Raw genomic sequence first — 72,089 nt, 5'->3', positions numbered from 1 at the left:
TACGCTGCTATAGAGTATATTAAATTTGTAATAAAAGTATATTAAATGTACAAATATAAAGGAGTAATATGAGAAAAAAAAAATATGCACAATAAATATAAATTTATTAAATTTAACTACTAGATGTTCACAATCTCCGAGTTAAGACAAGTAACTAGTCTGTGACTCTAAAATGACAAAAAAATGATACTAGTGAAAGTCAATTACAAAATTATCACACAAATGTGATCTAAGAATAATCTTAATAAGGTTAGAATATCTAAAGAAGGGTACCTCTAATACAGAAAGTACAACTTACACCTAGGTCAGTAGAACCTTCACCAAATAATAATTGTACGTTTATAATACGTACACCTTAATTAAATCCTACCTGATATCGTAAATAATATATAAATAACTCGATGTGAGTTGGACAGGCACAAGCCTTTATCGAATAAATAAACCTACGGTTGGATACAACAGATCCTTTTCTAACTCGTAGTTTATAATAATAATAGCAAGTGAAACCAGAAACAATTCTGAGGGAATAGAGTCCAGAAGTTTATAGGAATTTAATGAGTTAAAGTTAAAATAAAGTTAATAATTGAAATTTTGAATAATATTTGAAGTTAATTTTGAAAAATCTAATTCAACCTATACTAAAATAATGAAATGAGTTTAAATAATTATATAAAAATGGAAACCAGCATAAAAATAATCAAAATATGAGTACCGACTACTATTGTAGGGGAAAATATCTGAGCTCAGAGATCTTTACCTTAGATATTGCAGAGTATTGGGGAACGCTATTAATTAAATATTATGTTGTTAAGGAAAAAATACCATAAAAATATAAAACAGGAAAATGTGTGTGCAATTGATCTATAAAAATGTACTAATTATCACAAAAACAGTCTGTCTTTACTAAGAGCACAGTAAATGTTCCCAAACAAACCCCTTTTACACAATCTTCGAGTTGATGTAAGGAGCACCCAAGGGTGCTAACTCTCGCTAGCAGCTGTCCTGCTGGAGGTACAGGAGAGGAAGACTGGTAGAAAGCAGCTGAAGGTACTCAAGACTGGTGGAAAGCAGCTGGAGGTACTCAAACGAAAATGTGTGGAAATAATCCAGGCTGGTCGCCTAGTGATTGTTTCTCTCAGTGTGGTCTGGCCTTGGTGTGGTTGTTAGGTGACCTTAAGATTTCATGGTAGGTGCTAAAAAAAACACAGTGTGGTGTTACTACCAATCTACCAATGTCAAAAAAAAGAAGCAAGAGATACGAGGAAGTGTTTTTATTCCTATGGGAATAAGAAGAAATAGGTCATTAAGTCCAAAAACTTGAATGACTAGACAGCTTGACCTTTTATCAAGTTGTTATCAGATGACCTTGGTCAAATAAAACATGTAATTTCCAATTTAAATACAAAATATAATTACTGTGGAACAATATTTTATTATAATATATACACAGGTATATAGTTATATTATACAAGGATGAAATATAGTATGACTAGGCAATGGATACTTATAGGAGATCCGTAGACTTGAAAGGAATATAAAAAATTGAGTTTAAATTAGCTCTATTTTTCAACTGGAAGCACAAATTAACAACGAACATTCAATTATCTCTAGATGAGTTTGATCCATGAAAATAAACCATAAAAACCATGAAAACAGACTATGTGAAACTTAATTAGCAAATGTCAAGGACTTCCAAAATGGCTGAATAAAATAATTAATAAATGTGTATTTACCGGGGCGGAACTCATTGTATATAATATTCTCCAAAATTCTTCAACTTCACGGTTCACTGCTGGATAACTTCACTATAGTATTTATGGTAATCTTTAATACATTTGGAACTTTGAATTATAGGTGAATAATTTCGTTCAAACGCCCCGCAACGCTACCTAGACCGTACACTGGAGAACAATGGCCCGTTCACGGCCTTCAGTTACCAGCTGAAATTCTTCGTACCCCTCTCCTAATCATTAACTGTCAACGCGAGGGAACCAACGTTGCCACGTTTAAACGTGACATCAGTAAGCATTTAACAATTATGTTTTTGCTTTACGTTGTATCTTAATAAACATTGAAAGAAATTAATCCCGAAAATATTTAAATAATATTTTCAATGATTAAATATTATCTTCCCAACAATACTTGATTCTATAAGGGGCGGAACGCCACATTCCCCGTCGACTACGAAAAAAAAAATTTAATCGAATTTTTTTTTTCAAAGTATTAAACTAAAGTAGTGGTAGTGTATCATTCCCCGCTGATTCGCAAGATTACAAATAATCACAACTAATAATCAAGGGAAGGTAGGATGGTCACTGCAGCAAATAACAGAAATTGCAATATGTGACCCGAAGTCCTAGTAAAAGTGACTGGTTTTTTTTTCTTAAAAGCCAAACAACCTAAAGATGAGACATAATTTATAATGACAAATAAGTGTCGAATTGGCACTAAATCCAAAGTTGAACTATCCATGGACATCAGATTTATAATGGGTATATCCAAGGACGGACAACCAGGCAAAGGTGTGAGGCAATTCGTAGAATAACACAAGTAAATATACTAAAGTAAGACCCAATAAATCAATAACTAGAATAAGTGAAGAATCGAACACTCAATCCTAAATTGAACTAGCAATGGACACCAGATTCGTAATAGCATATCCAGAGAAGAGCAATCAGGAATATTTATGGAGCAATTCTCACCAATACCAAATAATATAAATACTAAACATACCAAAGGAATGCAAATACAGTAACCAAAATAAATGTGAAATCGGACACTCAATCCAAAGTCGGACTATCAATGGACACCAGATTCACAAAAGCATATCCAATGAAGAACGACCAGGAAGATTTATGGACCAATTCACATCAATACTAAATCATATAAATAAATAAGTGAAGAATCGGACACTTCATCCAAAATCGGACTATCAATGGACACCAGATTCACAAAAGCATATCCAAAGAAGAACGATCAGGAAGGTTTATGGACCAATTCTCACTAATACTAAGTAAATAAACTAAATTAGCTCTACATCTACCCTCATCCGGTAATGTGAGCCTATCTGAACTAAATAATAGCACTAAAGGATGAACTTATATAAGTTCTATGACTCCATGATAGAAAAAAAAGATGACGAGAACGAGCTACCAATTTTGAATAAAACTGCAGATTCATGCATTCTCGCATACATAGAATTATCCAGGAAATACTCCTGAATCTAAGCAACGACTGATGCCAAAGGTAAGAAGTGGTGATATACAAAAAAAAATCAATCATTTGTCCAAGCAGGTTAATTACTAACATTCATGACTCTAAGTATCGGGAGAGTCGAAGCATCACTATACTATTAACCAAGAGACATAAAATAAACAAACTCATGTGGTAGTATACCTGGAATATTTGGACTAATTACACAAGAGTGGTTAGGACATGCTGCAGACATTCCCTGACCAGAAATATTATGATAGATAAACATCTGTCTACTCTTCAATGAAAGACATAGATTGCGAAATCGGATAGCAATGGCGCCTTGCTGAACTTCGAACCCACGTATTCACCTACTTTGAGCATCAACAGACTAGTGTCTAAGAAGAAATATGAAAGACTCAAGAATTCATAATATATACCTCTAAATTCCAACAAATTCCAGAATTATACTGTGGAGAAAGAAAGGATTTGAATTATTGTAATATCAGTGACAAATGTCAATAGAGTAACCCAATAACAAATTCACGACCACATCTTTCCAATATGGCAAGTCCAATAACATGATATAAAAGGATATATATAAAAAATAATAATAAGTAGATAAACAAATAACCAAAATATGACAACCTAAGATATGGCAGTGTAACATAGTTCCATCTGTATTAGCAAGAGTACCTGTATGGGCCTACATATCCAAATGTCTAATAATCAACAACCCCTTTTTTTTGGTAAGAGGTTCAGTAAGCAAAACTAAAAGTACAAGTGAAGTTTATCAAACTTAGTAATACTACTGGCTGGATTAATACTTGAGAGTATTGATCCCTAATGATTAAAAATGAAATTCATAATACAAAAAAATGATAACTCATATAAGTAGTATTACGTAATAATTCGGTACCTAGTACTTAAGAAGTGAGAAGTCATTAAACCATGCTGAAGGATGAAGCTTGAACTATGGACGTGCACTATCGAGTGATTAAAAAATTAAAACTAATTCTAATCCATAATAAAAACGAGCTAAGGGCAACCACAGGAAGGGATTAGCTCAACAACCCTGTTAAGCTAATCTTCTTCCGATGAAGTTGAATCAGCATCGTCCATGGTATTGTCAGGCAATAAATCCTTTACATGAAATTGACCAATTCGCTTATTAGTCGAATTGTCCTTTAATTCATAAATCAAAGGAGATACTACCCCTAATACAGTACATGGAACATATTTCTGGCAAAACTTTGCAGAAATGGCATCACCCTTACTGGATTTGACAAAATTGCGCTTTAAGACTCGATCACCAACAAAGAATCGCAGATCTCGTTTCCTCAAATTATAGTGCTGCTGGTTCCTTAGGTAAGAAGTTTTTAACTTCTTCCTAATGTCTGAGAAAATATGAGGTAACGTCTGGAGATCATCTAAGCGATGAAGTTTCTCAGATATTTGAGGAAGGTTTTCGGAATTGTCTGAAATTAATCCAAAATAATCACCTGATAACGCAACATTCCTACCAAAATTCAGATATGCTGGGGAGCACTGGGTCACTTCATGGACAGAAGTCCTTATGGCCTGAGCTATGGAATGGATATATTGATCCCAAGCTCGGTGATCCGGGTAGGTATAGGACCTTAGAGCTGTGACAATACTGCGATTTACTCTCTCGGTATGATTTGCTTGTGGATGGTAGGCAGCATTGTAAAAGGTCTTTTGAACCTTATATTTAGCTAAAAGATCTTTAAAGGCCTTTGATACAAACTGAGGATCATTGTCACACGACACAATTTGGGGAACACCATACACCAGAAAGACTTGTTCCTCCAAATATTTTAAAATTGCTGGAGTTGTGGCCTGACGAAGAGGACAAACTAAAGGAAATTTAGTGAAATAATCCACAACTACCAGGCAATAGGTATTACCCTTGTAGCTCCGAGGATACGGTCCAATGAGATCCATTGAGATCATCTGCCAAGGAAAATTGATGTTCCTGAAGGAACCCATAAGTCCTGCTTGTGGTAGGTTACTTGGTTTACAAGTAGCACAAACCATGCATTTAGAAATGTACCTTTTAATAGACTTCCGCATGCCAGGCCAATAATATAATTCGGCAATACGGTGATAAGTCTTATAGAAACCAAAATGACCAGCCGTAACTTCATCATGAAACATATGCAGAATATTTTCCCTATTTGGCGTAGGTACAACAATTTTCCACTCCGACATATTGGATAAGGACTCTATCGGACTTAAGATGTGTTTATACAGAACATTATTCTCTACCTTAAAATCAGGATATTTTTGTGGGTCTTGAGTAACCCTATCAATCATATTCTGATACCACGCATCAGGAGTTAAAGAAGACAGATCTAGGACATTAATATCGTGGACACGTGAAAGAGCATCTGCGACCACTACCCCGTTTGCCTTTCTATGGACAATCTTATATGAATATGCAGCCAGTTTGCATATCCATCGAGAAAGCCTCTGAGAAGGGCTTTTCATACTATGAAGCCATACCAAGGAACTATGGTCAGTAATTATAGTGAAATTACGACATTCCAGATAATAACGGAATGCTTCTAACCCATGGATGATAGCTAAAAGTTCTTTCTCCGTAGTTGAATAGTTTTTCTGGGCCTTATTCAACTTCTTACTAGTATACGCTATGGGGTGTTCAGAGCCATCTTTCAACTGAAATAATACGCCACCAGAAGCGGTATTAGAGCAATCTGTCATCAGATAAAAGTGCTCATCAAAATTAGGTGACATCATGACCGGAGCGCTCGTTAAAGCATCTTTAACGCGCCTAAAAGCTTCGTCAGCCTCAGGAGTCCAAGTAATGCTCTGTCCCTTTTTCCTGTTCCTCAAAAGATCAGTAAGAGGTGACAACAAGGTAGAGTAGGACGGTACAAACCGGCGATAATAGCCACACATTCCCAATATCCTACGGACTTGGATGGTGGTCTTAGGTATAGGAAAATTTTTGATAGCAACTATTTTCTCAGGATCAGTCCTTAGCCCCTGGTTATCCACAACATAACCCAAGAACTTAAGACTAGGACGACAAAACTGACATTTATCCAGATTGATCGTTAGATTAGCTTCCTTAAGACGTAAAAATAACTTATCTAAAATTTCCATATGAAGGGAAAAATCAGGAGTGACAACCAAAATATCGTCCAAATAATAGAAAACATAGGGCTCTAACTGTGGACCAATGACTAAATCCATCAGACGGCACATTGTCTGAGGAGCAGAAACAAGACCGAAAGGCATGGTAACAAACTGGAATAATCCTTTACCACTAACAGCAAAAGCAGTATATTTCTTGCTCTCTTCACTCAGTGGGATCTGTAAAAAGGCCTTAGACAAATCAATCGAAGAGATGTATTTGGCATTCTGAAGTTTGCTCAAAATCACGTCGATTCGGGGAATTGGATAAGCATCCCTGTTAGTGGTGATACTGTTTAGTTTTCGACCATCAAAGCAGATCCTGAAGGATCCATCCTTCTTCTTTGTTAACCAGAGTGGGGAACAATAGGACGACGTTGAATGTTCTATGATATTTAAAGCAAGCATCGAATCTACTTCTTTTTCTAAATCTGCCTGCCAGGCTTGAGGTATAGGATACTGATATAATCTGAACGGAGTAGGATTTCCCACCTCAATAGTGTGAGATATTAAAGACGTACGACCTAGTTTGTCTTTTGAAGAAAGAGTAGTAAATTTAGAGATCATGCTCTCTAATTGCCTTTGTTCAGAGCTAGATAAACTAGAAAAATCATGGATAGCACTAAGGGTAGATAAATTAAATTCAGATATGGAAAAAGAAAAATCAGAACAACTTAAGGTGCTATTGAAAGCATTGAAAAAGTCCATACCTAGAATTATAGAATTCTGCACGGAAGGAATAACATAAAATGTAATTTCTCTACATAAATCTGCCACGGTGATTTCAATTTGGAGTTTGCCCGTAATGGACTGAACTGTACCATCTGCAGTAGATACTTGCAAGGATGAAATGGGCATAATGGGAATACTAGAACTTTTCAATAAATTTAATGAATGTGCCCCTATCAGTGAAATATTAGAGCCACTATCTAACAAAGCTAAACACGATTGTCCTAAAATTTGAATAGGAAGATATGGCCTATTATCATTTTGTTTCCTAACTAATAATGAATTAATATCCAGATCTAAAGTATTTGGTTGTCTAGAACCGTTATATGGACCTAACCTAGACGTATCATCATCATTAACAAAACTAGAATCTAATACAGATAATGGAACTACATCACTATCACAATTATTATTGTTACGTTGAACACTACCAATCAAAGAAGAATTTGTAAATGAACATCTGTGATCATTTGAATCAAGCGAATCTAACGTATCATCTATAGAAATTAATTTCTGGTTTAATTTTGTTTTGTGGTGTGTGCTGTTTTCTTGAACTACACCCCTTTCCCTTTTCGTGAAGATGGGTTTGGGTTGCTGGATGTGGTTGGTCCAGCAGTTTCGTTTGACGATGGGGTTGGATTCCCTGATTGGGTGTTGGACGGAGAAACGTTCAGGGGACGGACCTCCGAAGTCTCGTTTCCCGAACACTTCGAACAGTTTCTTTTAAGGGTGTTCTCTCGGCCACAACCATGGCAGAAAATACGATTTTGAGGAATCCCACAATTGTAAAACGGATGACCTGGCTGATCACAATTCCAACAGACAAGAGAACTAACAACCGAAACATTATGATCATGGCCCTTATTTGGCCAAGAACGTTGCCTAAAGGAAGTTGGCTGAGAAGAAGAGTTAGAAGAGGATCGAGATGTGGATGGAGGTTGAGAAGACCAGGATAAAGTTTCCTCCAAACGTTTGCACTTTATAGTAAGGTCATCAATGTTCTGAATGTCCATAAGAGCTAATTGTTGATGATAAAAGGGTAATAGACATTTAAGGATGATTTTAATTTTAGCTAAATCTGACAAAGGAGTGTCTAAACGACTACACATTCCTAATATAGTATTAATAAACATAGTAACAGATTCCCCAGGTTTCTGCTTATGATTCTTAATTTGATCTAGTAGGTCGTCCTGGAACGAGTACGGAAGAAAATCTGACTTCAACTTTTTAATCAGATCAGACCAACAAGAAAAATTACCCCTATTATTCCTAAACCAGGTAAAAGCTGTCCCGGTGAACAGTTCAGCAGATGCAGCAAACAAATCCTCTTCAGAAACACCTCTAGATACTTGAAGACATTCAACCCTTTCCAAAAATGACATCACATCAGTGTGCTGTTTTTCACCTGAAAAGGAAATACCCCATTTGTGTATTTGCACAGGTTTGGAGTAAGTGAAATTAGATACATTGACTGGAGCATTAGGAGTAGAGGTAGCTATGGGGTTAACTCTAGAATCAAGTTCACCCTCTAGTGTTAATATTCTAAGAGAAACAGATTTCTTGAAAGGTTCCTGTTCTTCTGTAGGACAGTGTAACAAGTGTACACGGGCAGAAATATGGCCTAGACGAGATGTTAATCGCGCATGCTCTGTATCCTTTACAGTTCCCCTAAACTTTTCAATTTTTTTAGACAAGCTGTCCAATGTTTCAGTGATTCCTTTCTGTTGTTCCTCAAAAGGAATGGATACAGCTGAAATTTGGAGAAAACTCCTATTGCCTTCTTCTTGTTTCAAAGCACCCCTCAGAAGATTGCGTTTTTTATCGACAGTTGTCGACTCCTCGGGCATTATGTCCCTAATCTTTAATTCATAATCCAATTCATCCACCAGAAGATGTTCAGCTTTAAAAGCACACATGATGAGAGCAAAATTATTGACAAATAGTCCAAAGAACAGAAGTATGAAAGATACCTAAGTTTGCACGCAAAACATATATAATATATACCGAGAAAATATTAGCAACACACCAACAAAATCAAAATGGCCAGCAAAAAAAATAATATATATATATATATATATATATATATATATATATATATATATATATATATATATATATATATATATATAATGCAGTATATAATCAAATAATAAGATCAAATAAATATATAAGATCAAATAAATGGATAAATAATCCAATAAATAATGTATACTCAAGTAAACCTACTACCTAAATACTGGAAGTAAATTTTTATTTATATGTAACTTACCACCACTCTAGAAAAAAAATATATATATATCTAATAATAATAATCAACACTTAGTTGTACCTCCAACTATACCACTATTGACTGAAGAAATAAAATTACGTTATATGAATTATATTATTAATAGCAATATTAAATATAAGTTCCCATTAAAAATTCAAATTTAACCCAGAATGTAAGTTGCACAAACCTATACTATAATGAGGTCCCAAAATATAAACAACAATCAAAACAGCGTATAAGAATACCTGATATGTATCAGAAATTAAAAATAAAATAAATAAGTAACAAGATGTGTATAGAGATACCAAACGGAAATAACAAAGAAACTTGAGATAAAAAGAGAAGAACTGACCTAAATGAATACTGTCTCAGACCAAAAATAAGGCCCCACGTTGGGCGCCAATGTAACCAGAACGAAAAAGAATTTCTGTTGGAGTGAATGCACAGAGAGTGATAAACTCCAACAGAAGTAGGAAGAAGAAGATCTACTTAATGTAGCCAAAGGAACAACAATGTGGCTTCTGCGTTGAAGAAGCTGAAGTCTCAAATACTACTTTGCAGTAGAACTTGTATGGAAAGATGCTAAGACGAAGAGTATAGAATTGATATAGGACTGAAGATGAAAATTATGAATAGATGGATGTAACTTGAATAGCTAGCTCAATATGCAAGAGAATGGCCACTTGACACTCAAGGAAGGATTCGGCCAATTTGCACGGCTATTTCTGGCTGGACAATAAATTAAAGGAAATGTCAATGATGGCTAGAAAAGAAGATATTAAGACAATGTTCACAAAGTAGATAGGGTAAATATAATAATATAATGAAAATAGAATACATTTTTGGGCGCCAGAAGAAGGATAACTGGGTTAACCCTCTTCCAGGTATTCTACGCTGCTATAGAGTATATTAAATTTGTAATAAAAGTATATTAAATGTACAAATATAAAGGAGTAATATGAGAAAAAAAATATGCCCAATAAATATAAATTTATTAAATTTAACTACTAGATGTTCACAATCTCCGAGTTAAGACAAGTAACTAGTCTGTGACTAAACTGTCTCTAAAATGACAAAAAAATGATACTAGTGAAAGTCAATTACAAAATTATCACACAAATGTGATCTAAGAATAATCTTAATAAGGTTAGAAAATCTAAAGAAGGGTACCTCTAATACAGAAAGTACAACTTACACCTAGGTCAGTAGAACCTTCACCAAATAATAATTGTACGTTTATAATACGTACACCTTAATTAAATCCTACCTGATATCGTAAATAATATATAAATAACTCGATGTGAGTTGGACAGGCACAAGCCTTTATCGAATAAATAAACCTACGGTTGGATACAACAGATCCTTTTCTAACTCGTAGTTTATAATAATAATAGCAAGTGAAACCACAAACAATTCTGAGGGAATAGAGTCCAGAAGTTTATAGGAATTTAATGAGTTAAAGTTAAAATAAAGTTAATAATTGAAATTTTGAATAATATTTGAAGTTAATTTTGAAAAATCTAATTCAACCTATACTAAAATAATGAAATGAGTTTAAATAATTATATAAAAATGGAAACCAGCATAAAAATAATCAAAATATGAGTACCGACTACTATTGTAGGGGAAAATATCTGAGCTCAGAGATCTTTACCTTAGATATTGCAGAGTATTGGGGAACGCTATTAATTAAATATTATGTTGTTAAGGAAAAAATACCATAAAAATATAAAACAGGAAAATGTGTGTGCAATTGATCTATAAAAATGTACTAAATATCACAAAAACAGTCTGTCTTTACTAAGAGCACAGTAAATGTTCCCAAACAAACCCCTTTTACACAATCTTCGAGTTGATGTAAGGAGCACCCAAGGGTGCTAACTCTCGCTAGCAGCTGTCCTGCTGGAGGTACAGGAGAGGAAGACTGGTAGAAAGCAGCTGAAGATACTCAAGACAGGTGGAAAGCAGCTGGAGGTACTCAAACGAAAATGTGTGGAAATAATCCAGGCTGGTCGCATAGTGATTGTTTCTCTCAGTGTGGTCTGGCCTTGGTGTGGTTGTTAGGTGACCTTAAGATTTCATGGTAGGTGCGGGGCGGAACTCATTGTATATAATATTCTCCAAAATTCTTCAACTTCACGGTTCACTGCTGGATAACTTCACTATAGTATTTATGGTAATCTTTCATACATTTGGAACTTTGAATTATAGGTGAATAATTTCGTTCAAACGCCCCGCAACGCTACCTAGACCGTACACTGGAGAACAATGGCCCGTTCACGGTCTTCAGTTACCAGCTGAAATTCTTCGTACCCCTCTCCTAATCATTAACTGTCAACGCGAGGGAACCAACGTTGCCACGTTTAAATGTGACATCAGTAAGCATTTAACAATTATGTTTTTGCTTTACGTTGTATCTTAATAAACATTGAAAGAAATTAATCCCGAAAATATTTAAATAATATTTTCAATGATTAAATATTATCTTCCCAACAATACTTGATTCTATAAGGGGCGGAACGCCACATCGTAGCGTTGCTACGATGTGGCGTTCCGCCCCTTATATCCTGCGTTCCGCCCCTTATATATTATTATATAATATCCTAGACAATGTAACCAGAAAGAAGAAGATTTTCTGTTGGAGTGAATGCACAGAGAGTGATAAACTCCAACAGAAGTAGGAAAAAGAGGATCTACTTAATGTAGCCAAAGGAACAACAATGTGGCTTCTGCGTTGAAGAAGCTGAAGTCTCAAATACTACTTTGCAGTAGAACTTGTATGGAAAGATGCTAAGACGAAGAGTATAGAATTGATATAGGACTGAAGATGAAAATTAGGAATAGATAGATGTAACTTGAATAGCTAGCTCAATATGCAAGAGAATGGCCACTTGACACTCAAGGAAGGATTCGGCCAATTTGCACGGCTATTTCTGGCTGGACAATAACTTAAAGGAAATGTCAATGATGGCTAGAAAAGATGATATTAAGACAATGTTCACAAATTAGATAGGGTAAATATAATAATATAATGAAAATAGAACAAATTTTTGGGCGCCAGAAGAAGGATAACTGGGTTAACCCTCTTCCAGGTATTCTACGCTGCTATAGAGTATATTAAATTTGTAATAAAAGTATATTAAATGTACAAATATAAAAGAGTAATATGAGAAAAAAAATATGCACAATAAATATAAATTTATTAAATTTAACTACTAGATGTTCACAATCTCCGAGTTAAGACAAGTAACTAGTCTGTGACTCTAAAATGACAAAAAAATGATACTAGTGAAAGTCAATTACAAAATTATCACACAAATGTGATCTAAGAATAATCTTAATAAGGTATTAATCGGTCCAAAAGGACCTGGAGACGTCGTCGAGAGATCCGGGAAGAGTTTTCTTTTCTGTATAAGCGTTCGAGTTCCATGGAATCCTCTAGCAGGGAGATATGGTTTGGAACGCGAAGAGCACCGCAGTTGCAGCGGTGTCCGGATCTTCTCCTCGAACCTTGAAAATCCAGGAGAGGGCCACGTGGAGGCTCGCACCGGTTCGTACCCATATCCGCAGCAGGTCTCCAAGGTGAAGAGCCTCTAGTCGATAGAATAATGTAGGTAAGGGAAGTCGGCAAATTGGATCCGTAACTTCGGGATAAGGATTGGCTCTGAGGATCGGGGCGTGTCGGGCTTGGCGAGGAAGTGGGTCATGGCTGACGTGCCGGGCCTGGGTGAGGTGAAGTGAGCCTAATTCTTACGAGTTGGGTTTCATGGATCCGAGTTCGGTCCCGTGCCTTGGCCTCCCGCGGAACCGTCTTGCTGCGAGGCTCTGAGTTACTTTCGGGTGCTTGGATGTCCTCTTCGGCCGCCATTCAACGGTCAGCTCAGAACTGGCACGGACTAGGGGAATCCGACTGTCTAATTAAAACAAAGCATTGCGATGGCCCCAGCTGCTCAGTGCTCTGAATGTCAAAGTGAAGAAATTCAAGCAAGCGCGGGTAAACGGCGGGAGTAACTATGACTCTCTTAGTCCGCTTAGTCTTGAAGTACTACGATGGTCGTCACGCAGAGAGGTACGTTCTATTAACGTTTTAATAGAAAACGCGGTTTTTCCTTCGGATTTCCGCGGAAAGTTTGGTGAAAGAACTTCAAAAGTGTCGTGAACTAGTGGTGTGCCCGGGGAAACGGAGTAACCTCCCTAAAACCACAGTAAGTGCATTTTTTCTATGATTTTGCTAAACTAACCTCCAAATTCTGCGTTCTAACCTATATCGATCGCGTGGATTTTGCGTTTTCAGGTTCCGAAATACCGATAATACTCCAACAGCGCTGACACCTGCCTAGAAAGGGCCCCATTCCATAAAATAACACACTCAGCGGGTTTCAGAGACACGAGACACTATCTAATAGTGTCTTCGGGTCCATTGGGCCCCCTTTCACTAGGCAAACAATAAACATCAGTTGTCTTAACAACTTTCATATTTCCAGCCCCACTACCCGCCATCCGATACCACATCAGCCCTAACTTTGGCCCCAAAGGCTCAAAAACACACTCTCCGAAAATCATCATATCAGGAAATTATAAAATCGAGAGGTATCAGAAGTATCTACCAAAAGGATAGGCCTATCCAACTGTCAGCTGTTCAGTTTTAAGCTCCCAAGAACCACACAATCAAATAAGTATCCTTCAAGAACAGCCGACAGCAGGCCCTCTTCTTCTTCTTCTGTTTATTTTGCAGAGTTAGAGTCGAATGGTGGGCAAATCGACTCTATACAATTCTTACTCTAATAAATATATATCATCCAAAAGCGCAATTTCCAGCCTAAAGGGCTCAAAATAAGCTTTATATCAATTAAGAATCCTAGGGTAGCAGGAGCTTGAAGAGGTAATTTGGGGCTGTCATCCGCCTTCAGTTTACTGTGGGCGGGTTGGAGAGTCACCACGCCTTCGTTGGTGACGGGCGTGGAATGAAGGGGTGAATTTTGCGGATCAGGAAAGGCACCCCCGGGCTTTACAAATACATCCTACACCACCAACCGACCAATTAGTCACGATGCCCAACAAAAACGACCACCGTAACCTAACACCGTCAATCGACGAGACACAAACGGGGGATGGAAATCACCCTGAGAGACGTGAGGCTGAGAAAATTTCCTGCAGCCTCCCATCCCCCACCCATTCGCAGCACACTTGCGAGAAGTGTGGACATAAGTGCAAGACCCGTAGCGGCATATTGAAACATATGAAGAACTGCATTAGACCGACATCACAACCACTTAATGCTAATATACCAGAGTCAACCGACATAAGAGAAGGGACCAGATGCCGATTCTGCGGTGCATCATTCGCAAAGCTAGCTGGTACGAGACAGCACGAAAGAAGAACGCATCCCGAGCAATACTTCAAAGTATTAGAAAATGAAGCATTACAAGTAAAACCAACTCGGGATGTACAGAATTTCCAAAGAGTAGCAGAGCTGGAGGCTAGGCTAACCAAAGGGAAACCTACAAATACACCATTTATTAAAACCATCATATTGGAGACAGGCCTATCCTCCAGCACGGTAGAAATAATTAGAAGAACAAAAGACGTGTACTTACCCTACCTGGAGCGAGAAAAACAGCTTCTTAAAAATAAGTCTACCTGCGCAGAAGAAACAATATCAACATTCAGCGCAGGTCTAACATCCGATGAATCACAGGCTAGGGAAAGTGCACCCTCGTATACGTCAACTGAAGCTGCTTCCAACATCATAGACACAGTAGTAACACTTTAAATGCCAGCTGGCGAAACGATTGATGCACCAGAAATGGTCAACGACGGAGAAAACCAAATACAGCAGAACGAGAAACCGTCTAATCCATCACCAGAGCCAAGACAGACGGTTAACATCACAAAAGGAAAGAAAATTATAAGAAAAACAACATCGAGTAAAGTGGTTCAGTGTGGTAGTGCGCGGGTGCCTGACGAGGACGTCTCGTTCTCTTCTTGCGGCCCAGGGTCACCCCCACGGGACGTGGCTCCGGTTTTACCTATATCATATTCTCCAGGAATTCACTATTCTCAAGTTCCTGCCACTTCAACGGGCAGAGGTGTAGTGCGTGAAACATCTAACTCGGTACCGGCGACGGTGGCCTCTCAGTCCAATATTTCATCGGCTACCGAGATCTTGGCCCCCATTGTGTTATGCAGCGACTCTACTTTTCCTTTGGAACCCCTCGCGGGAGATGAGTCGATGTATACTACTTTTCCCGTCTCGCAGGAGCTGAGAGACTACCTCACCTCTGTTGTAAATGACCTAGGTGTAGGCGACAGAGAGGATTCTCTCCGCTCATTATGCGAGGCGGGTGTGAGTCTCCACGATAGGATTCTCTCTTGCTTCATCCAGCGATGGATGGAGCAAGAATTCCAACCGGGCACAAGATCTCGTAAGTATCGAACAAAACGCTCCCTGGCAAAAAAGAAAACGAGTAATTATGGCGGCCAACACCACGGCAGAGGATCCAGGGCCGAGAACTATAAAAAGGTTCAGGACCTCTTCCAAAAAAATAGGCAGGGAGTCGTCAACAAGATTTTAACGGGTGCTGATATTAATAATAAGCCGATTTTCCCCGAGATCCATAAAGTCGAAAACTATTTCGCGAATACATTAGAAACGCAGTCACCCGAAGACGGAGAGGCCATAGTTGACGGTAAGGAGGCTGTTGCGTGTGTCTTTTACCCGTTCAGCAGACAGGACGTCGAGACTGCGAAGGCTGGTTGGTCAAATTCGGCCCCCGGTCTGGACGGTCTGGAGGTTGGACAGGTGAGAGCCACAAGCGATGTTACATTAGCGGCTTTGTTTTCGATAATTTTTTTACGTAATGTATATATCCCATCTTTTGCTGAGACACGCACTACACTAATATACAAAAAGGGAGATAGGTCTGAGCCATCGAGCTACCGGCCCGTGGGAGTGGGATCTGCGCTCCATAGACTCATGCATAGGGCAATTTCTTATAGACTGAGAGATGCGGTCACTCTCAATCTTAATCAACGTGGTTTCATCCAGATGGATGGAACCATAGCCAACTGTACAATTATGGACCATTACATAAGGTCAAAAAGATTGAGAGGGGCCGCATACAATGTCGTCTCCCTAGATGTGTCGAGGGCCTTCGACTCAGTATCTCATAAATCAATAATTAGGGCGCTTTACAGACAGGGACTGGAACCTCGATTCATAGAGTACATCACAAGACAGATAACGACCACCACGACTGTTGTCAGATCTGGAGATGCGTGGACGAGAAAGATTAACGTAAACAGAGGGGTAAGACAGGGCGATCCACTGAGTCCCCTGTTATTCAACTTGGTGATAGACGAGCTTCTGGACAGGCTTAATAGTCAGGGGGGCGGTGGCGCGGTAGAGGGTATAATGGTTTCGGCCATGGCTTTCGCCGACGACATCGTCCTCCTCGAGGACGATTGCAGAAGGGTGCCCACACGCCTTCTGGAAACAGAAAATTTTCTACAACGAAGAGGCATGGCCATTAATGCGAAGAAGTGTACGGCCATATCGGTACTGACTTACCAAGGTAAGTCAGTGCCCAGATCTGACGCATGTTTTTCCGTCGGCGGAGGGAAAATTCCCTCGGTCGACGGAATGGATGCTTTCAGGTACCTGGGGCAAGAAACGGGAGCGACGGGAATCCTTAAGCCGTCGCTAACCAACCTATCACTCTGGCTTAATAGGTTAGGCAAAGCACCACTTACGCCTGATCAGAAGCTCGTCTGCCTGAAAGATTACCTTATCCCAAAGGTGGTGTACGGTTTCCAGAATCCAAAGATTACAGGTGTGATGCTCAGGTCGGCGGATCGCTTGATAAAGTTTTTTGTCAAGCGGACGCTCCACCTGAATATTCACACACCCGATCCGGCATTATACGCCAGGATGAGGGACGGTGGTCTGGGTATTCTGGAGCTCAGACACTGGATTCCGTCCATTTATCTCCGACGTCTAACAAAACTAACAACAACGGGTGACACAATATGCCAAAGAGTACTAAGTTCTGATCTCTCTCAGAGTCTGCTGGCAAGACTGAGACTGCTTGCTGGAAACATGCCTGTGGAACAATTCTGGAGGGAAAAACTAATAGCAGCACCGACACTGGCTGGACTGGAGTCCTCTGCTGAGAACTCGGCCAGTCGGTGCTGGATTAATAATAAACCCAATGGATGGACCGGGAAGGATTATGTCAAAGCCATCCAATTAAGAACTAACAACCTCCCGGTAGCAGGAATAATGTCGAACCCTCCAGATCAAAGATGGTGCAGGGCATGTAGGGACAAGGTGGAAACCTTGTCTCACGTTCTCCAGTCTTGCACAGCGGTGCACTGGGAGAGAATAAGACGTCACAATGAAATCGTACATAAGATAGCTAATCACGTGAGAAGTAAGGGGTGGTCGGTCGTGGTCGAACCGGCAGTTCGTCACCGGGACGGGGAGGTTTTCAAACAGGACTTGATTGTGCGCCGTGGTGACGAGCTGACGGTTGTTGATGTGCAGGTGAGTTGGGAGCGTCCAGGCTTCAACCTGCAACAGGCATATGAGAGGAAAAAAAGGGTATATGACCATCAACGGTTCCGAGATGCAGCCGTTCGCGAATGGCCGGGCACCACTGTCCAGGTCTGGCCTTTGTTGCTAGGGGCGAGGGGTGTCTGGCCGAGGTGTAACGACTACATCTCGGACAATTTAGCAATTCCTCAGGTACTTAAAAACAGTTGCGTCCAGTCATGTCTTAAGTGGGGGGCCTCGATACACTCAGCCTTCGGGAGGAGGGTATGGAGACAAAGGAGGTAGCCAGGTGCATGAGTCGTAGAACGAGTTGTCACGGTATCGCGAAAGCAAACGGGAAACAGGCAGGAAGAGACGAAGTAGCGGTGTTGCATGACTAACGGTGCATTGTGCGGAAAAAACCTCTCAGCAATTTATTTTTTAGATCTACTTTATTTGTATTAGTCTATTTACACATTCATGTCGTTTTATTTATACTCTATATGTTTGTGAGTGTCCATTTTATATCCTTATACACATAACTTACGATTTTACATTTTTATTTATACCATCAGTTATTTTAAACTTTAAAAATATTGTGTATATTTACATCCATCGTCTTTGCTCTCGGTGAGCCACAGATCTCGTCGAGTGCACTTAAGGGTCTTGGGTGCACTTAAGAGTCTTAAGTGACTTTCTATACGCAATATAAGGTCAACCGCGGGTTGGCTCAGCCCCAAAACAACCTTTAAAACAGCATTTAGGGGTGCCGAGGTATTAGGACGACAGAAGTTGGCTCTTGCAACAAGTAACATCGATCGAAATATTTATTTTCAGATAGTCACGCCCAACATCTTCGCCATTGGTTGAAGCGGGAACACACCCAGATTAATATGATTGGCCATGACATCGGACCTATAGTAAGTGACGGTGGTTCATATTGGTCGAGTACAAGATATCCGGGGGTTTGGGGGCCGGATCATATCCCTGCCACAGGTAGCTATTAGTATTTTAATACCAACGATTTTCAACTCCACTTGCAATGCGCATTGTTACACGAATATTATTATACTCTATAATCTTCTCATTACACTATTCTTAGTATCGTATATCCCGCGGTTTTTGATTATGTAATCGGAACCTCGGGATACGGATGGGCACCATCTAGTGATACGTAAGTACAGGTTGGCCTGGATAATTAACTAGGGCCATCTTTTTCAATATCTCCTATCATGTAACAATTATTTTTTTTTCTTTTTCTTTCTTACATGGCTACAGGGGGAGGTGGACTGGTGTCCCAACAGCCGGATTCTTCTTCGTTCACAAACTACTAATTGACAGTCCCACCTTACACATTAATAACAATTTATTTTTCTATTCTAATCAGTTTGTCAGCATACAGTCACAAAAAACATTAATACAAATATTTCCAACGAACAGGGTCCAGCCTTTTCTTTTATAAAACAACATTATTGACACCAATATGAATTACCGTCCGCCAATAATTATCGACCCCTCCCACTTTTTTTTTCTTTCTTTCAATCCAAGTCTTCTTCTTCCACGGTGGTGGAAAAAGATTGACCATTTGAAATTTTTTTTTTCTCCTCTCAATCCAAGTCTTCTTCTTCCACGGTGGTGGAAAAAGATTGACCATTTGAATTTTTTTTTTTTTTTGTAAATTAATTGAAAACGCCACAAAAAAAGAGAGATAACACTAAAAATCAAAAAAAAAGAACAACGGAGGGGTTATACATCTGCATGATAGCGAACTGGGGGTTTTCGTAACTGGTGGCGAAGGAATCTTAGAGTGAGCATTGTGGGTGTGGGCCGGCTTCTCTCGCCCAGCTGGCCTCGATAGTTCTGACTCCTAAATCAATTACACATATCGCACATAAGGGGCTCAGCAATTAAATACATCTTCTGGGACGGAGATAATTTATGTCACTCAGTCACAGAACATCAAAGCGCAACGTTGCGGACCGACGGGGTTTGGCGCTCAAGGTGAGAGCAATGACGATGGTAGCTACTCGAAGGACGACACGGGGTAACGCCCTAGTATTTGTGTACTACTTGAAGACTGCGAGGGGCTGGTTGGGTAGTACGGCTGAGGATAACCATATGGTTAGTCGCTCGAGCCCGGCTTTACCCACCGGTGCTTCGTCCTCTTTCGGCTTATTTTATGTATATTAATCTTAATTTTATTGTAATGACAACTATTTGTAATATTAATAATTATGACTATGCCATGTAAATCCTGTACTTATTTTTAGTGAAAACTTTATGTAACATAAGACTGTGTAAATGTATTTATGAAATAAATATTTTCTATAGCCAAATGCCTCGTCATCTAATTAGTGACGCGCATGAATGGATTAACGAGATTCCCACTGTCCCTACCCACTATCTAGACGAATCCCCAAGCTGAGGGCTGAGTCTCAATAGATCGCAGCGTGGAAACTGCTCTACCAGGTACAACACCCTGCCAGGTACGTAAGTCGTCTACAGACAATTCCGAGTTCCAACATCGAAAAGATTATAATACCCATGTTCGTCCGTCTAAAGATCTGGTATACTGGCAAGGATCGATCCCACCGTAAACCGATAATCTCAACGGAAATAAGGGCTCGTGCGACAGTCGTAGCGAACTACGATTGCCTAGTAAAGTCACATTGTTTTGAGCCTTTCGACTCTCGGAACTCCAAGAGATATCGTTGCCACCTTTGACTAGAAAGGATACGGCCTTAGAGGCGTTCAGGCATAATCCCACGGATGGTAGCTTCGCACCATTACCCGCTCGAGTAAGTGCGTCAACCAAATGTCCGAACCTGCGGTTCCTCTCGTACTGAGCAGGATTACTATCGCAACGACGAGTCATCAGTAGAGTAAAACTAACCTGTCTCACGACGGTCTTAATTTCAGTCTTCCTCTCCTGTACCTCCAGCAGGACAGCTGCTAGCGAGAGTTAGCACCCTTGGGTGCTCATTACATCAACTCGAAGATTGTGTAAAAGGGGTTTGTTTGGGAACATTTACTGTGCTCTTAGTAAAGACAGACTGTTTTTGTGATATTTAGTACATTTTTATAGTTCAATTGCACACACATTTTTCCTGTTGTATATTTTTATGGTATTTTTTCCTTAACAACATAATATTTAATTAATAGCGTTCCCCAATACTCTGCAATATCTAAGGTAAAGATCTCTGAGCTCAGATATTTTCCCCTACAATAGTAGTCGGTACTCATATTTTGATTATTTTTATGCTGGTTTCCATTTTTATATAATTATTTAAACTCATTTCATTATTTTAGTATAGGTTGAATTAGATTTTTCAAAATTAACTTCAAATCTTATTCAAAATTTCAATTATTAACTTTATTTTAACTTTAACTTATTAAATTCCTATGAACTTCTGGACTCTATTCCCTCAGAATTGTTTCTGGTTTCACTTGCTATTATTATTATAAACTACGAGTTAGAAAATGATCTGTTGTATCCAACCGTAGGTTTATTTATTCGATAAAGGCTTGTGCCTGCCCAACTCACATCGAGTTATTTATATATTATTTACGATATCAGGTAGGATTTAATTAAGGTGTACGTATTATAAACGTACAATTATTATTTGGTGAAGGTTCTACTGACCTAGGTGTAAGTTGTACTTTCTGTATTAGAGGTACCCTTCTTTAGATTTTCTAACCTTATTAAGATTATTCTTAGATCACATTTGTGTGATAATTTTGTAATTGACTTTCACTAGTATCATTTTTTTGTCATTTTAGAGTCACAGACTAGTTACTTGTCTTAACTCGGAGATTGTGAACATCTAGTAGTTAAATTTAATAAATTTATATTTATTGTGCATATTTTTTTTTCTCATATTACTCCTTTATATTTGTACATTTAATATACTTTTATTACAAATTTAATATACTCTATAGCAGCGTAGAATACCTGGAAGAGGGTTAACCCAGTTATCCTTCTTCTGGCGCCCAAAAATTTATTCTATTTTCATTATATTATTATATTTACCCTATCTACTTTGTGAACATTGTCTTAATATCTTCTTTTCTAGCCATCATTGACATTTCCTTTAATTTATTGTCCAGCCAGAAATAGCCGTGCAAATTGGCCGAATCCTTCCTTGAGTGTCAAGTGGCCATTTTCTTGCATATTGAGCTAGCTATTCAAGTTACATCTATCTATTCATAATTTTCATCTTCAGTCCTATATCAATTCTATACTCTTCGTCTTAGCATCTTTCCATAAAAGTACTACTGCAATGTAACCAGAACGAAGAAGAATTTCTGTTGGAGTGAATGCACAGAGAGTGATAAACTCCAACAGAAGTAGGAAGAAGAAGATCTACTTAATGTAGCCAAAGGAACAACAATGTGGCTTCTGCGTTGAAGAAGCTGAAGTCTCAAATACTACTTTGCAGTAGTACTTGTATAGAAAGATGCTAAGACGAAGAGTATAGAATTGATATAGGACTGAAGATGAAAATTATGAATAGATGGATGTAACTTGAATAGCTAGCTCAATATGCAAGAGAATGGCCACTTGACACTCAAGGAAGGATTCGGCCAATTTGCACGGCTATTTCTGGCTGGACAATAAATTAAAGGAAATGTCAATGATGGCTAGAAAAGAAGATATTAAGACAATGTTCACAAAGTAGATAGGGTAAATATAATAATATAATGAAAATAGAATAAATTTTTGGGCGCCAGAAGAAGGATAACTGGGTTAACCCTCTTCCAGGTATTCTACGCTGCTATAGAGTATATTAAATTTGTAATAAAAGTATATTAAATGTACAAATATAAAGGAGTAATATGAGAAAAAAAAATATGCACAATAAATATAAATTTATTAAATTTAACTACTAGATGTTCACAATCTCCGAGTTAAGACAAGTAACTAGTCTGTGACTCTAAAATGACAAAAAAATGATACTAGTGAAAGTCAATTACAAAATTATCACACAAATGTGATCTAAGAATAATCTTAATAAGGTTAGAAAATCTAAAGAAGGGTACCTCTAATACAGAAAGTACAACTTACACCTAGGTCAGTAGAACCTTCACCAAATAATAATTGTACGTTTATAATACGTACACCTTAATTAAATCCTACCTGATATCGTAAATAATATATAAATAACTCGATGTGAGTTGGACAGGCACAAGCCTTTATCGAATAAATAAACCTACGGTTGGATACAACAGATCCTTTTCTAACTCGTAGTTTATAATAATAATAGCAAGTGAAACCAGAAACAATTCTCAGGGAATAGAGTCCAGAAGTTTATAGGAATTTAATGAGTTAAAGTTAAAATAAAGTTAATAATTGAAATTTTGAATAATATTTGAAGTTAATTTTGAAAAATCTAATTCAACCTATACTAAAATAATGAAATGAGTTTAAATAATTATATAAAAATGGAAACCAGCATAAAAATAATCAAAATATGAGTACCGACTACTATTGTAGGGGAAAATATCTGAGCTCAGAGATCTTTACCTTAGATATTGCAGAGTATTGGGGAACGCTATTAATTAAATATTATGTTGTTAAGGAAAAAATACCATAAAAATATAAAACAGGAAAATGTGTGTGCAATTGAACTATAAAAATGTACTAAATATCACAAAAACAGTCTGTCTTTACTAAGAGCACAGTAAATGTTCCCAAACAAACCCCTTTTACACAATCTTCGAGTTGATGTAAGGATAGGTAATTATTAAGTTACTTTAGTAATATAAACATAACTAGTGTGAATTCATTTTAGATGTTCCATTTGAGGATGAAAACCAGTATCTCACAAATGAAGAAGAAATCATTATAGAGATGGAGCCGCCACTAGAACCTGCACTACTGGATAATACTCAAGGTATGTCAGCTAGATAATAATAATAATAGTCTTTATTTTTTCTTTAAATTCATACAGTACACAAAATGTAGAAAATATATGGATAAAATAATCAGTTATGTACTGATTTTTCTTAAGCTAGAGAAAAAATAGTATATTCTACAAGTGAGAAAAAAGACATATTTCTCATGAGCGCAGCAGTTTGTTGGCACGAGGTGAGTGCTGCAAATAAAGCGAGGGAGAAATATGTCATTTTCTCATGTGTTATACACTGTACTTTTTCTATGGATGCGGTTTTGTCAAGAGTTTAAACTTCAAAATTAAATAATTTAGGTGTTTTTAAATAGAACATAGAAAAGATGGAAAACATATTAAATTGTGAGATAAAAAGAAATAAAACTAGTAGAGTTGTTAAATTTAGCGATAGTAACATAAAAATTGACATTATATTGATTGTTTCCCACCTTTAGATGTATCAGAGGAGTATGTCAACTAAAACTGTCACTGTGACAGTGGCATTTCTTAAATTAGTTCGATACGTCTAAAGGTGGGAAACAATCAATATAATGTCAATCTGTAAGTTACTATCGCTAAATTTAACACCTCCACTTCTTTTTATCTCACAACTAAATATGTTTTCCATCTTTTGGGATATTTAGCCGGTTATTAGTGCACTCATCACTGTATAACATATATGTGTAGGTATAGTAACAGTTATAATTTGAACAGTTTTTAAAGGTAGTTCCTGGTAAGTTTTGCTTCAACACATTTTATTTGACAAAAATAATTACTGTGTTTGTATTGTGCATGTTACCATGGAAACGGCGATGATTAGTATGGAGAACCCGTGAAAAAAAATATTTCTCACTGCAATGGCCGACTTTTCTCATTGCATGAGGAATTGTTCGTTTTGAATGTATGTAACTAGTGAGAGAAGTTGCACATTGTATAGCATCCATAGAAAAAAATAATATACAGAGTAGGCCAAACAAAAGAGTCCACCTCGATATTTGGCAGTATTTATTAGATTTTAAGGAAATAAAAAAACAGGTCAATTTTTGATCTAAGGGGGACACATTTTTGCGTTCATACATCTGTCATTTGTCAACCTCCTTCCTTTCCATTTCCTCCACCCCTTATTTTTAGATAGGGAATAGGGGTTGTGTGCTAACTCATTTGAAAGTTTATTCATTTCTCTATTCAGTAATATCAACATTAACATAATTATTTATATACGGTGTACAAGAAAAAAATATTTTAATTAAATTAATTCGACACAAAAAGAAGAATGTATGTAATTTATTTAATTCAAAATACATTCTACTGTTGTCACAAAACAGAAAAAGATGTTTTTTGATAAACAAACATTGCTTTTCGCTTAATTTCAATGTTCAAGTTGCCACCCATCTGCCTCTTGGTAGGTTGAATATTGAATTTAAGCAACAAACAATGTTTATCTATCAAATAAACATTTTTTTCTGTTTTCCGTCAGCAGTAGAATGTACTCTGAGTTAAATAAATTACATACATTCTTTTTTTTTGTCAATTAATTTAATTGAAAATGATTTTTTCTTGGACACCCTGTGTAAATGATTATGTCAATGTTAATATTACTGAATAGAGAATTGAATAACCTTTCAAATGAGCTAGCACACGACCCCTATTTCCTATTAAAAAATAAGTGGGGGGAGTGGAAGGGAGGAGGTTGACAAATGACAGATATATATGTACCATAAAAATGTGTCCCCCTTAGATTAAAAATTGACCTGTTCTTTTATTTCCTTTAATATCTGATAAATACTGCCAAATATCGAGGTGGACTCTTTCTTTGGGCCACTCTGTATATTTTTTGCATGTTCTGTAACAATAAAACTCCATAACTAATAGGAACATTTTGTAAATAAATACTATTATCCAACAACGGTCACATAGTTTATACATGCTTCATAGCAGGTCATTAACTAGTGGCACAAATGTCACACAGTTAGCAATTTAGATCTAAGAGATTTCTTAAAAGTTACAATCGATTTTAATTTTAATTCTTTAGCTACTCCATTATATACTTTTGATATGTAAATGAGTTGTTCAATTGTTTTGTATGATATTCAGGAGCTGTAATTGTATTGACAATTATTGTGTATGTCAGTTCAATTTTTTTTTGTATGTCAGTTAATTGTGGTAATTTTGTGGAATAGCATGTAAAAATCTTCTGTGTTCAATGTTCAAACATTTTACCTACATGTTTTAATTTGTGAGAAATAGGCTGGTGTCTTCTTACACCATAGAGCAAACGATGACACGAATTTTGAACCACCTTAATTCTTCTCCTGTCATCAAACTAATACAAGTCCCATATATAGTGATGAGTGTGCTAAATAACTGGCAAAATAACTCAAAAGATGGAAAACATAACATGTGACATAAAAAGAGATGAAACTAGTACCTACAGGTGTAAAATTATCTATAGGAACCTATAAATTTACATTACATTATACAGTTTTCCACCTTTATATAATATATATTATAACTGAGATGTCTGTGACAGGAAAATTTGATAAAATTCTCCTGTACAGGGATATTCACTATCTACCTATTCACGGAATAAACTGCTTTATTTACAGTATTAGAAAATAATGTAAAATACAAAAGTTACATAATTTTTATGTAGTTTCTGAAGATGATAGTAGAAAAACAAAGAAGGTGAAAACAAAATGGCCGCCCAAAAGGCTATTCTCATAACCATCATGACAGATTTATTCAAAATATCCAGTATCTCACTTATTTTTCCAGATAGGTCCATCAAATTCAATATGGAAATGTTCGTTACAGAACTTTCTATTCAAATGTGTAACCATATACAGGGTGTTCCATTTATATTAACATAGTTAGCATCTGCGGCCATTTTGTTTGCACCTTCTTTGTTTTTCTACTATCATTTTCTAAAACTAGATAAAAAGGTAACTTTTGTATTTTGAATTTTTTTTAAATTCTGTAAATAAAGCAGTTTACAGGGGTCAAAATATAGTGAATAACCCTATACTAGTGACAGTTGTGATACTCCTCAGGTGGGAACATATATAATGTAATGTAAATTTATAGGTTCCTCTCCGTTATTTTACATCTCTACTAGTTTCATCTCTTTTTAATTCACAACTTGTTATAATTTCCTTCTTTTGCTTTATTTTGCAGGTTATTAGCGTGCTCATCACTGTATAACATCACCATAGTTAAATCTTAATAAAATTTCAAACAGTATTCTTTTTACTTTTGATGACAAGATAGCAGTGACTATGGTAAATTGTTCTCAATCACTTAAGATATTATCGTTAGAAATATAATCACAAAGCCGCATTTCCATAATGCCATCTAACACTTTTGATAGAGTTTAAAGAATACTAATAGGTCTTAGATCCTTATATTCAGTTGGATTGTTACAGTTAGGTATGGGTCTAATAAATGTTTTTTTTCCATTCATCTGGAAAATGTTGCTAGAGAGTAGAGAGGCAGCAGTTCATTATCCTAAAGATATCCTTGTAATAAAGTACCTATACGTAATTAACACTTATTTAATTTGTTTACAGATTTACAACACATGGAGCAGTGGCAGGCTGTCAAAGAGACACCAACAAAACGGGAAATAAAAGGTAGTAAATATAGAATAAAAAAATGAGAAATTGGAGAAAGAAGAATGTATGTAATTTATTTAACTCAAAATGCAATCTACTGCTGACAGAAAACAGAAAAAATGTGATAAATAAACATTGTTTGTGGCTTAAATTCAATATTCAACCTACGAAGAGGCAGATGGGTGGCAGCTTGAACATTGAAATTAAGCAAAAAGCAATGTTTTTTATCAAAAAACATTTTTTTCTGTTTTGTGACAGCAGTAGAATGTATTTTGAATTAAATAAATTACATTTACATTATGTTCTTTTAATGTGTCAATTAATTTAATTAAAAAAAAATTTCCTGGACAACCTGTATAAAAAATTATGTTAATGTTTATAGTATGACTGAATAGAGAATAGAATAACCTTTAAAATGAGCTAGCACACAACCCCTATTCCCTATTTAAAAATTAGGGGTGGGGGAAGTGGAAGGGAGGGGTTGACAAATGACAGATGTATGTACCGTAAAAATGTGTCGCCCTTAGATCAAAAATCGACTGTTTCGTTATTTTCTTAAAATCTAATAAATATTGCCAAATATCGAGGTGGACTGTTTTCTATTGCCCACTCTGTATATATGTATTATACATTCCTCTTCTGGTTCTTCTTGGTTGCTGTTCACATAGTTTTGAGTGTTCAGTAGATCCTCAAAATATTGTTTTCATCTATTTATGGTCTGTTTTTAAACCAAGAGGAGTAATTCAAATTTACGGCGCCGTAATGCTTGTTTGTAGTTGGTCCAACCTCAGGCAAGTTATGAAATTTTTACAGTAATGACATTTATGAAATTTTGACACTACTGGCATTTCATAGGTTAATGAAGTTATATCGGCCATTTTTTGAGTTTTCTGCATTATTTCATTACTTTTTACATTTTTTTTATTTAAAATCACTTTTTAGCGACGTATTAGTATAATATAATAAGCATGGATTACTGTCGAAAGCTGATATGATCAACAAAAAATGAAGATGTATTTGGTGATTTTTTAGTGACTTGCTTGCGTGTGAACCTGTTTTTTTTTTTAGTTTACTCCTCCTGGTTTAAAAACAAACCATATTAGTATGTAATCATTGTCATGCAGTAGGTGTTCTATAGAATTTATATAGCTGTAGAAGAATAATCTTCTTTAGGTAGTTGTCTGTGGTTTCGTTTCTTATATGATTATTCCAAGCTATCTTTTTGGGCTTGACTTCTGCTTTTATTTCATTGTTACACCAGTGTGTACCCTTCTTACTTCTGTTATTTCTTGTTATTCCGCATACTTGTTTACCACCGCTTAGAAGCACTGTCTTTCAGTGTTTTGTTATATTATAATAATAAATAAAATAATAACTTAGATTGTACATGTAATATGTTTTCAGGTCATTTGGTAAACACTGGCACTGGAGGCAGGAAGACCACCTCAATATTACAGGCAGCCTGTTCAACATTTGCAGACTCTCAACAAGCTGTGTTAGAGGCTGAAAAAGTAAAGGCTGATGCGCTGAACCTATTATCATTAGGCTTTACTAGAGCGTACAGGAAAGTAGAGCAACAAAAAGCAAATACTGAACGGGCAAAAGTAAGATTAGCATACTTTAATTCAACAGGATCGTTTGCTGGCTTTGATGACTACATAAAAGAATTAGAAACAAAATAAATTTATTTGGATTTATGAGTGCACTCAACCAAACTTATACGGAATCATTTGATATTTTTTATTATTTTAAGCAAATTAAAGTTACATTTAATTGCACCTCTCCAGAGACTAACTACAGGTTATAGTACCAATCATAATTCCTCCCCGGAACATGACCCTTGCTCTTTTATATTTGTGAACAAATCTGGTAGTGGAACATATTGATTCCATATAAGTTTAGTTGAGTGTATTTACATAGTTTAAGTAATCTGTATATTTAGTAATATTAGTAAGTATGTAGTATGTAAGTAATGAAATAAAACATATATAAGTAACTACTTTTTATTTATGATATATTCAGTAAACAAAACAATACATTGACAGTAATTGTTACTATACCCTATTCCACGAACATACGCCTGTTTTGGATTACTTAGACAACGAATATTTTACTGTACAAAATAAGAAGAACGAAAGTAAATTGCAAATTACATTGTTGTTTATTGGAATAATTATTAGCGCCATTTACTTTCGTACTTCTTATGTTGCACAGTAAAATATTCGTTGTCGAAGTAATCCAAAACAGGCGTATGTTCGTGGAATGGCCATATTTACCAACTATTTATAATAAATTTCGGATATTACCAACAACTCGCTTCAGAATTACTATAGCAACCCTTCTGTTCGTTTCTCTGCAATAGGAAATTGGATATTGTAGTAGTCTGTGAACTGTTTGATATTTTCTCATCTTAGTTACTGTTTTATACTTATGTCATGTTATTGTAATTTCGTTAATCACCTCATGCTGATTTCTTGTATATTAAAACCTAGTTTATAAAGGTTAGGTGAAGCTATTCAAGGCTGTTCATTGGTGATGCAACCAAACCACTCTCTTACATTTCTCGACATTCTTCTGCAGCCCTGATTTCTTTATTCTTATATCTTTACCTGTATTACATTTTGTATGAGTGCCTATTTTTTGTCCCTGCGTTGGATGGCCCAAGCATTCCAATTTTCTCTTTTATGGTAAATGTTATTTCAGGCCTTTTGTCCATTCACCGTAGTATTTCTTTATTTGTGACTCAGTCAACCCAACTTATTCTTAATATTCATCGATAGCACTACATCTCGAAACTCAGTTTTTTAATTGTTCTCTTTGAGAGCCCCTGCTTCACAATACTGCACAACAAGTTACTAAACACATATTTTGTTAACATTCTTATTCGTAGAGAGAGACTAATATCACGATTATTAAGCAGATGCCAAGGCATAACATATAGGAAAGCATGAATAACAAACACAGTGCTATAATTTTATTATCTATTTATTTACGCGATTGTCCTCATTTTTACAAAAATTTACAAAAATAAAATATCCTACCCATAACAGAAATACTTGAACTAAGTATTAAATAATGATTAAATTCAAAATTACATATTAAACATCTTTAAATCCGGTGACAAAACCTGTGTAACAAACTATCGTCCCATCAGTAAAATCAGTGCAATCCCCAAGGTATTTGAAAGTCTGGTATATGACATTCTAACCCCTCTATTTAAACCTCTACTAGTCCAACAACAGTTTGGGTTTAGACTGACCACGAAAATCTACAGAATTAAATCTTAGTCAGGTGGACTTCTTGCTGGATGCCTTGGAGAAGGGGTATCAAGTGAATACGATGTACACTGACTTCTCCAAGGCATTCGACAGGGTGCCACACAATATTTTGTTGCATAAGTTAAAACTGATTGAGATTGATGAGCCTTTTTTGTCAAGGTTCCAAAGCTACTTATCTGATGTAGGCTGATTGTTAAAATTGCATATAGACTTAATATCTTGGACAACTACAATGATGCAGACATTCTTAATATCCTAAATAAAGATGATGCTGGCAGAAAGAGATAAAGCACTAAGTAAGTATAAGCGAACTAGATCTGAGGTTCATTTCCAAACTTATAAAAATTTACGTTTCAGTCTATTAAGAGGGAAAAGAAAGCATATTTCATTCAACAATTTAATAATAACACCCCTAGAGAAATGTGGCGTACTCTAAATTTTTTTTTTTTATTAACATCCAAGTTTTTTTACAATCTGTTTTACAAAGAAAACAATAAGTAAAATTGTTTGTCTTTACAATGGCAGAGAGATGTAAGGTCCAGTGACCAAAGCATCACGACACACACACATTACCTTGTTTACCGGTGAGATGCGCACATACACTGATACGCGAGCACGAAAACTAAAACTGGCACAGAACACAATGGCTGGACGCTGTTGAAGGCGTAGCTTCCTCTGCTGTAGGCTCTGTCAGGATCGGTTAGGTAGGTCCAAGGGATCATATCGCTTCAATCTCTTCGCTTGTTGCTTGTTGAGAAGATTGTGTGCCAGGGTGTTTGGATGTAACCGCAACCTATTTTGATATTGTTCAGAAGATTTTTTGCACTCTTCGGAGACTGATAGTACCGGAAGATCTCTATGTATTGCGTCATTATGGATGTACCAAGGGGCATTAGCGATTGTTCTTAGAGTTTTGGATTGAAATCTTTGTATTTTCATAACATTAGATTTGCTAGCTGATCCCCAGAGCTGCGAACCATATGTCCAAATGAGTTTTACTATTGTTTTGTATATAAGCAGCTTGTTATCGATCGATAGGTGAGAGTTTTTTCCCAACATCCAGTAAAGTTTTCTGTATACAATTCCCAGTTGAAGTCTTTTCGTCCATATATGTTTGGTCCAAGTTAGTCGTTTGTCAAGGTGAATACCTAGATATTTTACGTCATCCTTTTGAGGTAAAGGATGTCCATCGAGATTAAGTTCTGGACATGTACCTCTTCTTAGAGTGAATGTAATGTGTGTGGATTTTGATGGGTTTACTCTAATTCTCTAGAGTTTAAGCCATTCATTTGTTTTGTTCAGATGTAGTTGCAGTCTCTCTGATGCTATTATTGGATTACCATGAGAGGCCAGGAAAGCAGTATCATCTGCGAATGTTGCAAGCGTTAGGTCGTTGCTTGTTGGCAAGTCAGCCGTATATATTAGGTATAGGATCGGTCCGAGCACACTACCCTGAGGTACACCAGATAGGATGGGGTAGAGTTTTGTATAGGCTTCACTATATTTTACCAGATATCTCCTTTCTGTAAGGTATGATTGAAGCAGTTTGAAGTAAGTGTAAGGTAGGTTTTTCTTTAATTTGTACAGAAGTCCTGTGTGCCACACCTTGTCAAAAGCTTGAGAGGCGTCTAAAAAGGCTGCAGTGCAGTATTGCTTGTTTCCGAGACTAGTTCTTATTGTTGTGTACAGTCTGTGAACTTGTTCTATTGTACTATGTTGATTACGAAATCCGAATTGATGGTCAGGTATGAGACTCTTCTCTTCTAATATTGGTTTTATTTTTCTTAAGAGGAAACAGTAGCGATCAACAGGTAGCGAAAACGCGTTCCAATATTGCGGCTGTAATTTTGAATATTTTTTCGAGATATTTGGCACACGTATTCGTAATATAATAAAGAATGGCGGTACAGAGCCCAATTTGAAAAATATATTAATATGTGGAAATTACTCTGCAATTAAATACAATATTAAAAAAACGAGCCTGTACCGCCATTAAGAAGAACAAAAAAATACACTTTCTTCAAATAAACTTTTTTATCCGATGCCTAGATTTTGTGTCATTTTGGAACTACTAAAATTTTTTATTTCATTAGTAGTTCCAAAATGACACAAAACCTAGGCATCTGATAAAAAAGTTTATTTGAAGAAAGTGTATTTTTTTATTCTTCTTAATGGCGGTACAGGCTCGTTTTTTTAATATTGTATTTAATTACAGAGTAATTTCCACATATTAATATATTTTTTAAATTGGGCTCTGTACCGCCATTCTTTATTATATTACAAATACGTGTGCCAAATATCTCGAAAAAATATTCAAAATTACAGCCGCAATCTTGGAACGCGTTTTGGCTACCTGTTGATCGCTACTGTATCACCTTAACAGAAGTTTTTCAAACACCTTAGAGATGACTGGGAGCAGACTTATCGGTCGGTATGAGTTGACATCTTTTGGATCTTTTCCAGGTTTTTGAATTAGTATAATCTGTGCCACTTTCCATTGCAACGGGAAGTAGTGCAGACTTAACATAGCATTAAAGATCATAGTGATTATTCTGTAACAATCATCGGTTAGTTCCTGAAGAACCTTACCCGTTATGAGGTCGAATCCTGGTGCCTTATTAGGTTGTATCTCATTATTTATTATCTGTTTTACTTCTTTAATATTAAACTTGGAGATTGGCGGTTCCATTTGATATGGAGCCTCAAGAAAAGAATGAAATGGTTCTTCTTGTTCTAATGGTACTACTCTAGTAAAGGGACTAAATACTGTCGAAAGATGTTCTGCGAATGTCTCGGATTTCCCTGTGTCTGTTCTTGCCCATTTACCTTTGGCATTTTTTAAAGGAAGTATGGCGTCTTTTGGTCCTTTTACTTTTCTCGTAGCCTTCCATAGCGAATAGTTAGTGTCTTTGAATGGAGTCAGATTTTCTAAGTAAGTTTGAATCCCCCTGTTTTTTTCTTCTTTTAATAGATTTTTAAGTCTTCTGGTAATTCTGTTTAGATTTTCTTTGTCAATAGGTGCATGTGTGTTTTGCCATTTTCTCCTAAGTTTTCTTTTTTCTTCAGTCATGTTCTTTGTACTCAGAGAACAATTTATGGTTTCCTTCCATAATGTTTGTTCAGGTGTAGCACTCCATCCCGCCTTTTGTATGGAGGTAGTAAGTTGTTGTACTGCATTTTCAATTTGTATTTCTGTTTTAAGTGGCAAATTCGTTGATATTTGTTCTGTTAATGCACTTCGGAATATGTTCCAATTTGTTTGGTTATTGGTTAGGACTGGAGGCTTATTTCTGAGTATGACTTTGGAGTCTAGGTCAATTAGAATGGGAGAATGATCTGACGAGAGGTCCCAGCATGATTGTATTGCTAAGTAGTTAAGAGAGATACCTTTAATCACACAGAAGTCTAAGAGATCTGGTGTTTTATTTGGATCTGTAGGCCAATAAGTTGGTTCTCCTGTAGATATGTGTTGTAGATTGTTTCCTATTATCGACTTCAGCAGTTGTCTACCCCTTGTTGTGATTATTCTAGAGCCCCAGTGATGATGTTTACAGTTAAAGTCTCCTCCTGCTATGAATTTGTGTCCAAGTGAACTAAAATAGGTATTAAAGTTATTTTCGTTGATGGATTGGCCAGGAGGACAGTAGACAGCAGATAAGGTAAGGTTGCCTAACCAGTCATCAATGACAATGCTAGTTGACTGCAGGTACTTTTCACTGAACTTATTTAACTCATGGTGATTTATATTAGATTTGATAATGATAGCTGTGCCACCGTGTGCTTTGTCATTTGGATGTTTTGTGTAGTAAACAGTGTATTTTGGAATTTTTATATAATTTTTGTCTGTTAGATGGGCTTCTGATATGAGCATAACATCAATTTTCTTCTCGTCGAGAAAAATTTTTATTTCTTGGATATGATTCGTTAGCCCATTTGAGTTCCAGACGGCTATTTTAAGTGCGTTTTGCATTAGTGCATTTTGGAGATCATAGTGGTAAGGAGATTAAGCATAGTATCCATTCTCTCCATTAATTTTGCCATCATGTTTTCCAGGTTGGCAATTGTCGTTAAATGGTTTGAGCTAACATTACTTTGTTGGTTTGTGATTTCAGCTGTTTGACTATTTCCTGACGTTTTTTGAGCGTAAGAAATACCAGGGGTTACTGTTTGGCTGTTAATTGTATTGATGTCTGTTCTATGGGTCTCTTGTTTCTGTCTGAGTTGGGGGAATTTTTCTTTTTGTATTTGTTTGTATACGCTGCAGCCCTTATAGTTGGCCGGATGGTTTCCCATACAGAGTACACATTGTACGTTATTGCTGCGTTCCTTGCGTGGGCAGTCTAGAGTATGATGATTACTTGCACACTTTACGCATCTCGGAGGCATATAACAGAATTTTTGTGTGTGGCCATAACGTTGACATTTGGTACATTGGGGAACCTGACGCTTGGGATGTGGTGGTTCGAAGGACACAATCATATTCTGAAGTGCTCTCACTTCATAAATGTCTTTATTATTTGGCTTAGCTTTTAGTTCTATATAAAAAAGCGGAAGCGCCGTTTTGGATCCATTCTTTATATATATATAATATATATATATATATATATATATATATATATATATATATATATATATATATATTACTCCTTGGACGTTTTTATATATATATATATATATATTGATGCACGTTAAGTTGTGACTTCCGGTATACAGAAGAGGCTGTCTGGCTTCCACCTTTTCTACTTGGGATTATTTTTAAAAAATTGTATATTTGATAAGAGGGGGGGTGCTACGATAGATCTATATGTTGAGGGGAAAGGATTTACCATAATAAATGTTGTATATATATATAGGTATATACGGAAGCGGACATAATACGTTGTGGCTTCTGTAAATAGGGTAGTTCAAGTCGCGTTGTCACTTCCAGCGATGTTGTCATGTTTTTGGAAGTCACAACGTCTCTTCTGCCAAATTTACCTCGTAGTTTGAGCGTGATCTGTTATCTTAGAGTCTCACACTTGGCAGTGGAATTCATTGGTATCTAGCGTTCCAATAATAATGTCTTCTTTTTAAAGTGCCTACCCGTTCCGGATGTTGGCGATCATCATGGCTATCTTGGCTTTGTTTACCGCAGCGCGGGACAGTTCAGTGGTAGTCATGTTATACCACGTTCGTAAAGTTTACCACTTTTACCACGTCCTCTTTTACCACTTACCTTCCCTTGAAAAATCCGTTGGAGAAGGCGGTAACGTTCTTGATTTCTCATTACATGTCATTTTCGCATTGGAAATCGAAATTGGTTAATTGGCTTAATTGGTTAAACGGCTTAATTCTATATATAAAATATCATTAATATTATATAGTTTAACTGTAATAATAATTGTTACAGTAATTAAAACTATGCATTAGTCAATTACAGCTATTAATGAACATAATTCTGTGAATGAATATGAGTCTGTAATTCGGACCCCCGGAGAATTACAGAGGAATTAATTTATTAAACACAACACTAAGTGATAACAAACACACTGAATACAATTATAAGATTAGCAGAAGAACAACAAGGTTTTAGGTCGGGAAGATCATGTACCGACGCTATATTTATAATGAGGCAGATTCAAGAGAAATCAGTAGAATACAACAAGCCGGCATACTTATGTTTCGTCGATTTTAAAAAGGAATTTGACAGAGTCAAATTAAAAGACGTTATCCATTTATTTTACGCAAGAGAGGTACCTCTAGGAATAATTAAAACGATCGAAAATATCTATCAGAACAACACGATCAGAGTAAAAGTAGATAAAGAACTAACTGACCCAATTGAAGCTGGCAATGTGATAAGACAGGGAGACTCCCTGTCTTGTTCTCTATTGTTCAACCTGATCATGAATGAAATAATAAAAAAAAGTAAGGACAAAAGAAAGATACCAAATGGGAGAAAAACAACTTAAAATAATCTGCTATGCAGACGAATCTCTCAAAGTGAAGATGATTTACAACGTATGCTGCACCAATTTAATATAACCGCTAGAAAATTTAACATGTTGATTTCCCCAAAAAGACTAAATGCATGGTTATAACAACAAATCTAGTTGTAAATTGAGCTGGACGGTCAGATAATAGCACAAGTCGTAGAGTTTATATCTAGGCATCACACTATCTAGCTCTATCTACGGAAAACTAGAAACCGAAGTACAAGCTCAGGTGAATAAAGTAAACAGAGCCGCAGGCTGGCTGAATGACACAATATGGAGAAAAAAAATATCGGGAAAGAAATGGAAGGCAGAATTTACAAAAGAGTCCTCAGACTAATAATGACATACGCGACAGAAACACAACCTCATACAGAAAGAACAAAAAGAATGCTAGAAACAGCAGAGATGAAAACACTTCCAAAAATCGATGGTAAGACACTATATGATAGAGCCAGAAGTGCAGATATACGTATACGACAGAGATGCAAGGTGGACAACATTAATAACTGGGTGAAAAACAGAAGAGTAAAATGGTGGAATGGCCACAAAAGCCGAATGACAATAAACAGAGTAGTAAGGACGGCGAGAGACGGTTCCCCAATAGGAAGGCGATCAGTGGGAAGACCACGAAAACGATGGAATGACAACTTACTGGAGTCACATTGAAAAACAGACAGAGTTATGTCTACACAAAAAGATGAAGAAGAAGAATAAATGAATATAATGAATAAAATGATGCTAGGTAATATTAATTTTAACAAATATTTTTAGTGATTTTATTTTAGCTCCAGGTTATTGTTGGAGTTTACTAACGACATTTTAAATTTAATAATATAATATTGAATAATAAAATATTATGAACAATATAAAGGTAGATACACTCCGGCCAAGAAAATCGAGCTTAGTAACAAATAAAAAACAAAATGTTGCAAATCCTATAATTGCAAAAAACGCTCAGGGAGTTTGTCAGTGATCCAAAGTCAGTGTCAGTGTTAGTTTTTTTAACAGTAACAGTGATCCCAAAAATTTTTTACGGCACAAAAATAGCCACTGTAACAATTTGTTTAAAACATTTTTAGAATTTTTAAGTGGTTATTTTCCGAGCTCTGTTAATATGATGTATTTCTGCACACGTTTAAAGCAAAAAACTTTTAATAATTAGATACAATTATTCTATTATAGAGTGAACTCTCCCTTGGATGGACAGTATAGTTGATCCGCATAAACTGTCCGTTTAAGGCAGGTGGCCGTTTAAGGGAAAAATAAATATGATATAATTAATTATTTTTAATGAGAAATAAGCCACAATTTTACTAAAAAAAATTATTTCATTAACGTTTCGACGCCCAAGTCGGGTGTCATCAAAATAAATATTACTAGAGTAACAATGTATTACTAGAGTAATATTTTGTATTTTGACAACGACAAATATAAATTTTAACTATTTATAATGGGAAATAAGCCACAATATTATTAAAAAATGATTTTTATTAACGTTTCGACGCCCAAATCGGGTGCCGTTGTCAAAATACAAAATACTATAAACATAAACAAAAATGTTGTTGCTTAGTAAAAAAATTCTTCTAATAATTTACTTCATTTGACTCATTTATATCGGCAATTCAGATACATATGATACATTTTAAAGTAGAAGACTTTAAAATGATATTGCCAATATTTATGAGTTGCGTTCCTGGGACGACTTTACTGAAAGATAGTTCATTCGATTACATGAAATCAACCCCAACTCAAGAATATCCGTCACAAAAAAATCATAGCATGTGATCTGTCTTTAAAAAGACAACCACATGCAACGGTGACATTAAAATTCTTGCGTTAGAGATCTCATAGTAAATCACGAGGAAAAAACAGGAAAAAACCTCGTGATACTATCCCGACATCGTAAGTATTTGGTTTTACATTTAATTTACTCTCAAAATTAATACCAAATTCTGACTTTACTATAATTTTGTTTAAATTATAAATAATATCAATAATACATGGATATATAAGTAATACTAAAATATAAAGTATGTACTAACTCGACTATTGACTTACTAATTGTGGTATTTTCTTTCTATTGACTTCCTCTTTCAGTATGGGTATCCACATCCTAGTGCATTCCACCGAGGAATTTCCGACACAGTTGGTTTCGTTTAGCATAATTAGAGCCGCTTCTTTGATTTTTCTCTTTTTACTATCTGTTTCTTTCAGAACTATACTTGAATCTCTCCACTGAACTCATATTTTAACATATGAACTGAACATATTTTATTTTTATAACATATTTTTACAACATTCACATTTCAGTGGAGAGATTCAAGTATAGTCCTGAAAGAAACAGATAGTAAAAAGAGAAAAATCAAAGAAGCGGCTCTAATTATGCTAAACGAAACACAACTGTGTCGCAAATTCCTCGGTGGAATGCAGTAGGATGTGGATACCAATACTGAAAGAGGAAGTCAATAGAAAGAAAATACCACAATTAGTAAGTCAATAGCCGAGTTAGTACATACTTTATATTTTAGTATTACTTATATATCCATGTATTATTGATATTATTTATAATTTAAACAAAATTATAGTAAAGTCAGAATTTGGTATTAATTGTGAGAGTAACTTAAATGTAAGACCAAATACTTACGATGTCGGGATAGTATCACGAGGTTTTTCCTGGTTTTCCCTCGTGATTTACTATGAGATCTCTAACGCGAGAATTTTAATGTCACCGTTGCATGTGGTTGTCTTTTTAAAGACAGATCACATGCTATGATTTTTTTGTGACGGATATTCTTGAGTTGGGTTTGATTTCATGTAATCGAATGAACTATCTTTCAGTAAAGTCGTCCCAGGAACGCAACTCATAAATATTGGCAATATCATTTTAAAGTCTTCTACTTTAAAATGTACCTATCATATGTATCTGAATTGCCGATATAAATGAGTCAAATTAAATAAATTATTAGAAGAATTTTTTTACTAAGCAACAACATTTTTGTTTATGTTAATAGTATTTTGTATTTTGACAACGGCACCCGATTTGGGCGTCGAAACGTTAATAAAAATCATTTTTTAATAACTGTGGCTTATTTCCCATTATAAATAGTTAAAATTGTAAAAATGCCACAAGAAAATAGCTTCAGAACGACAAATATAAAAATGCCACCAGGAAATAGCTTCAGAACAACAATGAATATGTTAATTTAAAAAATTTCTAATAACTTTAATAACTAAAATTATTTCAGTTACTTTAATTATATGTACAAAACGCTAAGACCTACAAATTAATACAATGACGTCTATTGAACCCAAATATCTTCATTCGACAATTAAGTTAAGATTCATATTTCAGTCAAAACACAAAAATTTATGGAGGTATTTATTATCAGAGTAATAATGGGGTCAGCAATTCTTTCATGGATCGACATACACATTAAAATTTTGCTTGCGTTGCTAACAGTTAAAAGTTGTGAACAGATTTGTATTACATAATTATTAATATAGCGTAAACAGTATTCATACCTAATATCAAATATCACTCGTGTAAAAGATCTGTTAGCCCGATCAAGGAATACAAAAATGATCGAAAACCTCCAAAAAATAAATTAGGGATGAAAATTTGGGAATAGGTAGTTGAAATTGTCTATTATTATATAAGAAAATGTTTACAATTCTACATCACCTCCATTTTACAAAAATTGAGGGGAATACACCCTTCTTGGGGTTGAAAATATACATTCAAAATAAGTCCGGAATTGGATAAAATAACTAATTTTAAGCAACTTTTGTTCTATTTTTTTTCACTAAGTCAATACTTTTCGAGTTATTTGCAAGTGAATTTGTTCATTTTTATGCTTATGAACGGTTTTTCGCAAATAACTCAAAAAGTAAGTATTTTATCGAAAAATGTATTCTTGGCAAAAATATAACTTATAAAAAAGTGAAACAAATGGTGTACACATGAAGTCTGTTGACCCAGTAGAAGCAGAGTTGTAGCTAATGAGGAGTAGGTCCTTCTTCGTCAAATTTCAAATCAAATGTTTCGACGTGAAATAACCAAAAAACGGAGCACTTTTCAGGGAAAATTAATTACAACTTTTTTAAAGTGTTTAAAAAAAGGTTTATTTTTGTTTTTTAAAAGAACTTTTAACGTTAAAAGTAAGTGAGTTACGCTCAAAATATTGTTACGCAAATAAAAGGGCTCAACCCTTTTTATTTTTTGGTATAAAGATCGCGAAAATCACCCCCTAATTAGCATCTCAAATAAATTTAATCGTTACCGCTTCACACTTTACTTTTCTTATGTATTCTTTATATGATCTGTAAGTTTCATCGGTTCAAAGTGCTTCTTTTTGAAATGGCTTTAGTTAAAATGGCTTGAACAAGTCACTAATCACGAGTGTATGAAAATTTTGAACAGTCTTAGCATAACCAATTTTTGTCTACCAGGAAAACAAAAAATCCAAAATAATCAGAAAACCAAAACGTACATTTTATTACTGTTTGAGATTTTTGGTATTACTAATAATTTTTCAGTTATTTTGAAAAAAAAAAAAGGAATTTTTTCAAAATCAGAAAAAAAATTTTTATTTTAAAACCAATTTTTTTCAAAATTGAACAGTTTGAACCAATAAAACTTATAGATAGATCATTATAAAGAATACATAAACAAAATACCTTGTGAAGCAGTAACGATCCATTTTATTTGGGATGCTAATTAGGGGGTGATTTTCGCGATTGTTTTTACCAAAATATAAAAGGGAGCAAAAATATTTTGAGCGTAACTCACTTATTTTTAATGTAAGAAGTTAAAAAAAAAACAAAAATAAACCTGTTTTTAAACACTTTAAAAAAATTTTTAATAAGTTTTCCCCGGAAAGTGCTCCGTTTTTTGGTTATTTCACTTTGAAATATTCGATTTGGAATTGGACGAATAAGGACCTACTTTTCATTAGTTACAACTCCGCTTCTACTGGGTATACAGATTTCATGCGTACTCCATTCTTTTCACTATTTATAAGCTATATTTTTACATAGAATATCTTCTTCGATAAAATACTTACTTTTTGAGTTATTTGCGAAAAACCGTCTAAAAACATGTTTTTTGTTGTTAAAAATGAATATATTCACTCACAAATAACTCTATATTTTTCACCCCCGAGAAGGGGTATTCCCCTCATTTTTTGTAAAATGAAGGGTGTGTAGAGTAGTCAACTTTTTCTTATATAATAATAGACAATTTCAACTACCTATTACCAAATTTTCATCCTTCCTTTATTTTTTTTGGGTCAGATTATTCTTTGATCGGGCTATGTATCAATTTGAAACGATAAAAAATGACCTACAGTATCATACGCAAAGCATGCGAAACATGGGTGCTGAAAAGTCAGAAACAGACCTTTTAGAAAGATTGAAGAGAAAAATGCTAAGAGCAATATAATATGGAGGTGCGAAAATAGATCAGTGGAGAAGAAGAACCAATAAAGAATTGGAAGAACTGTATAAAGAGCCAACGATAACGATGACGATCAAAGCACAGAGAATAATATTTGGGGCAAATCGAAAGAATGATAAGTAAAAGAATGCCAAAATGGTACTCTTACGTAGACCATAACAAAAGAGAAGGAAAGGCAGGCCAAGAGAAAGATGGGAGGACAGTGTGTACGAAGACCTGAAGAAAAGTAACATTGAGAGATGGAAACAACTAGCATTGAACTGAAGGAGAGGGAAGTAGGTGGTGAAAGTTTGTATAAATGGACTGAATTGGAATTATATAAAAATTTTTAAGACTAAAATAAAATATAATCAGAAATGTAAACGTTTTATTCCTAGGCCAACAAGGAATATTGAGCTTAATAAATAATAAAAAATGTAGTTCTATATCGTAAAATGTTTGGAAAAAGTTCTTTATTTTATATTTACTATCCACATTTGCGGATACGTGCTGTCGTGCACGGATGGGTGCTGTCGCCACAATTATTCAATGTGTACTCCCAACTAATATTTCAGGAGGCACTATGGGAAAGAATTGAAGGTGTAAGGATTGGAGGGAGCATCATTAATAACATAAGATTTGCAGACGATACCGCAGTCATGGCAGAGAATATAGACAATTTACAAATTCTCCTAGATATCATTAACAGAGAAAGCAAAAAGATGGGACTAACAATGAATATAAATAAAACCACATTAATGGTGATCTCAAAAAACCCTGTTGACAACATACATCTGACATTGGAGGTAAACCGATAGAAAGAGTCGAGAGGTATAAATACCTAGGAGCAATTATAAACTCACAATTAGATCAAGATGAGGAAATAAAGGTGAGAATAGAAATAGCTCAAAAAGGATTTATAAAATTCAAGTTAATGTTTACAAATAAGAAATTGAGTATGGACATTAGATTGAGGTTCGTCGAATGTTATGTTTGGTCGCAACTACTATATGGGGTAGAAACTTGGACTCTAAAAGCACAATCCGTAAAAAAATTGGAGGCATTCGAGATGTGGCTGTATAGGCGTATTCTGAAAATTCCTTGGACTGCAAAAGTCTCAAACGAAGAAGTGTTAAGAAGAATTGGACATGGCAGGAAGCTTATGAACACAAAATAAGAAAAACATCGTATCTGGGCCACATACTTCGTAACTATAAATACTCTCTGCTACACGTCATCATGCAAGGAAGAGTAGAGGGGAAAAAGGTTTGGGAAGAAAGAAGAAATCTTGGCTGAGGAATATCAGAGATTGGACTAACCTCAGTGTTGAACAGATATTTCACTTTGCAAAAGACAGAGAAGCGTTTAAAAAGGTGATCGCCAACCTTGGTTAGAAGACGGCATAAGAAGAAGAAGAAGATCCGCATTTACACATCATTTTTACTGTCAACGTCCGGTGTTGAGTGTCAGTTGTCAGTTGAAGGGTACAGGTTCATATATCGCCGAATTATTTTTGTTTGAAAAACCGTCCATATAGAGGAGGTGCCCGGCAAAGGGAGGTGTCCGTTAAGAGAGAGTTTACTGTATTTCATATTATTACTAGAATTTATTACTTTATTAGAACTATCTATCACTTTTGATTCATTGTTTCAATTTTTATGTGTGTTTTTATACTTTTATTACTTCCGAAGTAACAATCACTAAAAGTGACTTTTCAGCCTAGGTCCAAAATACCTATACGCGATTTTCGGCAATTTCGTGAAATGAAAATAATATTTACCTAAATTTATTTTTTAATAAGGTTTTTAAAAAATAATTTAGATTATTTAATGGACACTTTGAATTTTGTACATGTATAATATACTAATTATAGAGATAATATATTTAATTTAACGCTAACTATGAAAGTAAAGCAGATCTGCTATTACTCATATTTAAATAACAGCTGCACAAAATACTACGACCGCAAATCTATAACAATTACATGTCTGGCGTCTGGGAACGTTTAGACAGCGTTGCCAAATAACGGAAGTCACAACGAGCGGTGTGGTATACGGAAGTCCCTACGCGTTGTGTATATCACGTGTATTCTCGTACGGGAGCGACACTAGCGCTGATGATATACCGTCGTACTAAAATCTGATCTTATGAGTATTTAGATACGATGTGACTTCTAGTGAAATTTTTGATATAAGCCTTCTAATACCATCTAGTAGCCAAATTCGTAAAAATTTAGGCAAAACGTTGTGACTTCCGAAATCGGAAGTCATAACGGTATATATGAAGTGACAACGTATTACGAGAATCTATTTTGGAAGTTACATGGATACATGTATCAATATATATATATATATATATATATATATATATATATATATATATATATATATATATATATATATATATATATATATATATATATATATATATATATATATATTGATGCACGTTAAGTTGTGACTTCCGGTATACAGAAGAGGCTGTCCGACTTCCACCTTTTCTACTAGGAATTATTTTTTAAAAATTGTGTATTTGGTAAAAGGGGGGCTTATAAAATGGGTCTACCTATTGAGGGGAAAGGATTTACCAAAATAAATTTTGTATATATATACGTATATACCGAAGCGTACAGCATACGTTATGGCTTCCATATATAGGGTAGTTCAAGGCGCGTTGTCACTTCCAGCGGTGTTGTCATATTTTGGAAGTCACAACGACTCGTCTGCTGATTTACCTCTTACTTTAAGCGTAATGTGTGAGCTTTTGAAACTTTTACTGTGAATACAGTTGTGAATGCAGTTCTTTGTTTTACAGTTGTCTATTTAAATTAAAAGATTGATATTCTTTTGATTAAACAGGTTTACAAAAAAAATACATTTCGGAATATTTGACGAAACCATATGACTAGGGGGTTTTTGGGGTCGCTGGTCACGAATCCGGGGTCCGCTGACCTCTATCACGTCAGGTAATGGTCATCTCAAGGTCAAATCAAGATAAACCGACAGTCGCTCTGAAAAAGTATATTAGGGGGTTTTTGTGGTCGCTGATGACGAATTTTGTGTCCGCTGACCTCTATCACGTCTAGCTCAAGGTCATTTCGAGGTCAAATCAAGAAATCGACACGATCGCTCTGAAAAAGTATATTAGGTGGTTTTTGGGGTCGCTGATCACAAAACTGGGGTCCGTTGAGCTCAACCGCGACAGGTAAAGGTCATTTCAAGGTCAAATCAGTTTTGTGGACTTGTCCTGATTTGGCCTTGAAATGACCTTTACCTTACGTGGTAGAGCTCAACGGACCGCAGTTTTCATGATCAGTGACTCCAAAACCCCTATATTTTCAGAGCGATTGTGTCGATTTATATTGATTTGACCTTGAACTAGACGTGATAGAGGTCAGCAGACTCCTGATTCGTCATCAGCGACACCAAAAATGCCCTAATATACTTTCTCAGAGCGACTGTCGATTTATCTTGATTTGACCTTGAAATGACCTTGAAATGACCTTTACCTGGCGTGAAAGAGGTGAGCGGACCCCGGATTCGTGATCAGCCACCCCAAAAACCCCTTTGTAATATGGTTTCTTCAAATAGGTCGAAATTTAGTTTTTTTGTAAACCTGTGTTATTTATGATATGATTGATATTTATTTTACAAATACTAATATTTTATTATTGCTGCAAAATGGATTTTTTGGAATTAATTAAAAAAGTGTTATTAGTAAGTAATTTATTTATGAAAATTATATCAAATATTTTAATAAATAAATTTGAACTTATAGGAAATTTTAATATTTATTATTTGTCTTGATTAAATTTTGAATTTTAGATTTTATTACAGGCACCGTCCTTTTAATTTTTGATGGACCAATAATAATGTGTAATAAGAAAATTAAATGGCTAAATACACCAGGTGGGGTTGAGCCGCTAAAAAGCTATCTAGATCCATCTTTTTAGAGCAGATTAGTCCCAGTCTGCTACTCGATACTATTGACTGTGCTTCTCCATTTCTTTCTATCCTCTGTCTTTTTCTGCTAGTCTCTAATTCCTGCCCTATATAAATTTTCCTTTACTTCCTGTAACCATTTATTCTAGTTCCTCCGCGTCTCCTTCTAACTCCGGGTTTCCATTGTAAAATTGAGTTTATAGTTGTTACGCTACCTGCTCTCCATATATGCCCCAACCATCTAACACTGTGCTGAAATCTGAAAATCTGGAATAATATCTACCCGGGTCGAAACATTTTTTTTAATATATGAAAATAGTTATTTATGAAACAGTTCGTGAAGTATGCTTTTTACGAATGCACGTGATGTTTAGAGCACGAGCGACAACGGAGCGAGTGCTATACATCGCGTAAGTTCGCAAAAAGTACTTCACGCACAGTTTCATACAATATTTTATCTACGATAAACAAATAAAATAACTGTAACTCTTCATCACTGGAATTCATTCCTATTCTACAATTTTTAGAACTTATTTAAACATTCCAATTTCTTTCAAACCACAAAACTGTCAAATTTTTTTTTGTAATTTATTGCTCATTATGTCATCACCATGACAACGCGAAAGTTAAGGATATTTGATTATATGAAAGTGTGTCAAAAACAGTGCGAAAAAGTAAATCCCGTTTAAAATACATTGTTACTTCACGCACACGTTATCCATTAAATAGATCGATGCAGATCGGCCTTATATCGGATACTCTACTATTAGTCCGTTCGCTGACGGTAAAATATTGCAAAACCCATAAATTTAAAAAAACCGCTTAGATTGACATGAAATTTGGCATTCACATAGGTAACATGTCAAAGAAGCACAATGGTATTGTGCCGATGTGTGCTTTTGCCATGGGGGTGACTTTTACCTCGTCTCGGGATGAAAAAATATACGTTCAAAATAAGTCCGGAAATGGATTAACTGACTAATTCTAGGCAACTTTTGTTCTATAGCATTTTTTCACTTAGTTACTTTACGAGTTATTTGCGAGTAAATATGTTTATTTTTCAACAAAAAAAAACATTTTTTAACGGTTTTTTGGCAATTAACTCAAAAAGTAAGTATTTTATCGAAAAAACCATTCTTAGGAAAAATATAGCCCATAAAAAAGTAAAAAAATGGTGTGCTTATGAATGAGATCCCTAGACCCAGTAAGAGAAGAGTTGTAACTAATGAAAAATAGGTTCATACACGCCAAATTCCAAATTGAATATTTCAACGTGAACTGTCAAAAACTAAAACACTTTTTGGGGAACACTCATTACAACTTTTTTGTAGTGTTTAAAAAAAGGTTAAAACAGTTTTAGCATTAATATTGTCAAAATTATAGGCCTATAACACTGATCTCAAATATAGGCAAAATATTTGAAAAAATAATTAAAATAAGACTTACAAATTTTTTTAAAAAATTTAATATACTATCTGAATGTCAATATGGGTTTCAAGAGGGAAAATCAACGGAAGATGCAATCTGTACTCTAACAGCTAACATCTACAAAGCTCTTGATAATGCAAAACCATCTCTTTGTATATTTGTCGATTTAGCAAAGGCATTTGATACGGTTTCACATAAATACTGCTGAATAAACTTCAAAAATATGGTATAAGAGGACTTGCATATAACATCCTAGAAAGTTATCTGCTAAATAGACAACAACATGTTTCTATAGATGGAGAAATCGGTAAAGGAAGAATTATATCTTACGGAGTACCACAGGGAACAGTCTTGGGGCCAATTCTCTTCAATATTTATATTAATGATCTATTTAGACTGAATATCACAGGTAAGATAATAAGTTTTGCAGATGACACAGCTATTTTCTATGATGCAAATACATGGAATAACTTAAAACAAAAAGCTGAAACAGATTTTGCTACAATTCAAAAGTGGTTTCAGTTTAATAAACTTACCTTAAATGTAGAAAAAACAAAATATATGCCATTTACATCATATGTTAATAACCTTCCAAATCTTGGCCCGTTAAAAATTGATGCAAAAAATGAAATTCCACATACATACGAAATTAAATATCTAGGTATAATAATTGATAAGCATTTACGATGGAACACCCAAGCAAATAATATAGTAAATAAATTAAGAGGACTCTTATCAAGATTTAAATTTTTAAAACAATTTTTAGGAATAACTCATTTACGAATTATTTATTATGCACTTATACAATCTCAACTCACATATGGTCTTTTAGGATGGGGTGGAATACGCAATAATTACTTACATTCTATAAATATTATTCAGAAATGGATAATTAGAATTATATACGGGAAAAATTTAAGATATTCTAGTGAGCTGTTATATAACGAAAGTAAATTTTTAACTGTACGTAAATTATTCTGCTATAAAGCCCTTATACATATTCATGAAAAAAAGATAATATTAAATTTTAACAGTCATGCCCATCAAACTAGATATATAAAACATAATGCAATTCTACCAAAATGTAATAAATCCATCCTCCAAAGATATGTTGGTTACATAGGGCCCAAATTGTACAATTTACTACCGGATAATTTAAAACAATTTAAAAATTATAAAAAACATAGGTATAAATATGAAATTAAACAATGGATTGGGAGCAAATCAACAAAATTTTGCGAAGAACTTATTAATGGACAATTCTAATAAATAAACTTAAGTATGAAATAAATATCGAAAATAAAGTTTACATCTATAGAGATTTTTATTATCAACTGCAACATTCCTTGAATTGATGGACACATTTATATCACAAATTACATATAGTAAAATTAGTATATTTTTATTTTTTTCTTATTTAATGTTAGAGTTTTTAGTATTTTTATAAATTCCCATATAACTGTATACATTTATACAATTGTTAAATATTTTTTGTTTTTGTTTATATTGTAAGTTAATATATTATATTTTTAAGTCTCACGCACAAGGGGTGCTACTTTTGTATGTATATTAATAATATATATACAAGGTAGCTCAACTTCAGTGAGTTATTTATGTTTATTTAGGTAGTACTCATTATGCTTTTTATTTTTTGTAAATCTTTATTGTTATTCCTAAATAAAATAAATATTATTATTATTAAATTAAGGAAGTTACGCTCAAAATGAAGATCCTTTTTTTTGTAAAAAATTATAAAATTCACCCCCTAATTAGCATCCGAAATGAAATTAATAGTCACCACTTCAGAAGTTGATTTACTCGTGTATGTATTGTTTATAAATATGATCTGTAAGCTTCATCGGTTCAAAATGCTTATTTTAAGGGGATACCCAACAAACATTTTAAGTTGATTTAACGTTTCATCAGCTAATTTTAGAAGCTTGCATGTTGAACAAAGGTAGTCGATTAGTTTGTTTATGCATCTGTTCAGATTCTAAACAGGCGAAAAAGGAGAAGATAATCAGCTTAAAGCTGAATAAAGTAGCATTTATTAGCGCTTCTTCAACTTTTATATGGCTATTCATATTGCTACTGTACCACTTCTGCAAAATGAAGAAATACTTATTCAGTTTCTAAACAGCTTTACTTTCAGCCTTTGTTCAGCTGCTTTTGACCAATTTTCACGTGTTATATAATTTGTTTCCTTGCTGAAAAGTAGCTTTTGCAGATATTATACAGTCTATTTTTCAACTCTTCTTCAGCTTTTTATAAATAAAACAAAAATGTTTTTTTTTATATATTTATTACGATTTATTATCGACATTAGCTTTCTTTTAACTTCAATTTCATACTTATTTTATTATTTTATTTAAAATCGTAATACTTACTTTTTTTATTTTATAGTGTCTTCTGTGCGATTTGAACCTGCTACCTCTCGATCCATATATCACTGCCTATCCCACTGAGCTAATCTGGCACTTACCAAAAATGTGTATTTTATTGTATAAATGAAATGCTTTGGAAGCTGAACAACAGCTGAAATAAATTTGAAGAAGCGCTGTTTATTTGTCGAACAAAAGCTGAAAATAATTATCGGAATTTTAGTTGAATAACTTCTGAATACTTTCTGCAAAAGTAAACAACGCCACATTCACTAAATTTTAGCTGAATTGAGATTGATTATTAGCAGAACAAAACACTCCTGGGATTTACCGCGAAAATACTGTCTTGTCTGTAAACGGAGATCAAAATTTATTTGTTTTTCCTATTTTTATAGTGATTTTTGCGTAAGTTTTAAGTCAAAATGAATAGGTGTAATCCAGGTAAGTACGTTGTTTATTATTTATTCTTTAAGTATACAAAGTGTTTGTAAAAATGGATATTAATAATTATCAATATTATACATTTAAAAAAAGTTAGGTTAATTATTTTTTTACATTTAGTATTAAACTTATTAAATTATGAAATATTTTGGTCTTAAATAATTAGAATAAACCTGGGATATATTTATTTATATAAGGAGACTGATATTAACAAACTACTAATAAGTTACAAATCTTCTAATTAAAATAATGGGTAAATAAAAAGTATACTTTTATTATTATAAGAACGTAATATGAGTTGCCTATGCATTGGATGAAATTTAAAACTTCTTTTTTTCTACTTATGTACCTATGTAATATTGTAGTTAATATTTGAAATTTTAATTAGTTTAATTTATTACAGAACCCCATTTTAAAATCGTTGAGACGATAGAAGCTGGAAGGTCGGTCTTAACTGTTGTTCCACACAAGTGGATAAAAAACAAAATTTTATTTTGGCCACCAAAAAACGTGAAAAATCTGATAAAGGATGTCAATTCTACTCCAGACATTACGTGGAATAAAATAATATGTCGCATCAAAAGAAATTATTATAAAAATCGCATTGCAGCTGAAACTGAACTTTTAGAAATGTCGGGAGGTTCGGCAACGTCTTCAACTGATTCCGAGGTTTTAGGAGAAATGAAAGAAAAAAATAAAGTAAGAAACACAAAAAAGGTCACTAGTCAACAAAATTTTGAAACTCTGTTTGCATCATCATCGTCAAAATTTTGTTCGTTTCAACCAATCATACCGGAAGAAACTCCTGAGCCTGTTGTTGAAAGCGAAAATATAATTTTGGAAACCAATTTTTCGGATGAGGCAATTATTTCTCCTGAAGCAATTGCAAATGCGCAGTTTTTAAATGTCATCGAACAGGTAAGTTTTTATTGGAAACATTTAAAATTATTACTTTAATTACTTTTTTTTTGCACCCTTAATTATAAGCCTTTGATTGGAGAAGAAAGTAAAAACGATATTATTAACAAGTTGAATGACATTGAGCAAAAATTTAATCAGTTTAAAAATGATATAACAGAGAGCGTAAAAGATATGTTGGTGAAGGCAGTTGCGGCAATTAAATCAGATTTTGATGCCAAATTATTGTCAGCAATGCAGAATTTTAAAAACAATCATCAGGATGATGACAATATTCAATTTGAATTTCATGCCGTTTCAACCTCACAGGAGTTAAGTCAATTAGAGGAAAATCTCAAAGATCCAAATTATGAAAAGAAAGTAGTAAGTTATATTATTTCAGTTTTCATTTAATCTTTTAAATTTAATGTTGATACTGTTTTCTAGAGAAATTATTTTAAAAAAATTATTGGTAATATTCCTGATACTAGTAATGGTTTGGATACCTGCTATAGTATTGTAGATTATTTTTTTGAGAAAAAATTTATGGTGCAGTGTTCGTGGACGGGAGGAAGTAGAAGCAACACTGAAAAATGTTGTATTAAAAATTGCAAAAATATTTTAGAAGTGTTTTTTACAATAGTCCAAAGTTCCAATAAAGATTTTTCGAAGGCTTTGTTGAAAAAATTTATAATTGGAATTACAAGAAATGCAAAGAAGCGTAGTTTAACTGGAGGCATCCGCCAATCTTCAATACATAGAAGAAAAAAATCAATGGTTAAAAAACAACGTTTAAGTGGAAACAGAAAAGGTGTTGCTCAAAGACAAGGTAAAGGTACCTATATTAAAAAAATGTATAACATAAAAATTATTATTTCAGGCGAAAATGAATTTTTTTATGAAAATGAGCAATCATTTAATGAAGAAAAAGAATATGATGAAGATAACGATGAACATGGTATGGAAAAATATGAAGCTGACGGTGAAGATGCTATAATAGAACATGACGAGGTTGAAGAGGAAGATAATAATGATACAGACACGGACTAAAAGAACATTTTTATTAAAAAAACTTTTTAATTTACATTCAAGTTTTGTTTATTTTTAATAGTGTGTAGAAGAGGAATAAAAACAATTTTACTTTCATTGTATTTTATAACAACCATTTTACAAACAACATTCTCTAGCAAATAAAGTTTCATATTATTTAAATTTGTAATGTTGCAAATATATATGTGTAAATTTGATGATCGAATGGGATAACTAAAGAAATCTTCTTTTTTCTTAACAGATTTTCCATGTATGAATATTTTACCACCTTTTTCTGATGCAGAATTCATTTGAACAATGTCATTGTCATTTGTTAAAAACCATGAATTTTTGAAAACATTACTTAAACAAAAATTATGAGAATAAATGTAGCACTTGATAACATTCCCCCTTTTCTTAATTTCTGGCTGTAAACTTGTCTTTTTTGTATCATTGCTCAATATTAAATTTCTTTCGCCAATTCTATTAACAATTTGCTGCAAACTGTTATTTCCTTGGCGCAATAATTTTTTTAGTTGAAATAATGTATTCTCAAATGGGTACGTAGATATTGTAAAAAGTTGTCCAAATCTATTAACATCATCAACCACATGTTCTAAGTTATGAATGTTGCTTGTAATAAATTGTACGCCATAAATAATCTTAAAATCATCTATATATTTTTTAAACATTAATTGGGCAACCGAACGATTTTCAGCATACATGTCAGAAGAACATATTCTAACAGCAACAAAAAGAAGTAAAAAATGTTTATAAACGTCAGTGTTCAACACATCTTTTAAAATAACAATTCCAATATAATTAAGAAAATTGCGCCATTCTACTCCTTTCCAGTATGCCAGGCAATCTAATCCTCTTGTGGAACGATGAATTTCAGATGGAAGTTTCACAGATATTAAATGTTTGGAGATCCTCTCAATATCACGAGCACATAGCTTACTTGAGAAACCCATAGAACCATCTTTCCATCCTGTTAGACAACGCTTCATCACACCTAGCTCTAAAAGATGTAGTTCATCTGCTACTATAAAATGCTGCACCATGTCAACTTCGGAAATTTTCAAAATTGGTGACTCTTGCCCTTTATGGTGCTTACCATAATGTTTACTTCTGAATTTTGCATCAGTTCTAAGAGGACATTTTATATCAGGAAATACAACAGTTCGAGAAAGATAAGAATATTCGCCTTCAGTAGTGCATTTAAGGCATCCATTAATCCCATTGAAATTGACTACACCTGTAAAATAAACTAGTCAATTTAAGCAATAATTAAAAAAAACAGATACCTTTAATAAATGCCCGTGCAGGTGAATCGCAGATAAAGCATCTAATTTTTATGTGAATCATATGCCCATTAACACAGAGTCCATTTGATTGCAGCCGCTTAACATCCTCAACAAAAGGCTCCAAAAATTCATTTATATCTAGAGACTTGTTATTTCCATGGAAAATGCCAACAATCATAGGTTGTATATCAGGCATTTCATATATGCTACATAAAATTGGCCAAAACTGACGTTTGGAACTTGTATATATTGGCAACCCATCTATATTTACATTGAGCTGTATTAACATGTCTTTTGACAAGTTTTTAAAAGTGTTCGTTAGACAAACGTCAAGACCTTGATGCCAATATTCTCCACCCTGTATAACTTTACAACTTTTTTTCGTATTTTTTGGCGTTTTTAATAATGTTCTAGCATCGATAAATAAACTAGAATCATACTGTCTCTTGATTATTTGTAGGAGATCTTTTAGAGCTGCATGTGTAATATTATGTCGGATTGCCCAATTTCCTAATTCGGTACTTGAACAAGGCAATAATTGCGTTTCAGTATCTTCTGTTTTAAAAATGTCTTCATCAATAAACTGGTCACCATCATCTGATGTTTCACTGGTTTCCATTAGATTATCGTCAAGATCACTTGATGTGCTAGAAATACACTCCTGTTCTTTAGAACCTATGTAACAAATTATTTTTTATTTAAAATATACTCACAAAATTAAAACAAAATTACCTGATCCTGATGCTGTGTCGTTAGCTTTTGAATGAGAAGAAACACTACTTGGTGCATATAGATTTTTTAAAAACTCTTCATAATTTGAACGGTTTACCTTTAATTTTCGGTAATAATGGCCTGATTTTTTTATTTTTTTAAAATTTTGAATTGATTTTTTATCCATATTTTTTAAATATTAAGTAAAGCACAGTGTATATCTTTTATCTAAATAATTAAAATTATATAGCAAATATAAGCAATTGTATAATACTTAATAATCATCAGCTGCAGAAGCCATTTTTCATCGAACTTAAGTATACACCTTTTGCAACGAATATGAACGATTTAATTAAATTAAAGCTCCTTTTCAGCTTTATATCAGCTTTTATAAAGTTGCTGATTAAAAGTACTTACAAAAGTTCTGGACAAGCACTATTTCAGCCCAGAATATAACTGAATAGAGAAGGTTGAATAATGTATTATGAACTGACTTAAATAGCGCTTCCCCAGCCTCTTGTTCAGTTTTTTTTACATTGTTGATCAAAAGTAGACAAAAATTCTGCAGCAGCGCTAGTTCAGCTTAGCATTCAGCTGAATAAGATATGCTGAATACTATAATACAAAGTGCCTTAAATAGCGCTTCTCCAGTCTAATATTCAGCTTAAGTCAATTGGCTGCAAAAGGGCTTACAAATAATCTGAAGCAGTGTTTGTTCGACATATTAAACAGCAAAATAGCTTAAACAGCCTTTGTCACTTTTATGCGACTACTAATCAGCTGCAGTACTCAGTATTTAGCTTGACCAGCTATTATATGTTTGTTGGGTATAATTGAAAGGGATTGAACTAGTCACTAACCAACTGTGTAAGCCAATTTTGAACAGCCATATCTTAACCAATATTTGTCTCAAAGGAAAACACATAATCCTAAATATTCAGAAAAGCAAAACCTACATTTTTTACTATTCGTAATTTTTAGTATCACTAATAAATTTTGTCATTTTGAAACAGCATTTTTTTCTGCAAAAAATTTTATTTTAAAACCAATTTTTTTCAAAAATTAGCCCTTTGAGCCGATCATATAAGATATACAGATCATATAAATATTACATAAGTTAAGTAACTTGTGAAGCGGTAAGTATTAATTTCATATGAGATTCCAATTAAGGGGTGCTTTTTCGAATTTTTTAACAAAAATAGGACCTACTTTATTTTGAGCGTATCTTGCTTAATTTTGATGCTAGAAAGTTTTTTAGAAAACATAAAAAATATTTTTTTAAAACTTTAAAAAAGTTGTAATAAGTTATCTCAGAACAGTGCATAATTTTTTGGTTGCTATCATTTTTTGGTTATTTCACATGAAATTATTCGTTTTTAAATTTGACGAATATGAACCTGTTTCCTGTTTTACATTAGCTACAACTTTGCTTCTATTGATTCTAAAAAGTTCATACGTACATCAATTTTGTTACTTTATAAGCTATATTTTTAATGTTTTTCCCGATAACATACTTACTTTTTGAGTTATTGGCAAAAAAACCGTATAAAAGTGTTTTTTTGATGATAAATTGCCATATTGACTCGCAAATAACTCAAAAAGTATTAACTTAGTGAAAAAATTCTATATAACAAAAGTTGCTTAGAATTAGTCAGTTTATCCATTTCCGAACTTATTTTGAACGTATATTTTTCACCTCCGAGAAGAGGAGAAACTCGCCCCCAGGGCAAAGTTTTCTTTTCACTTTTTTCTTTGACATGTGACCTATGTGTATGCTAAATTTCACGTCAATCTGTTCTTTAAAATTTGGAGCAAAAACCGTTAATGAACTATACTGCAGTCAAACCCGCTTATTAGAATACCTCTTAAAGGAATATCCCGGTTTAAGGAATAGAAATTTGCGGTCCGGAAACGTTTCTACTAGCGACCAATGATCGGTTATTAGAATATCCCGGTTATAGGAATACTTTTGATTGGCACGAAGGCTATTCCAATAAGCGGGTTCGAATGTATTTCGGTAAGATCGTAAAAAACGAATCAGAATATTTTTCCTATCGACTAAGATACAACCTGGACTAGGTAAAATAAAATACCTACTTTCAATACACCAATAATCATTGCGTTTTTTATAAATGTATAAAAGCATAATATTTTAGTGCATATTTCAATTATTCAACTGTTTTTTGCATAATTTAAGGTTTTTTTAAGTGCATATTTCCCGAGCTCTATTAATTTGATGTATTTCTCCACGAGTTTACAGCAAAAATCTTGATAATTACAATTGTTTTGTTTGTATAATAATTATTGTTTTATCATACAGTCAAGTCGTCCTTGAATCCCAAACATTTTTAAAAGAAAATAAAATTTTTATTGGATATGTTCAAGCAGACATTTCCGTTCAAGCAGAATTTTTAGTCACAACAGATCAATGTCAAATATTATTAGAACAACGCTACGGTGTCACGTTTCTTTTAATGACCGACACACATATTATATTTTAATTACGGATCCCACATTTTGCTAAACAGTTAAGAATGTAGTAGAAACATCAAACTTAAGAAACATATTTTTATTGCCTACTGCTGATAAATTAAACAGTATCAAATGTATGTAGTTTTGTATTCTAAAATATTTGGAAAAAATACCTATGTATTTTTTTTCATTCACACATCATTTTAAGGGAGTGTCCGTTGAAGAGTACAGGTTCAATATTATCGGCAAATGAGTTTTGTCTTAAATACCGTCCGTATAGAGGAGGTGTTCGTTAAGGAGATAGGCGCAAAATCTTGGTAAAATGCTAATTAAATGCACTAATTTTTTTCGAATTCTGAGAAAACTAATAAGTATTTTTGAAAAATTTAAACGCAGAATGGAATATTACATTATTACCGAGGGCCGAAAGTCCCTGAAAACTTATATAATGTTTATTTTAATAAGATAACGGGATAAAAAAACAAGAGAAAAGTTGGTGTGATTTTTAATTTCGAATATTTCATTATCAAGAAACTTTTTGTTTATTCCAAGGGACTTTCGGTCCTCCGCAATAATAATCTTTCATTCTGGGTGTAAGTTTTAAAAAGTATTTATTAGTTTTCTCAGAATTCGTAAAAAATGAATGCATTTAAATAGCATTGGACCGAGATTTTGCGCCTACCCCCTTAAGAGAGAGTTTACTGTATTTCATATTATTACTAGAATTTATTACTTTAAACTGTTTATCGCTCTTGATTCATTTTTTCGTGTATTTAATTCCAATCAATTGTAATTGTACATTCAATTTTTTTGTATATTTTTACACGTTTTATTAATTTCGAAATAACAATAACTATAAAATCGATTTTTCAGCCTACTTGGGTAAAAAAAATACGCAATTTTCGGAAATTTCGTTAAATGAGAACATTTACCTTCATTTCTTGTATTTAAGCTTTTAATAAGATTTTTAAAAATAATTTAAGATTATTTAATAGATACATTCACCGGCACGAAAAACGGGCACCCCAAAAAATGGGTCATTTTTGATGGCTCGTATCTCCTAAACCTATTCTCCGATTTAAGTATTGCTTTAATATGTTATAGCCTTATTCTTTAACTATATCGCTGTAATAACATTGTTTCTAGACAGGTAAATTATCATTGTATACTGGGCGTACCAATCAACAAGTTTTTTTTTCGATTTTCACAACACCCTGTGGAATATTCTAGCCTTTATACAATATTGAAATTAAAACCCAACTATAGCCCCAGGTTTTCTTAACGTTCTGTTTGTTATTCATTCGCTTATGTTGGATAATAAAAAAGTTAGGGACTTTAACAACTAAACATGTTCTTTATCAATACATGGTGTTTCAAAATAAGTGCGACAAACTTTAAGGGGTAATTCTGCATGAAAAAATAATTATCGTTTACTTGATAAAGCTATGTCCGCAAATGCTTGCAAATATAAAATTCTTTTGCCAAACGATCATTATTTTTTCATGCAGAAATTAACCCTTAAAGTTTGTCGCACTTATATTTAGAAACACCTGTATCGATAAAGAACATGGCTAGTTGTTAAAGTCCTTAACTTTTTTATTATCCAATGTAAGCGAATGAATAAAAAAACAGAATGTTAATAAAACCTGGAGCTATAGTTAGGCTTTAATTTAAATATTTTATAAAGGCTAGAATATTCCACAGGGTGTCGTGAAAATTGAGAAAAAAAACCCAGTTTGATTGGTACACCCGGTATACAATGAAAATTTACCTGTCTATCAACAATATTATCATAGCTATATTGTTAAAGAATAAGGCTATAACATATTAAAAAAATTACTTAAATCGGACAACAGGTTTGGGAGATACGAGACATCAAAAATTACCCATTTGTTTGGGGTGCCCGTTTTTCGTGCCGGTGAGTGTAGATTAAATTAGAAGTTCATTGTAAAAAAGGAAGTAAACAAAAACACGAGAAAAATGAATTTATATAAGTAAATAGGTAAGTAAATATTATAGATTAAAATAAGTACAGAAAATATATAATTATAGAGATATATAATCACTTATTGTACCTTCATTTAAGGCTAACTTTAAAAGTAAAACAGATCTGCTATTATTCATGTTTAAAAACAAAAGGCACACAAAACACTAAGTACGATTAAGACCGCGAATCTACAACAGATAAATGTCTGGAAACCGTTACACAGGGTTGCCAAAAAACGGAAGTCACACCGAGCGGTGTGGTATACGGAAGACGCTACGCGTTGTGTACATAACCTGTATAGTAGCACGGGAGCGACACTAGCGCTGGTGATATACCGTCGAACTAAAATCTGATCTTATGAGTATGTTAGATACGATATGACTTCCAGCGAAATTTTTAATATAAGCTTTCTGATACCATCTAGTAGCCAAATTCGTAAAAATATAGGCAAAACGTTGTGACTTCCATAATCGGAAGTCATAACGGTATATATGAAGTAACAACGTATTACGAGAATCTACTTTGGAAGTCACATGGATACATGTATCAATATATATATATATATATATATATATATATATATATATATATATATATATATATATATATATATATATATATATATATATATATATTATATATATATATATATATATATATATATATATAAGCCTTAAATGAAGGTACAATAAGTGATTATATATCTCTATAATTATATATTTTCTGTACTTATTTCAATCTATAATATTTACTTACCTATTTACTTATATAAATTCATTTTTCTCGTGTTTTTGTTTACTTCCTTTTTTACAATGAACTTCTAATTTAATCTACACTCACCGGCACGAAAAACGGGCACCCTAAAAAAATGGGTAATTTTTGATGTCTCGTACCTCCCAAACCTTTGGTCCGATTTAAGTAATGTTTTTAATATATTATAGCCTTATTATTTAACAATAAAGCTATGATAACATTGTTGATAGACAGGTAAATTTTCATTGTATACCGGGTGTACCAATCAAACTGGGTTTTTTTTCTCAATTTTCACAACACCCTGTGGAATATTCTAGCCTTTATAAAATATTTAAATTAAAGCCTAACTATAGCTCCAGGTTTTATTAACATTCTGTTTTTTTATTCATTCGCTTACGTTGGATAATAAAAAAGTTAAGGACTTTAACAACTAGCCATGTTCTTTATCGATACAGGTGTTTCTAAATATAAGTGCGACAAATTTTAAGGGGTAATTTCTGCATGAAAAAATAATGATCGTTTGGCAAAATAATTTTATATTTGCAAGCATTTGCGGACATAGCTTTATCAAGTAAACGATCATTATTTTTTCATGCAGAATTACCCCTTAAAGTTTGTCGCACTTATTTAGAAACACCATGTATTGATAAAGAACATGTTTAATTGTTAAAGTCCCTAACTTTTTTATTATCCAACATAAGCGAATGAATAACAAACAGAACATTAAGAAAACCTGGGGCTATAGTTGGGTTTTAATTTCAATATTGTATAAAGGCTAGAATATTCCACAGAGTGTTGTGAAAATTGAAAAAAAAAACCAGTTTGATTGGTACGCCCAGTATACAATGATAATTTACCTGTCTAGAAACAATATTATTACAGCGATATAGTTAAAGAATAAGGCTATAACATATTAAAGAAATACTTAAATCGGAGAATAGGTTTAGGAGATACGAGCCATCAAAAATGACCCATTTTTTGGGGTGCCCGTTTTTCGTGCCGGTGAATGTATCTATTAAATAATCTAAATTATTTTTAAAAATCTTATTAAAAGCTTAAATACAAGAAATGTAGGTAAATGTTCTCATTTAACGAAATTTCCGAAAATTGTGTATTTTTTTGACCCAAGTAGGCTGAAAAATCGATTTTATAGTTATTGTTATTTCGAAAGTAATAAAACGTGTAAAAATTACAAAAAAATTGAATGTACAATTACAATTGAATGGAATTAAATACACGATAAAATGAATCAAGAGCGATAAAAAGTTTAAAGTAATAAATTCTAGTAATAATATAAAATACAGTAAACTCTCTCTTAAGGGGGTAGGCGCAAAATCTCTGTCCAAAGCTATTTAAATACATTTATTTTTTTCGAATCCTGAGAAAACTAATAAATATTTTTTAAAACATACACCCAGAATGAAAGATAACATTACGGGGGACCGAAAGTCCCTTAGAATAAAAAAAAGTTCCTTTTGAATGAAATATTCGAAATTAAAAATCACACTAACTTTTCTCTTGTTTTTTCATCCCATTATCTTTATTAAAATAAACATATATTAGGTATATAAGTTATTAAAATAAACATTATATAAGTTTTCAGGGACTTTCTGCCCTCGGTAATAATGTAAGCTTCCATTCTGCGTTTAAATTTTTCAAAAATACTTATTAGTTTTCTCAGAATTCGAAAAAAATTAATGCATTTAATTAGCACTGGACTAAGATTTTGCGCCTATCCCCAACGAGCACCTCCTCTATACGGACGGTATTTAAAACAAAATTCATTTGCCGATATACTGAGCCTGTACTCTTCCGGACAATCCCTTAAAATGATGTGTACCTAAATGAAAAAAAAATACATAGATATTTTTTCCAAATATTTTAGAATACAAAACTACAATATTTATATTTTATTATTTCAAATTAACACAGAGATGACAACGAGTGATATTTGATAACTATTTACCTTATCAGCAGTAGGTAATAAAAATCTGGTTCTAGTGTGGGATCCGTCATTAAAATATTTTGTGTGTCGGTCATTAAAAGAAATGTGACACCATAACGCGTTGCTCTAATAATACTTTAACATTGATATTATGTTGTGACTAAAAATGTTAACGGAATGTCTGCTTGGCAAAAGAAAACATCGGCACAATATCAATTTTCTTCTTTGATATGTTACCTATGTGTATGCCAAATTTCATGTCAATCTTAAGTGGTTTTTTAAAATTTATGGGTTTTGCAATATTTTACCGTCAGCGAACTGACTAATAGAAGAGGATCCGATATAAGGCCGATCTGCATCGATCTATTTAATGGATAACAATAATTATTGGATATGTAATTTAGTATGTTAACAATTATAAAAAACAAGGGGTGCATGATCTAATTTTCTTCTGACTATAATCAATTAATAATTAATAAATGACTTTTATCTACTCTATGTCATATTATAATATATAAATTTTTAGTTTCTGAAAACTGTCATTATAGATAGCAGTGCTTTAAAGTAAGCATGAAGTAACAATGTATTTTAAATGGGATTTACTTTTTCTCACTGTTTTTGACACACTTTCATATAATTAAATATTCTTTCTTAACTTTCGCGTTTCATGGTGATGACATCTTCTTTTTCTTCAAGTGCCATCTCCGCGAAGGAGGTCGGCAATCATCATAGCTATTCGGACCTTGGAGACGGCTGCTCTGAAAAGTTCGTTTGATGTACATCCGTACCATTCTCTCAGGTTGCGCAACCACGATATTCTGCGTCTCCCTATGCTTCTTTTTCCTTGAATCTTTCCCTGCATAATGAGTTGGAGCAAGTTGTATCTCTCTCCACGTGTAATATGTCCGAGATATTCCAATTTTCTGGTTTTAATTGTATTTAAGACTTCCATTTCTTTATTCACCTTTCTCAGAACCTCTTTGTTTGTGACGTGTTCTGTCCATGATATTTTTAGAATTCTTCTATATACCCACATCTCGAATGATTCCAGTTTTTTCATTGATGCCGCATTCAAGGTCCAAGCTTCCATTCCGTAAAACAGAGTCGAGAAAACGTAGCACCTAGCCAACCTTATTCTTAGCTCTAACCTTAGATCTCTTGTGCAGAGCACAAGAGAGGTGATGACATAATGAGCAATAAATTACAAAAAAAAAATTTGACAGTTTTGTGGTTTGAAAGAAATTAGAATTTTTATATGTCACAGTTCTAAGAATTGTAGAATAGAAATGAATTCCAGTGACGAAGAGTTACAGTATTTTTATTTGTTTATCGTAGATAAAATATTGTATGAAATTGTGCGTGAAGTACTTTTTGCGAACTTACGCGATGTATAGCACTCACTCCGTTTCATAAATAACTATTTTCATATATTAAAAAAAAATGTTTCGACCCGGGTAGATATTATTCCAGATTTTCAGATTTGGGCACAGAGTTGGATTGTTGGGGCATATATGGAGAGCAGGTAGCGCAACAACTATATACTCAATTTTACAATGGAGACCCGGAGTTAGAAGGAGACGCGGAGGAACTAGAATAAATGGTTACAGGAATTAAAGGAAGATTTATATAAGGCAGGAATTAGAGACTAGCAGAAAAACAAAAGAGGATAGAAAGAAATGGAGAAGCATAGTCAATAGTATCGAGTAGCAGATTGGGAAAAATCTGCTCGAAAAAGATGGATCTAGATAGCTTTTTAGCGGGTAATCCCCACCTGGAGGGTTTAGCCATTTAATTTTTTATTACATATTATTATTGGTACATCAAAAATTAAAAGGACGGTGCCTGTAATAAAATCTAAAATATTAAAATTTTCTATAAGTTCAAATTTATTTATTAACATTTTTGATATAATTTTCATAAATAAATGACTTACTATTAACACTTTCTTAATTAATTCCAATAAATCCATTTTACAGCAATAATAATATATTAGTATTTTTGTTAAAATAAATATCAATCATATTATCATAAATAACACAGGTTTACAAAAAAAACTAAATTTCGGACAATTTGACGAAACCATATGACAAGGGGGTTTTTGGAGTGGCTGATCACAAATCCGGGGTCTGCTCACCTCTATCGCGTCAGGTAAGGGTCATTTCAAGGTCAAATCAAGATACATCGACAGTCGCTCTGAAAAAGTATATTAGGGGGTTCTTGGGGTCGCTGAAGATGAATCCGGAGTCCGCTGACCTCTATCTCGTCTAGTTCAACGTCATTTTGAGGTCAAATCAACATAAATTGACACAATTGCTCTGAAAGTATAGGGAGTTTTGGGGTCGCTGATCATGAAAACTGCGGTCCGTTGAGCTCTACTACGTCATGTAAAGGTCATTTCAAGTTCAAATCAGGAGGAGTTAACAAAATTGATTTGACCTTGAAATGGCCTTTACCTGACGTGGTTGAGCTCAACGGGCCCCAGTTTTGTGATCAGGGACCCCAAAAACACCCTAATATACTTTTTCACAGCGATTGTGTTGATTTATCTTGATTTGACCTCGAAATGACCTTCAGCTACACGTGATACAGGTCAGCGGATCCTGGATTCGTTATAAGCGACCTCAAAACCCTCCTAATATACTTTTTCAGAGCGACTGTCGATTTATCTTGATTTGTCCTTGAAATAACCTTTACCTGACGTGATAGAGGTTAGCGAACCCCGGATTCGTAACCAGCGACCCCAAAAACCCCCCTAGTCATATGGTTTCGTCAAATAGTCCGAAATGTATTTTTTTGTAAACCTGTATAATCAAAAGAATATCAATATTTTAATTTAAATAGACAACTTTAAAACACAGACAACTGTATTCACAGTAAAAGTTTCAAAAGATCACACATTACGCTCAAAATAGGAGGTAAATCTAGCAGACGAGTCGTTGTGACTTCCAAAATATGACAACACCGCTGGAAGTGACAACGCGCCTTGAACTACCCTATATATGTAAGCCATAACGTATGCTGTACGCTTCGGTATATACGTATATATATACAAAATTTATTTTGGTAAATCCTTTCCCCTCAATAGGTAGACCCATTTTATAAGCCCCCCTTTTACCAAATACACAATTTTTAAAAAATAATTCCTAGTAGAAAAGGTGGAAGTCGGACAGCCTCTTCTGTATACCGGAAGTCACAACTTAACGTGCATCAATATATATATATATATATATATATATATATATATATATATATATATATATATATATATATATATATATATATATATATATATATATTAGCTATGTTGGTTACTTCGTGTCCCATTTGTGCTAACTCATCTTTTAAAGCATCTTTATCTGCTGTTTGATGCATATTACGAAGTACAACTCGGAATGTTCTTTCTTCCTTTGTCTGGTAGGTGTAATAGTGGGTTTTTTTCTCATTTAGTGCTTTGGCTATGTTTCGGTAATGTTCAGAGGTTGTGGGCTGGATCTTTACTTGGTTGTTATAAAGGCATTTGATGGTGTATCCCAGTGGGGATATTGTTTCTAACAATTCTCTAAGAGGTTTTATATCACCTACATCTGAAACAAATATGGGTGGTGGCTGAATACTATTTTTAACTTCATCAGTTTCGGTTAGGTTGGTCTCATCAGGTATTTCATCTAAGCTAGCAAATCTATTAGACGTTGGTGTGGGTGCTTTGAGCCAGTAATCGCTCATTATTGTTTGTCTTAGTTGTTTATCAGCTTCAGGGCTGTCCTTTCTTGCTCTTTTGCGTGCTTGAACAGTGTCCCATCCTTGGTCCTGATTTTCTTGGCTATCGTGTAGATTACTGATGTGTATTTGTGACGGTTGATAAGAATAAGAAGAAGAAGAAGCATGATTAGAAAGAAAAGAGTTACCTGGTTGTTCTTGTTGATTGTTAGTAGAATCAGTCTCGGTGCACTATAATGCTTGAGTAATTTTCATTGCTTTGTTGCTCACTAGACGAGGCTGTGGTTGAATCTCTCGATGGTTGTTCCATGGTATTTGTTTGCAAGTTAGCGGTGTATTCTTCTGAATTTGATCTGCTCGTCGGAGATCTGCTCACTTTATTTGAATTTAGAAATGGATTGTCTTTGTCTATGATTTCTACATTTTCGCTCATCCTGTATCACAATTAAATGTTTTATACATCACGAACAATTATTTTATGGGACGCCTATGACTTTCTTTGCCGGTATTTTTGCGTATAGAAAATAGAAATAGTACTTGTTTTATTTTATTTGCGTTTTTAAAACACTGGTAATTAATATTACTAATTAACGATAAAGTTTGGAATAAAAACTGGTTACTAGATATTTTTGTACTAAAAATAAATTTATGCGACCGTCTCTAGCAAAGGTTGGATCGAGACTGTACTCTAAAATATAATAAATTTATACCTGACAAAAGAATTGAGATACCAAATAATTTAAATATTCCAGATGAGATAAACAAATTTTTTATTGAATCAATTGCACAATCTGAACCATCAGAAGACGTTTAAATTTTTTTGTAAAACTAATAAAATTATAGATTCTACTTTTAACTTTCATGAAATTAATAACTTGTTTGTTTACAAAGCAATTTGTGACATAAAAACTAATTCTGTGGGATGTGATGGTTTAAATGTAAATTTGATTAAACTATGTTGTCCACATATAATTTCCTATATTACTCATATTGTTAATTTTTGCATAACTAACTGTGTCGTTCCTGGAAAAAAGGAATTATTAAGGTTTTGCCTAAAAAGCAAAATCCTGTTGAATTTAAGGATTTGCGACCAATAAGTATTTTGCCTACCCTGTCGAAAGTTTTAGAAAGAGCTTTGGAAACACAAATTAAAGATTATTTACATGTTAATTCATTACTTCCTTCTATTCAGTCAGGTTTCCGTAAAGGATATAGTTGTGATACTGCTTTACTTCATATTACTGATGATATTTTAAAATGAGTAGATCAAGGTGAGTGCACAGTGTTAGTTTTTTTTCTGTAAATGGTTGAAACCGTATATGAATAAATAAATAAATCTTACAGGTGTTATATCTACCAGATTATAAGATTGACTAAACATAGCTCACATAAATGAGCCAACAGATGAAGAAAAAAAAGGAAGCTTACTGAACACAATTGAACATACTTAAGGCAACAAAGAAAAATTACTTCAAAGAAGAAATTATGAAAAATAGGTGGGAAAAATAAGTCTTCCATCACAGGGCTGATGTGTGGAAAATAGAGAATAACTATAATAGTGAAAATGTTCATACTCAAAATATCAAAGAAATACTTACTGCAAATAACCAATGTATTACCGACACAGATGATATTGCTGATGAATTAAACGAATAGTTTTCATAAGTTGGAAAAACATATGGTCAGAAAATGATGAAACCTTCTTAATTTAGAGATGGGTAAGGAATGGATTACATGTCAAAGGCCTTCCAGAAAACAGTATAAATGAGTCCACTTGATACCCGCATCCTTGAAAGCCCTGACAATGCAATCATGATATAAACAAGATTTGTAGACATAAATTTACCCTGCCTAAATACATGTTGCTCATTAATCAAGAGATTTGTGGAATGCTAAGTAAGATATTTTTTTGGAATATGTAGTTCAAAAAGTTAATGGATGACAGATAACATAAAAACAGGCCTATAGTTTAGCCTATAAAAAAAAACAATACATGCAGAGGTTTACATAAACTGTAGACAGGTCATAAGTCAATTTATCCTTGAGACCATTTATAGACTCAAGACTTTAGGAAGCGAAAATTGAATAAATGGAATGTCAACAGAATTTTTTGCTTTAAAATTGAAGCTACTTAAATTCACTCTTACCGAGTGGTATACCCTAGAGAACTGACAACAAGTTTGCTATTTCCTTAATTAATTCAGCTGACAAGTCATTAACAAACACAACATTTGAGGGGGTCAGATATAAAAGGGTTTAAGTGCAGTTTTGATAGTTCTGAAATAATTAGTTCCAAAATTATTTAAGTTTTTTTAATTCTAGGAGTCAATAAACTAAAATATGTCTAGTGTACAATGTTCTAAAAAATAATAAAAATATAAGGATATACTATTACTCTTACTATACCGTTCCTTTTTTTCAATTATTAAAAAAATGTACTTGAATCGGTACATAGTGTTGATAAGTGTTACTGGCAAAACGGTTCAAGTGCAGATGTTAACTAGTACCAATAATTTTTATCCCAGCTGTTATCCACAGTGTAACTACAACTGGCAAGTTTTGCATAATACTTAATTAGTCTTCAAAATCGGGCACAAATATACTATTTATTTACTTGAAATTAATCCTGTATAAACATGTGTTTTTACAGAATACTAAAAAGAGTTTTGTGGTAAAACAGTTCAAGCGCCTATAAACTTGTTTACTACTAATGCAAACTGCAATTGTTTTCATTAAATTAAATGTAATGGCAATATATAGCGACTGTAGGATGAAATATGCTCGAATCCTATACCATTTAAATATGCAAATCTGTACTTCAAGCATATTTTTGGAAAAGTGCACGTAAACCCTTTTACTTCTAACCCTCTCATTTGGAATTCCGTGGCTTTTATTATTTATACACATATTTTTTATCAGTGGCTGAATATTACTGATTGAAATATCTTTCAATTATACGTGCTCGTACCCTTCTAGCATCATGTAAATAATTTTTCCACCTACCTCTACCGAAAGTATACTTTTCCGGACCTGATTGTAGGGAGCAAAGTTGTACTTTTCCTCCCTAGGGAGGAAAATATTTTTCCTCCCTAGGGAGGAAAAGTAAAAGTGACGTCATGGTATTTCATTCATGAAATATAACTTATTGACGCCCTGTACAATATCTATTTTCTATTACGTAAGTATCTATACATTTTAACGTTTATTTAAAAACACTCTGTATTTTGCAGAATGGTAAAAAACAGTAAATTGTTATTCTGATTTAACAATGTTTACATTAATAATTTGACTTATATTTGACAGTTGACAGTTATATTGTACGTACTTGTTAGTTTTAGTTCTAATAAATTTTGTTGGTTAGTTACATAATAAATTAAGCAAAAATGAAAAAATGACTTGTTATTTGAGGAAGGTGGAAAAACCATATGTATAACATGGGAGTAAAGTGCCTTTTCCTCCCTTGAATGATTACTGCCCTCCGCTACGCGTCGGGCAGTAAACTTCATTCTCGGGAGGAAAAGTAGCACTTTCCTCCCTTGTTATACAAATAGCTATTGTTGTCCTAAAAAAATATTTATTAGTATTTATACTGTCTGATTAATTATACTTAGGTACCTTGATAAATTTGAATATCAGCAAGCTGTACATCAACTTCTTCTTCAACCTCATCTGGCAAATTTAAGCCTGCATCTACTGCCAAGTTGTGTAGAACTACGCAAGACAACACTATCTTTGCTGCTTTTTCGGGGGAGTGGGGAGTAATGTAAAACTCGATGTTTCAGTAAGCATCGAAACCTCTGTTTCAATACACCAAAACATCTTTCCACCGTATTTCTTGCCAAGATGTGGCAGCTTGTGTACCTTCCCTCTGGTGTGTTTGGTAGAGCTTCTACAATTGGAGTTAACAGCCAAGGCTCTAATGGATATCCTGCATCCCCTGAAGATAAACAATTAAAAAATTATGAAAGGCTGGATGACACAACAATGATATATTATGGTAAGAATATTCACAGCACTCAAGAATCTACTTAACATATTCTGACAGAGATGAAATGTATTTTGAATTAAATAAATTGCTTACATTCTTCTTTTTGTGTAATTAATTTAATGAAAAATATTTTTTTGTACACCCTGTATAAATAATTATGTTAATTTTTATATTACTGAATAGATAATTAAATAGCCTTTTAAATGAGCTATCACACAACCCCTATTCTCATTAAAAAAAATCATCGATCATGTCATCACCAAGCATATACAGTGATGAGAGCGCTAATAAGCGGCAAAGTAGCTCAAAAGATAGAAAACATAATACATTGCGAAACAAAAAGAGATGATACTAGTGGATCCATAGATATAGAGAAGCCTTCTTCCAAGAAGCTTTAGGAGAGTCTAATGATAGGATGATTATAAATGGTGAAATCCTTAACAATATACTATATGCCGATAACACTGTCATATTCACTTCAACTCTACTAAGTCTGACAAACAAACTGGAACAGCTGAATGAAAAGTGTACCGTATATGGTAATAAAGTGAACTTAACACATACGGTCGCTATCGAAGAGAATAGAACTCGGCTAGGATCCATTTTGTTGAACAGTACCTGAATGATGTAAACACATCACTTGCTGGTGAGTGAACGGCACCTGACTGAAGTAACCATATCACGTGCTGGCGCGTTGTCAGCTGCGAATGGGTTAAAGAAAACAAAATTCATGGTCATTACAAAACATCCAAAAGACAATGAGACACTCCATATTAATAATATCCAGATATAACAGGCACATAAATACAAATATGAGGTAATAATAGGAAATAAATGGTCTATGAGGACGAAACTTAAATAATATTTGGTAGAGAACAGGTTAAATATAAAGTTAGTTGCTTTATTCATCTATCAATATCAATAAAAACAATAAAAAACTATCAATATATATATATACTACTAACCAATTAGCCATGATGAATTCAATTCATTGTTTAAATATTTATGTCCCAAGTGATTTTTGACACTACTTAAACTCCAGATACCAGAATCGTGAGTAGAGCCTGGAAATATGGCATATTCAGAATTTTTAAATCTGCATCACAAATCTACAACAAAATATAATTCGGTGGCTTAGGATCGCACAAACGTAACTTATGTTGTTTTATTTTCTTTATTTTTGTGTAGACATATCAGGGGTTGAACGTTATACATTGATATGCATATGCAAATCAGAATCAAAGTAGGTGGGTATACATTCATGTGAATCTTAAATGCATTGAAGTTTGATATGTTTGTTCACAAAAATACCGAAAATATTAAAAATGTAGTTGCATTTGTGTAGTCCTAAGCCCCCAATATTATACTGCATATAATTTTTATTCTTATAACAGTCATTTACCATCTGAACATTCAAGCTGTAATATCCTTTGCGGTTATAATAAGCTAAACCAGGCCTTTCTGGGTCATCAGTATCTGGAGCTATAATTGCTATATGTGTACCATCTATAGCTCCAATGATACCGGGGAACTGGAACTTTTCAAAAAACCTGCAATATAAGTTTTATTTAAATAGGAAAATAGGTATAAAAATTTTGGTACTGACCTTTGTTTCACTTGCTGTCTCTCCAACTCTGTTTGAGGAAACTTAACAAAACGATTAACCAAATGCTCAACCACTACATTTGTTATATCTGTAATGTTTTTGCTTAGTGTTGATCGCTCTACAGGAAAGTACATACTTTGAGCAATACTTTGCTGGTAACTTCCAGTTGCAAAAAAAGCAAGGCAACTCAAAACCTACAAAATTCATATAATTCATATTTCATAGTCTTTGTTTTATTAAATCAGTATACCTTGATTTCAGGTGACAGAGAATTCCGCCGTCGATCCTGATGTAAATAAGGGCTTATTAAATTAATAAAGTATCGTGCTAGATCCCGGGACAACCTGAAGCATTGATGGAATTCAAATTCCGATAACTCAAACGGATTTGTTGTATCCCGCAGCATTCTCCGTTGAATATTCTCTTCATTTCTAAAAACAAATCAAAAGTTTAAAACATAAACCTAACCTTAAAAATCCCTACAATAACTTACCTCCTAACACGATCCTCTAATTCTTGGCCTAGTGCTAAATTTAAAATGCGTTGGAAATTCATTTTCAACAACAAAAGTTTATAAAAACAAGTCAAAAGGTGAACCTAACCTTACATATCCTTACATAAATACAAAGTTATCTCATAACTTGAGGTTTAACGTCGCGTTATAAAGTGACAGTTGATATACCAGATAACTCAAGAACTGTCAAGAAATAACGCAAGTAGTTAAGTTAGGTACGATACATCACACCAATTCGATGGTTATAACATAACTACAGGATAACTTTACGTTAACGATAACTTCGGTCATCCATCACAGGGCAGAATATGAGCAATAACTTACAACAAAATTTTTGACGGTTGTGTGGTTTGAAAGTAGTTAGGATTTTTAAATGTCAAAGTTCTAAAAATTGTAGAATAGAAATGAAGTCCAGTGACGAAGAGTTACAGTTTTTTTATTTGTTTATGGTAGATAAAATATTGTATGAAACTGTGCGTGAAGTACTTTTTGCGAACTTACGCGATGTAACTCGCTCCGTTGTCGCTAGTGCTCTAAAAATCGCGTGCGTTCGCAAAAAGCATACTTCACGAACTGTTTCATAAATAACTATTATTTGATGCGTTTAATTTATTTTTAAAAGTAAATTTTTTAATTATTTAAAAGAGAAACTAAACTGTTGTAGTATAGTAGTAGTAACGTATAGTGGCGAAACATCAAATTAAACATCCTGGATAATGCAATAATGGCGTAACGCAGAAAAAAAATGAAAAATAATAACAATGTCCATCTGCCCTTTGTAGCTTCCAAAGTAACTAATTTCGAGAAAACACTGCTTTTCGAGGGTGGATACCTCCCATTTAGTCGGCGATACAAGGGCCCTTGCACTATGAAAACATTCGAT

At 33.9% G+C, this 72,089-nt stretch overlaps 2 protein-coding genes across 2 annotated transcripts; both read left to right on the top strand.

Annotated features, from left to right (window-relative positions):
- The first annotated feature begins 49,864 nt into the window (after positions 1–49,864).
- Positions 49,865–51,293, top strand: LOC126892167 (uncharacterized). Its single transcript, XM_050661638.1, has 2 exons — positions 49,865–50,280; positions 50,684–51,293. Exons 1-2 carry the CDS (start codon positions 50,262–50,264, stop codon positions 51,235–51,237), a joined length of 573 nt encoding a protein of 190 aa, XP_050517595.1. The 5' UTR covers positions 49,865–50,261; the 3' UTR covers positions 51,238–51,293.
- Positions 51,294–51,303: 10 nt separating this feature from the next.
- On the top strand, positions 51,304–52,323 carry LOC126892166 (uncharacterized). Its single transcript, XM_050661637.1, has 2 exons — positions 51,304–51,561; positions 51,625–52,323. Exons 1-2 carry the CDS (start codon positions 51,373–51,375, stop codon positions 52,225–52,227), a joined length of 792 nt encoding a protein of 263 aa, XP_050517594.1. The 5' UTR covers positions 51,304–51,372; the 3' UTR covers positions 52,228–52,323.
- The last annotated feature ends 19,766 nt before the right edge of the window (positions 52,324–72,089 follow it).

The sequence above is a fragment of the Diabrotica virgifera genome, chromosome 9 (assembly GCF_917563875.1).
Source record: "Diabrotica virgifera virgifera chromosome 9, PGI_DIABVI_V3a".
In the NCBI taxonomy this organism is placed as follows: domain Eukaryota; kingdom Metazoa; phylum Arthropoda; class Insecta; order Coleoptera; family Chrysomelidae; genus Diabrotica; species Diabrotica virgifera.
The sequence above is the reverse complement of the archived record's forward strand: the minus strand, read 5'-3'. Positions and strand labels throughout refer to the sequence as shown.

Coding starts and splice junctions, on each gene's coding strand:
- LOC126892166 (XM_050661637.1), top strand. CDS start 51,373: ATGTTGGTGAAGGCAGTTGCGGCAATTAAATCAGATTTTGATGCCAAA. Junction 51,562..51,624: donor CAAATTATGAAAAGAAAGTA/GTAAGTTATATT, acceptor ACTGTTTTCTAG/AGAAATTATTTTAAAAAAAT.